This window comes from Cucurbita pepo, chromosome 11, assembly GCF_057944985.1.
Source record: "Cucurbita pepo subsp. pepo isolate OVF chromosome 11, ASM5794498v1, whole genome shotgun sequence".
NCBI lineage: Eukaryota > Viridiplantae > Streptophyta > Magnoliopsida > Cucurbitales > Cucurbitaceae > Cucurbita > Cucurbita pepo.
Window position 1 is genome coordinate 7,409,171 of NC_141808.1, and position 72,089 is coordinate 7,481,259.

At 37.9% G+C, this 72,089-nt stretch overlaps 1 protein-coding gene and 1 non-coding gene across 2 annotated transcripts; one reads left to right on the forward strand and one right to left on the reverse strand.

The window, feature by feature from the left end:
* Window positions 1-34,432: 34,432 nt before the first annotated feature.
* On the reverse strand, window positions 34,433-34,538 carry LOC147790201 (small nucleolar RNA R71). Its single transcript, XR_015423035.1, has one exon. It is a non-coding gene; the product is annotated as a small nucleolar RNA R71 (small nucleolar RNA).
* Window positions 34,539-35,520: 982 nt separating this feature from the next.
* LOC147790202 (uncharacterized) lies at window positions 35,521-36,153 on the forward strand. Its single transcript, XM_087128296.1, has one exon. The coding sequence runs from the start codon at window positions 35,521-35,523 to the stop codon at window positions 36,151-36,153; it is 633 nt and encodes a 210-aa protein (XP_086984422.1).
* Window positions 36,154-72,089: the final 35,936 nt, after the last annotated feature.

Sequence of the window (72,089 nt, forward strand, 5' to 3'; positions counted from 1 at the left end):
GACTGAACCATGTCTAATAGAGTTCTATTTCTCCTTTCTGATACACCATTTTGTTGAGGCATACTAGGGGCTGAGAGTTGAGACCTTATTCCATGTTCTATCATATAGTCCTAAAATCTTAAGTCCATGTACTCTTCTCCTTGATCTGATCGAAGTGTTTTAATAGTTTTACCTAATAGATTCTCAACCTCAGTTTTATACTCTCTAAATTTTTCAAGAGCTTCGAACTTGTGACGCATTAGGTAAAGATAGCCATACGTTGAATAATCATCAATAAAACTGATGAAATATTCATACCCTCCTCGTGCTTTGACATTCATTGGACCACAGAGATCTATGTGCACGAGTTCTAAGGTTTCTTTGGCTCTATAACCTTTTTCTGTAAATGATCGTTTAGTCATTTTACCCTCAAGACAAGACTCACATGTAGGTCAAGAGTTGTCTTCTAACTTTTAGAAGTCCTCTTTTAACCAATCTCCCAATCCTATTGAGATTAATGTGGCCTAGTCTTAAGTGCCAAAGATAGGTATTAGGAGAAATCTTTTGTCGTTTATTTTGAGTTTCAGTTGTTTTAAACATCTCGATATTTAAAATAGCTTTTGTTTCGCTCGGTTTTAACATATATAAGTTGTTTTCTAGTTTTGCAGAACAAATATGAATACCTCTTTTGCAAATGAACACTTCATTGATTTCAAAAGATACTTTATACAATTGTTCTAATAAACAAGAGATAGATATTAGATTTCTTTTCATTTCAGGAACAAAAAGTACATTATCTAATATAATGAATCTATCTCCAAAAAACAACTTTAAATTTCCTACTGATCTTGCTGAGACAACCTCTCCTGTTCCAACCCTGAGTGTTATCTCGCTGTCCGCAAGCATTCTCCAGGAGCTAGTTTCCTGGTAAAAAGAACAAATATGATTAGTCGCCCCTGAATCTAGTATCCAAGTTGAGTTGTCATACTCTACTAAACATATTTCTACAACGAGTAAATCATATTTACCTTGTTGTGTCTTTTCGGCTTTCTTCTGTGCAAGGTATTTTGGGCAGTTTCTCTTCCAGTGCCCGTTTTCATTGCAATGGAAACATTTTCCTTTATCTGCTTTTTGAACCTTGTGTTTGCGGTTAGTAGGAATCTTATTTTTCCCTTTACCCTTCTTCTTCATCAAAACACTTTTAGAAGTTGAAGGTCCAGACTTATTTTTTGGAGGACGATCCTCGTTTTAATTTCTTGGAGATAGCAACATTTGCTTCTCCTGTTTGTCCCTTGTTCGTTAAGAGGGAATGATAAGTCTATAGCTCATTGAGAAGAGCAGTCAAGTTATATTCTATTTTGTTCATTACCACATTGGTGCGGAATTGGAAGAAGCTCTTCGGAAGAGACATCATGATAAAACTGACTTGCTCTTCTCATCTATGACAGCTTCATTTTCTTCTGCCACATTGAAATGGACCATCATGTCCAGGACATGTTCTCTAACTGAGGTCCCTTCTTTCATACGGCAGTTGTAAATGTATTTTATGGCTTCATGTCTAAGGGAGAAGGACGGTTGTCCAAACATCCCTTTTAGAGATTCCATAATCTCTTTTGCAGTCTAGAATGTACACTCGGGCTTTGTCATTTTCTTTTATCCATCTGTCATACGCATCCTAAACTGTTCGGTTTGCATTTGAGCTGGGGTTTGGAGGACACTCCTCAGTTAAAACAAACTTTAAATCATCAATGACCAGTATTGTGTTTAGGTTTGATTTCCAAGTTGTGTAGTTGTCGCCGTTTAATTTCTCAGAAGCGAGTAATTGTACTATTGAGTTTGTCATGCTGTGATATAAAGAAAATTCTATTAGTGATTTGACTTGATCCTGTTTAATCCAATCAGTTTTAGCAAACGTAATAATGTACCCCAATCATTATTAATTTGCAACGATACTTTAGTGAGTTAGAGCAACTGCTACCGAGGGGAAGTCAATCACTCATTTACTAAACCAAGACATTCTTGACTTAAACACTAATTCCAGAATAACTCTTGTTTCTATAGTGTTTTAGTTATCGCTATTTTGGTCAAGAATATACTAACTCTTAGTAATTCTTCGCAAGTGTGACCCACCAATTTCAGACCTCAGAGATCGGTCCCAACAACGCTATCGAATGAAAAAGCCAAAGTTGGGAATGGACCTAAGAAATCCTATCCATTTCTGGAGTTTGCGTTGTTTCGACTCCCATGTTACGACCCTCCGAATGGGTAGTTGCTCTAGGGCAACATGCAGGCGAAACATGGGAATCCCACGGTGCAACCTAGTGGTGGAGACCATAGGACGTGTTGACTTCCTTCTCCCACTTACTATAAATACTTTCTCTATTCACCTTGTTATTAACTCATGCAAATACCTTCCGAATGGAGGACGCTTCCAGGGAGACACGAGGCCGAGCATGAATCTCACGGTGTGAATTTTTTAGAGAGTGTGAAAAGGAAAACGATGTATCTCATATACCTTTTTCCTCCCACTAAGTATTTTAGACGGTTGGGTATACTCATTACTTAGGTATATTCCGGCTAATTAAATATAACCTATGTCTAGGTGATTTTTCCAAAACATACATCACTCAAGCATGCTCATAAAACTGGCTAACTAAGCTCAAGTACTAGTCCGATCTCAAGGTAGTAGGTGTTCTGTAAACCGTCAACTTAAGTACCTCCACAAGATCGTGCCAGGTGAGCTTTCTTGTGAGCACAATTTTACAAGACATCGACCTATTTTAACTATTAAAATTGATCGTGCTCGGTTCTTAACCCTAAGTGAGCATGCACTTATCTTTATTATAGATTTTAACGTCTATCTCGTTTTATGACGTTGAAAATAACCTGTAACATGCATCTAACATGCTTTATATAACAATTATATAATCATCCATTCCATGCAATAATATAACAATTTATATCTATCACTCATGGAACCCTAAACATGCATACTATACATTATAACACTTATAACATACTTGGAATGCATGAAACATGCTTAGCCTATGATGGGATTTTAAATCTATATGACATACTTTATGCATATACATGTTCTATTTAACTAAAACATACATTCACAATTCCAATATCAATAGGAGGGAAGAAGCTAGGTCGAGCATTATGTGATTTGGGATCAAGCATTAATCTAATGCCGCTGTCTATTTACAAAAAGTTAGGTATTGGTGAAGCTAGACCAACTACGGTCACTCTTCAACTAGCAGATCAATCTTTCACTTATCCCGAATGAAAGATTGAGGACATCTTAATTCAAGTTGACAAATTCATATTTCTTGCAGATTTTATCATTTTAGATTATGAAGTCGATCATGATGTTCCAATTATTTTGGGGAGGCCATTTTTAAAGATCGGAAGAACATTAGTCGATGTCTACAAAGAAACCATCACGTTAAGAATGGGTGACCAAAAAGTTGAATTTAACATCAATGACAGCATGAAATATCCAGCAGTGACAGAAGAATGCTCAGCAGTGTATGAATTGACAGAACAACCAGCGACCGAGGTATGGGATGATGGGGAAAGCGGGCAGGAAGAAGACAGCAGCTGGAATGACAGAACAGAACAGTTAGCAGTTTTAGGTCAATTCAGCATAACTTTTGAGTCACTAGAATGTGTAGGAAGAAAGAGTTCACCGATGAGACCATCTATTGAGGAAGCGCTGCAACTGGACTTGAAACCACTACCACCTAACCTTAAGTATGCTTATTTAGGTGACAAGAAGACACTACCCATCATCATCTCAGTGACACTATCCTCGACTCAAGAAGATATGCTCCTATAAACATTGAAGAAGCACAAGGGGGCGATAGGTTGGATATTGGCGGATATAAAAGGAATTAGCCCTTCATTATGCATGCACAAAATACAATTGGAGGAAGGAAAAGTTAAGTCCATTGAGCAACAAAGAGGATTAAATCCCATGATGAAAGAGGTTGTTAGAAAGGAGATTCTCAAATGCAAACAGCAGCTGGGTCAATCCTATTCAATGTGTTCCGAAGAAAGAAGGGATAATAGTAATGGCAAATGAGAACAATGAGTTGATCCCCACTAGAATACTGAATGGATGGATTGTATGGATTATAGAAGGCTAAACAAAGCGACACGTAAGGATCATTTTTCCTTACCATTCATTGATCAAATGCTTGATAGGCTTGCTGGAAAGTCACATTATTGCTTCTTGGATGGTTATTCGGGATACAATCAAATTACAATCAGTCCAGAAGATCAAGAGAAAACTACATTCACATGCCCATATGGAATTTCTGCCTTTAGACGAATGCCCTTTGGACTATGTAATGCTCCAGCGACATTTCAACGTTGCATGATGGCCATTTGTACAGATATGGTAGAAACATTTATGGAGATATTCATGGATGCTTTTTCGGTTTATGGAGAATCTTTTGAGACTTGTTTGTGCAATTTAGGGAAGGTTCTACAAAGATGTGAAGAGAAGAATCTTGTACTGAATTGGGAAAAATGTCATTTTATGGTCAATGAGGGAATAGTGTTAGGCCACAAGATCTCAAGAAGAGGAATAGAAGTGGATAGAGCCAAGATAGAAGCTATTGAAAGATTGAATCCACCTACGTTAGTTAAAGGTATAAGAAGCTTTTTGGGCCATGCAGGGTTTTATAGGAGGTTTATTAAAGATTTCTCCAAGATTGCAAAACCATTGTGTAGTTTGTTGGAGTCAAATAGAAAATTCATTTTTGACAAACAATGCATGACTGCCTTCCAAGCATTAAAGACAGCGCTGACCATAGCTCCTATAATGTCAACACCCGATTGGAATTCACCATTTGAGTTGATGTGTGATGCTAGTCGCCATGCTGTGGGGGCAATGTTAGGACAGAAAAAGGGGAAGGTACTTCATCCTATCTATTATGCCAGCAAAACGTTGAATTAGGCTCAAGTGAATTATACAACCACTGAAAAAGAATTGTTGGCCGTAGTATTCACTGTTGAAAAGTTCAGAGCTTATTTATTTGGAGCGAAGGTGAAAGTGTACATTGACCACGCAGCAATCAAGCACCTAATAATGAAACCGAATGCCAAGCCAAGATTAATTAGATGGATTCTACTGTTACAAGAGTTCGAGATAGAAATCGTGGACACGAAAGGAGCTAATAACCATGTAGTGGATCACTTATCTAGAATGGAGAACATGGAAGAAAAGGTCAATAGCAAAGAAATTGATGGTGCATTTCCAGATGAACAGCTGCTAAACAGCAGTAGCAGAATGACAGCAACTCCATGGTATGCAGACATAGCAAATTTTTTTCTTGTGCCATCATACCCGAAGAGAAAAATTATCAACAAAGGAAGAGGTTTTCCATGAATCCAAAAGTTACATTTGGGATGAACCTTTTCTTTTTAAACAATGTGGAGACGACATAATGAAAAGATGCATTTCAAACAGTGAAATACCAATAATTCTTGAACAATGTCATGCATCTCCATATGGAGGTCATTTTGGAGGGCAAAGAACAGCAGCCAAGGTATTTCAATCGAGTTTCTATTGGCCAACAATTTTCAAAGATGCAAAAGAATTTTGCAAGGGTTGTGATCAATGTCAAAGGACGGGAAATATCAGTAAAAAAAATGAAGTACCCCTGAATTCAATTCTAGAAGTGGAACTTTTTGATGTATGGAGCATTGACTTTATGGGACCATTTCCGCCATCTTATGGGAACTTATATATTCTAGTGGTTGTCGACTATGTGTCCAAGTGGGTGGAAGCAATAGCTTGTCCATCCAACGATGGGAAGACGGTACTCAAGTTTTTAAAAATAAACATATTCACTAGGTTTGGTGTACCAAGAGCATTAATCAGCGATGAGGGAACGCACTTTGTGAACAAATTGATGAATAGTCTTTTAGAGAGATACAATGTAAAACATAGAGTGGCGACACACTTATCACCCACAAACCAATGGGCAAGCAGAGGTCTCCAACATAGAACTTAAAAGTATTTTGGAAAAGGTGGTACAACCCAACAGGAAAGATTGGTCAGTGAAACTTGATGATGCGATATGGGCATACAGGACCGCCTTCAAAACCCCTTTAGGAATGTCTCCTTACAAGCTAGTTTTTGGGAAGACATGTCATCTACCCCTGGAATTGGAACATAAAGCATTTTGGGCATTAAAGAAGTTAAATTTTGACAATACAACAGATGGAGACTTGAGGCGAATGCAACTAAATGAATTGGAAGAATTTAGGTACCTAGCCTACGAAAATGCTAAGATGTACAAAGAAAAAAAAAATGTGGCATGACAACAAAATTAGGCCCAAAGAATTCTACAAAGGACAAAGAGTGTTGCTATTCAACTCAAGGCTGAAGTTATTCCCTGGAAAATTAAAATCAGGATGGTCTGGTCCGTTTATAGTTGAAGAAGTCGGCAATAACGATAAAACATGGAGACGAAAGGAGACCTTTCACAGTGAATGGACAGAGACTGAAGCCATATTTGGGTGGAGAATTAAAAAGAGGCATTGCCTCTTTAAGCTTAAAAAGCTGAAAAATAAAACATTTTGGAGCAAACGGGAGCTGACAAGAAACGGTAATAGGTAACAAACTCCCCGGAAGCCAAGTTAGTTTTTCTTCTCCTTTTATTTATGCACTTTTAATTATTTTTAAATAGTTATCTTCACTTATCTTAGAATGATAGTTTTTTAGATATTATTTTACATTTTTATCATAAATGACTCGCATGCCCCTAGAAAGTAGCTATTATTATTATTATTATTATTATTTTTTTTTTTTTTTTTTTGTAGATGAATTAGGTTGATTCTCATGTGGTTAACAAGGCTAATTTCAAAGTAGTAAGGAGGTTAATTACATTTGGTACATACTAAGTTGTGATTAGTGTCAAAGTTATTCTTTTTCGGTGTATGCTGCCATAAAGTACTGCGTTCTTTCTCATTTGCATGAATTTGATCTAATTTGTATGTGCTTTCTCACGAAACCTCAAGTCAAAACACCAACACAAAAAGATGACATCAATTGATATCAAACAAGAAAAAGGAAAACTTGAAAAAAATATATATATATATTTACAGCAATGTGCTGTATTAAAAAAAAAAAAATTGGCAGCAAGTATTCATTGAATATAGCAGAATGCTATGTTAATAGAAAAAAAATAAAAATAAAAATTACAGCAGCTTGCTGTCAACTTGACAGCAAACTGCTGTTCTACCCAAAGTACAGCCTGCTGTCAAAATGACAGAAGACTCCTATTAAAAAAAAAAAAAAAAAAAAAGAATACAAACTGTTGTCTGTTCTTGAAAGCAGATTGCTGTAGCTCCATACAACAGCCTATTTTCGTTTGGAAAAAAAAATAATAATAATTTAAAATTTAAAATTTTTGCAAAAAAAAAAAAAAAAAAAAAAACTTCCCCAAGAAGTCATTCTTTGTGTTATATACAAACTACTTTCACAAGAGATAACAATTCACTTTCACACTTACAAGCAACCAAGGATGAAAAAAAAAATTTAGCTTGCAACCGACAATCATGGCACCGAGAACAAGAGGAAAAAAATGGTACGAGGGAAGGAAGAAGTGCAGCAAGATGAAGTGCAAGAAATAAATCAAGATCTCTTCCTAACGGGCACCGGTTCGAAACGAAAAGAAAAGGGCAAGAACAAAATGGAGAACCTCCCAACACAAAAGGGAATATTCGCAAACGAGGAGGCGTACAACAGGTATGAACTCTTCAAGTCAAGAGTAGTGTTGGTGGAAAGAAGGTTCCCAACATTTTACCCTACATTCCCGGAGTCCTTTCTTAACGCCATCAACGATCTAGGGTGGGAGATGTTCTGTCACAAAAGGGAACAAGCTATAGTGCCGATAGTGAAGGAGTTTTACGCACATATTGATCAAGTGGAAGGGTACACAATATTAGTAAGAGGAAAAATAGTTGATTGGAGCCCTAAAGCCATCAACCAACTGTTTCACCTACAATCTTTTGAGTATGCCACCTTCAACGAAATGGTGCTAGCTCCATTGGATGATCAACTTGAGATGGCCTTGAAGATGGTAGCCATAGAAGGAACACGGTGGCAACTCTCGAGAGGAGGAGCAAGGACGATAATAGCAGCAGACCTCAACCCCAAAGCAAAAGTTTGGGCTGCCTTCGTAAAAACCAACTTACTACCCACTACACATGATACTACATTGTTAGCTGACAAAGTTTTACTTGTGTATGCAATCATAATGAATTTGAGCATCGATGTGGGCAAGATTGTAGCGGATGAGATTGTCAAATGTGCAAGTAAGAAAGTGGGGAGGCTATTTTTTCCACAGCTGATAACCATGATGTGCCTGGAGGTTGCAGTCCCTTTTGATGAGGAAGAAGAAAGACTTGAGGCAAGGAATTTGATGGACTACATAGAAACCCATAGGGATGGCGCACGCAGTGACAAAAGGAGGGACAGCAGAGCAACATACGATATGGATCAACTGCTGAAACAACAAGAGGCTTTACTTAGCTGGTGTGAAAACTGTGAAGGGAGTTGTAAGGCGTATTGGTCTTATGTCAAAAAGAGGGATGAGGAAATACATAAAGCCTTAAGAACAAAGTCCAAAAATTCTGCATTCCCAAGTTTTCCAGACGAAATTTTTAAAGAGTGGAGCCGCAAAGAATCATCGCATGCGGTAGAGGAGGAAGAGAACACTTCCTCTAATGATGCCTAAAATCAAGGAAATTCTCTTACCATACCTTTTATAACCTTGCTGCCTGATTTAGAAGCATGTATCCTTATGTTGTGGTTGTTTTTGTTGTGTTGACTGCATATAATTTTGAATCATGCTCATGCATGCAACCTAGAAGCATGAAGTTCTAGAAAGGGTAATAGATCATGCATATTTTGTTTCATATGTAGTCATGATGTTTTGTGCAAGAACTAGGGATGTATTGTCAAATGCATTATGGACAAATAAAATAGTAAAGGTGAGCGGTGTGTTTTTCAAAAAAAGAAAAAAGAAAGAAAAAAAAAGGGTTATCCTTATTGTTCAGGTGGGTTGCATCACAAATGTGGCCACACTGAAAACTAGAGGATGCTAGCAAAAGAGTCGAGCTAAGGGAGAATGAGTGTTAGCCTATATAGTCATCCCTTGAAGACTTAGGTGATTTGCACCACAAGTGGAGGCACCCACAGAATAGGGGGATGACTTAAGGATTCTTGGGAGAAAAAAAAAATGTAGAAAGTTAATCAAATAAATTATGAAGCCAAGTCACAAAAGCAAAGGTAAAGGCATAGTAATCATTTTCGAAGTGTTTTGGGGAATACGGTAGTAGTGAGGAATATGTTATTTTTTTCTTGTAAGATTTGGTGATAAGTGTAGGGTGAAATGTGGGGAAAAAACTAATTTGAGGAAGGAATATAAAGAATGTGATCTAAATCATGCCTTTGATGAATACTCTACAAACATTTTGTTAATGAGAAAAAAAGGGGGAGAGTGGAGAGAATGATTGCTCAATGATGAGCAATCTTTTAAGTTTGGGGGTGTGATAACTATTTAAAAGTAGAGTCATATCAAGTCTTTTTGGTGTTAATATTGCACCTTTATTCACCATTTTCTCATTTATAACCCCATTTATTCTACTTAGTGAGCATGAAATCGTTTATTGCGGTCCAACGTGAAAAAGAATATGATTTGGCATAAATCGATCTTAATTTTATATTTAATTGAGTTATGTGGTAAAATTTCAGACATTTATGCTAAACCATGCGGGAGTAGCGAATTTGGAAACAAATGGGGGATGACATAGAAATGATAAATCCACGTTAGCAGTCCAAGTGAGTCATTAACTACCCAATGAGGAACATCCTATGCGTACTACTTATTTCTTTTCAGCCCTAAAGGGGAAGTCATGCTCAATATAAAAGGAAAAGAAAAACCAAGAGGAGAAGAGCCACAATTTGGGGAGAAAATCAAATTGTAAGGGCTCAAGTCATTAAGCGTAGGAATGGTATCAGAGCCAGCATCTCAATTTTTGTGAGGGAAGAGAAGTTACTCGATCTTTAAGAATGACAGTGTAAACCAGGAGCATGATAAGAGAGATTCAGAAGAATTTGGAGTATGTGATAGCCGAGCGAATAGCCCTTGTGTTCCAGGTGGAAAGATGTAGGAAGCGCAGTTATGATAAAAAAAAAAGGGCATCAATCCACTATGAAGATGGCTCAAGATCTCCAACCCATACGGATATGGATACTCAATCCGTCTACGAAAGTCAGCTAAATGTCATTACGGCTGATTTCCAGATAGACAAAGAATTATTGAAGGCCGATTTTATGTCAGCTTCAAACTCTTCAAAGAGAAAAGCTTTCTTCCAAACCTACAAAGAAGCTGAGCGAAGTGAATTAAGAGCTCAATGGTATTCTCATATGGAAACCATAGAATAAAACATATCATTCTTCGAATGGTTTGAATAAAATATTTTGCAAATATGCACTTCGACTCAAAGAAGCTGGAAGACTACCAGAAGAGGCGAAGTATATTCAAAACATCCTCCGTTGGAAGAAGTCGAATTTGACAATTATTACGGAGAAAAGGTCAAAGCTAGTCCTTTCAAAACTATCCCAGAAGGACTAGAAAAGGGTAATCCGACCCTAAAGAACATCAAGAATATCCAGCATCAAAATAATTATTCAAACAAGATTTTATCCACGATCTCCACCCAGCTTGAGAGTATCGAGGGAAAAATCTCAAAAAATTATGGTACTCTGCAAGAACAAGCAGGCAGCTCTGTAACGAAAGTCGATGAGTCAATCCCAATACTCAGACCGTCAAACCTCGACGTATTTACAAAGAGGATTTCAAAAGAAGAGGCCACGATGGCCAAAATAGAAGAAAAGTTGGATAGAATCCTAAATCCTGGGATAACACATCAGGATTCATCTGTCAATGTCGTTAACAATGACGACGAAATTCGTTACAGAGCTGCCAATGAGGTAGAATAGCCTCTCTACAATCGAATTGAAAGAATCTCCGGAAGAAGTCAAAATAATACCAGTAATCAGAAAAACTTGTATCCTCAACTGTCTTTTCCGGATATTCAATTCGAAGAAAAGACTCTACAAACTCAAGCTCATTACGATGGTCTAGCAATCTATGAATAGAATATCGATGGATTGTCCGACTATCTAATAATGAATATTGTCAATAAATGATGATGGCCGCAGGCGCGTATAAATTATAGGGCCATAAATCCAACCATCAAATAGCTCAAGTTTTAGTGACCGAATTTACCAGGCAACTCAAGGACTAGTGGGACAAATATCTCGATGAAGCAACTCGCCAACAGATATTAAGCCACTATATCATTAGGCCAACTACTCAAATCATCAAAGAGGAAGGTCCATCAACTAGGATCGAACTACAACATGAAAGGGTAGAGGATGCTGTCAACACCCTCATTTATACCCTTATAGAATTCTTCGTTGGCGACCCTTTGAAATACCAAGAAAGATCTGCCGAAATACTTGTTAACCTGAAGTGTCCCACCTTAGGAGATTTCAGGTGGTACAAAGACATGTATTTCTGCAATGTTCTTATTAGAACAGACAGTTCGTTGGAATTCTGGAAAGAGAATTTTGTCAATGGACTACCAAAACACTTCTAAAGAAGGATCAAAGACGGTCTTAAGACAAAGTATAATGGAACAATTCCGTGGCATACTTTGTCATACGGGTCAATAACATCCTTCATCATAGAAGGACTCAGACTTTGCAATGAGTCAAAGATTCAAAACAAGCTTTCTTCGATATCAAATAGAAAAGAGCTTGGAAGATTTTGCGATCAATATGGATGCAAGGGGATAGAGGCCCCCTCAACCTCCAAAAAGAAGAAGGTTAAGACGCATCCAAAGCCTTATAATTCATACAAGCCCAGAGAAAAGTATCGAAACAAACCAGTACAATCTCAAAAGCCAACATATTCAAGAAGAAAGTATACTCCTACAAAAACCCATAGAGGAAAGAAAAAGCAAACTTGCTTCAAATGTCGAGAAGAAGGACACTTTGGTAACGAGTGTCCGATAAGAGGAAAGATCAATGAGTTGTATATAGATCAAGAGCTGAAAAATCAGCTACTACGACTGGCTCTAACCGACTCAGAACAATCAAGCGAAGGAGAAATCCTCGAACTCCAAGAAGAATCCGATTCATATTCTAGCATAGAATATGAATCAGGACAAGAAGGAAAGAGGACGTGCGAAGGATGCATAATTGCCTGGATCAAGAAATTCTACTCAAAGTAGTAGAAAAAGTTCAAGAAATAGAAATTCAATAGAAAATCGCTCAACGACTCAGAGATGTCATGACAATCTCTAAGCCACCTGAAAGGGAAGAAAAAAATCCCTACAGACTTCAATCAGTTCTCCAAAGGTTTGAAAAATCAAGAGAACTCACTACTCAAGACCTACAAAGAGAGATTAATAATCTCAAACAAGAAGTACAGGCATTAAGATCTGAAACTAGGTCAGAATCCTATATGCTTTGCCAAGAAGTTCTCAATCTTCAGGAACGGCTGCCCGAACGAAAGGAAACGGCGCAACCAAACCTGGACGAGGATGACTTTCAAAGTTCCTTCGTTGGAGCCATCATCATTTCTCAATATAAAAAATGGTATGCTCTCGTTACCTTAAAAATTTATGATTTCAAAATCACACTAAAGGTTCTCATAGATACTGGAGCCGATAAAAATTGCATTGAGAAAGGCCTAATACCTACAAAGTATTTTGAAAAAACTACTGAGGGCCTTAGAGGTTCAAATAACAATAGACTCAAAATTAATTACAAATTATCTAAAGTCCATGTTTGTAATGATGGAATTTGCTTCGTAAATTTCGTTCTTTTAGTAAAGGACTTAGGACAAGAACTAATCCTAGGTACTCCTTTAATTACTCAATTATACCCTTTTAAAATAACTAAAAAGTGGTTAGAGTCAAAAGCCTTAGGAAAGAAGATAAAATTTAATTTCCTTTCTCCGGTATGGAGTAGTGAAAGAATACAATTATTCAATCAATAAATGTATTAAATTATAAAGAAAAACAAATTTCTTTTTTTAAGAAGAAATTTCATTCAATAGAATAGAAGAACAAATTTCATTCAAGTCTAAAATCAAAACTTTACAAACTCAAATAGAAAGGGAGATTTGTTCAAATATCCCTAATGCCTTTTAGAATTGGAAGCAACACATAGTTAATCTTCCTTATGTCAAAAACATCGAGGAGAAAAATATTCCTACGAAGGCCCAACCTATTCAAATAAATAAGGAATTACTAACATTCTGCCGAGCTGAAACCAATGATCTTTTGCAGAAGGGTCTTATTAGGCCGTCAAAGAGCCCCTGGTCATGTGCGGCTTTTTACGTCAACAACCAGGTAGAGAAGGAACGTGGAGTCTCACAACTGGTAATAAACTACAAACCCTTAAATAAGGTTTTGGAATAGATTAGATATCCAATTCCAAATAAATCAGATTTAATGCAAAGAGTTTCAAATGCTAAAGTATTTTCAAAATTTGATATGAAATCCGAATTTTGGCAAATCCAGATTTCAGAAAAAGACAAGTACAAAACAGCTTTCAATGTCCCTTTCGGACAATACGAATGGAACGTTATGCCATTTGGGCTAACAAACTTTCCATCCGAATTTCAAAAGATTATGAATGATATTTTCAATCCTTTTCAATTGTTTATGTTGACGATGTTCTTATTTTTTCTCAAAACATCGATCAACATTTCAAGCATCTTCGAACATTTTTTACGACAGTCAAAAGAAGTGGTTTAGTTGTGTCTGAACCAAAAATAAACTTTTTCAAACAAAGATCCGTTTTCTTGGATTTGAAATTCATTTGGGTCTCATTAAACCCATTCAAAGATCCATTGAGTTTGCCTCAAACTTTTCGGACCAAATTACGGATAAAACCCAACTACAAAGATTTTTGGGATGTCTCAATTATGTGTCTACTTTCGTTCAAAATATCAGACCCATTTGCAAGCAACTTTTTGAAAAGCTCAAAAAGAATCCAAAGCCCTGGACTGAAGAACACACACAAACAGTCCAAAAAATCAAATCTCTTGTCAAGTCAATTCCGTGTTTATCGCTGATAAACCTAAGGGCTAGTTTAATAGTGGAGACCGACGCATCAGACATTGGATATGGAGGAATCCTGAAACAGTCTCTTGACAAGAAAGAATCCATTGTCCGTTTCCATTCGGGAATATGGAATTCTACTCAAAAAAATTACTCAATAGTGAAGAAAGAAATACTTTCAATAGTAATTTGTGTACAAAAATTTCAAAGCGATTTAATTAACAAAACTTTGTTATCAAAATAGAATCAAGGGCATCTAAATTTGTTTTAGAAAAAGATGTCAAGAATCTTGTGTCTAAACAAAGTTTTGGTAGATGGCAAGCCATTTAATCTTGCTTTGACTTCCAAATTTTGCCTATAAAAGGGGTCGAAAACCCATTGGCAGATTACCTCTCAAGAGAGTTCTTACTCTCGAAGAAAAACTCTCCCTAGCCAACCTCATTCTCCAGTGATGACCGGTAAGAAAGCAACAGAAAAAGGGAAGAAGCCCATTGCTTCTTCAAACACACCTACACCAATGACGTCCGATAGCTACGCAATGGATGCTGTTTCACATTAGTGACCAGGTCTAGAGCAAAGCTTTCTAAAAAACAAGTTGAGGTTATCACTGCGACGAGGACTTCTGCCACTTCAATACGGCCATCTGCCGCTATTCCATCGAGACCTACTGTCTCTTCCACTTCAAAGGGACCTTCTGTCCCCTCAACCTACTCAGACGTGGTTGTAACCGTTCGATTTTCTCCAGTTCCTGAAATCAGGACCTATTTTCAAAAATCTGTGTCTATACCAGAAGCCTTGGTAGAACCAGAATACGACGACCCAAAAATCAGCGAGGTTGTCAAGAAAGCCTATCCATCGGGATTCTTCTATATCCCAGAAGATCTTCATAAGACCAGACGGTTTTATGAATTCATTTTAGTCGACACAAAATCCGTCGAAATTACTCATATTTTGAGTCGCGATGATCCTTCAAAAATCTCGTACTCAAAGTTAAAAATTTTCAAAGTCATGAATCCGACGTACTAAAATCAAGATCCATGCACGGAAAGGACTTTTTCAAAACCGTTTGTTCCTCACTCCTACTCATACAGAGACTATCAGATGGCATGGTTCAATGTCATTTGGTATCAAAATTATGAGCACTGATGGTTTATCCAATTTTGCCAAAATGCTTATAAAATTCATTATCCATTTTGGTTCATCAAATGGTGGAAAATCTTTGGATCAGCCAAAGATATATTCCCGTTCCAATACAGGAATCCTTCCACTACTTTATAAAAAATATATTCAAAACCCCATTTCCATTAACCATGCGCTTTTGCGTATACTTTCAAATTTCTTGGATTTTAACTTAGAATTTTCAAATAAAAGAAGCGGAAGACCAAATAAAACCGGTCTTCAAAACTATTAAAATCAAATGGTGGGATAAATATACTTATACCCACGCAGATATCAAAGCGGTAAAGGTCTGGCAATCATAGAATTGCCACCTTCAGGATTTATCCAAGAAGAGGACCTCCGAATTCCTTAATTCAAAGTCGAAGCTACTCGTTGCATTAGCCCAGACAACTTCGAAAGCTGATTTTCAAAAGTTTCTTCAAGAGGCCGCATCAGTCGGTTCGACATCTTCTCCTTCTATTGTATAAGAAGAAGAGGAAGACACGATTTATGATCTAAATGATCCATTCTTGGATTCTCAACCACCACCACTCTCACTTTATAATGTCGTTTAGTGTTGAGACTGATTTTCTTTTCATTCGATAACCTAGGTAACTCGATTTTAATTCTGAGCTAACCATGTACTCCTGTTTATTCGAAATTATCCTTAGATTTGCACAGGTGAGAGTGGCTCTAGTTCGCCGACTCAATAAGCCTCCCATTTCAGGGGTAAGACTGGGTGAATGGCTGGGGACGTGGAGTGCAAGATGGAATTCACTCCTACCCACTTTTAGGGATAGAAGAAAGGTAGTTCCCTTAAGCACTGACTCCAGGTCTTGAACAAGGGGCCCCATCCTCTCATTGGCCTGAGAGGGATTCGGTTTACTGGTTGGACCACAAACCAATTGTTCACTAGAGGATCAGTGAGACATAAGAAACAAGATGTAACGACCCTAATATTTTACCTGTCTAATCTAAGGTCATTACTATACTTTGAAATGCGGGATATACATTTAATGGGCCCTGTTCATTAATGCGACACGCACTCGCCTTTTATTACCTCAGAGTAAAAATGGTTACAAGGGAAAAAGAGAAATTGAAAGAAAGGAAAAGGAACAGAAACCAAAAATGCATATTTTATTCTACCTAAGGTTTATTATGCAAACACATTTCATCCTATACTAACCTAAATTAATGATGCAGCCAAATTCGGCCTAGACTACGAAATGGAAAAAGAACAACCAACTACCCTATGCATGTGCCACGATCCTGGGGGTACGATGCCGTCGTCGTCGTCACATGGGTGCCTTGCCCTTATCTGCAAAAGTAAAGTAGCACGAGGCTTGAGTATTTCTAGAATACTTAGTAAGTGACCCCCTATCGGGGTTATGCGACAAACACATGCAATGAAATGATGGGACCTATCGTTTCGTTTCGTTTCGTTTCGTTTTCCCTACGGTGTAATCCTAACAGGTAATCGTGGACATGTACCATATACTCTACACGCAGCCCATACGTGCAAGTATGGGCTCACCAGCTAGTTCGCACACCGCTGGGCCACTGTCCCTAGCCAGTGGGCATGCTCTGGGGGCCCACCGGGACCCGTTAAAACTAAAACCGTCACGGCAGCGCTATGCAGGGCATAACGATCGTGGTCCTGCCATTTAAATGTACGCGTCCGTATCCTCGTGATGGGATAGGGGTATCCCCCCAAATGCATGATCACACAATATGCATGAGGTCCCACTAGTCCTATAGTCACCATTTAATGAACATAACCCTGTGTCCCGATTTCATGCTTACACGTCATTCTCATTCTCATTTCGTTACATATCATACATATTCCTAGCGGGGTTATGTATCATGCAATTCACCGTATTTCATGTCAAACAATTCATTCAGTTACATTTCAATATTCATACAACAAGCCATAATCATACAAGGGTCACACATCGTCACATGCATTCATATCACATCAACTAAGCAGCATAAACAACATACATTCACGATCACATGATTTCGTACTTAAGCACATTAAGCTAGCATACAATTTAATGGCACGTGCATAACCACGGGCACGTGCCAACATTCAGCAATTAACGCGTAACCTACAACGGGTGAGCCACTTACTTGGTAGGCCTTAGCCGAAGTACTCCCTAGAATATAACGTAAGCTCCTAGCTCCTCGTGGACGTTCTACGCTTCCGTTTGTGGTTGGTTCCTATTGGTTCATGAGTCACTTTCGTTAGTATTTCACAAATAAGAATAAATTCCCAACTCGAATTTGTGAAATACGACCTTAAAATGTTCCCTTTTACCTTAAACAGGGCCGAAACTAGGTCCAGGAGGGTCGGAACGGTGTCAAACGGGCTGGAAACAGGTTTCCCGAGCCCAATAAGCCGCCGGAGCCGCCGAGTCACCACCGAGCCGATGAAGCCGCCTGAGCCGAGAGTAGCCGCGCTGCAGACGTGACACGTGGCACAATCCGAGAGCGACGTGTGTGCAGGCGTCTCGGGTCGAGGCGCGGGTTAACGGGCCGCTCGCGGGTCTCGGACCGAACGCAGGTAACGGGCCGCGGGGTGACGGGCCGGCTCGCGGGTTGATGGGTCGCGCAGTGATGGGCCGGCTCGCGGGTGACGGGCCGCGGGTTGATGGGCCGGCTCGCGATTGAAGGTCGGGTGTCTGGGCTGCGGGTAACGTGGGTTCTGGGCTGACCGAAGGTACGGGGTTCGGTTCAGGTTTCTGGATCCAGATCGCGGGTCGGACTTCGTCCTCTTCGCCCGACTGCCTGCGCGATTTTCCGGCGATCCCTCTCTCTCTTCGACAACATCGTCCCGACGTCTTTTTTTTCCCTTTTTTTTCCCGTTCCCGAGCCTATCTTTCACCCTAACCCCATTTTTTATACCGATTTCGTTGGTAAGGGCCTCACACTCCCGGATCTAGAGAAGCTCGGAAGTCCGCCGTTCCGTCTTCCTTGCTGACGGTGTTCAGCGTACGGGATTCGCGTAGAACCTACTCCTGATGTGTGTAAAGGGTTCTGGGATTACTTTTGTGGTGTGAAATGGGGGTTTTCGACGTCGATTCGTACGATTCGGCTTCGCTGGAGTTCCGTCGGTTTTCTGTTCTCTCTCCTTTTTCCTTACCGTTTTCGTTTCTTTGCAGGTTCTTCCAAGGTGGCTGAAGGTCGGGGACGCGATTTTGTGGCAACCTAGCCCTCGGCCGCCCTTTGTGGGTCGTGTGTGAGCGAAAACTCCGGCGAACGCCGGAGTTTTTCGGCTCTGCCGACGACCATCATTTTTTTGTTTTTTTTTTTGGTTCCGTTACATTACCTACCCCTAAAAAGGACTTTCATCCTCGAAAGCCTCGAACTCGTGGATCAACTCGGGATATTTTTCCTTTATTTCCTCCTCTCGTTCCCACGTAGCTTCCTCGACTTGGTGGTTACGCCACAATATCTTAACGAAACCTATACTCCTATTACGTAAGGCTTTCACCTCTCGGGCTAGAATTTTAATCGGTTTCTCCTGGTAACTTAAATTTTCCTCAATTTCGAGAGGTTTGTAGTCTATTACGTGCGTCGGGTCTGGAATATATTTCCTTAACATGGACAGATGAAATACATCGTGTACGCTTGAAAGTGAAGGTGGTAAAGCTAGTTTGTAAGCTACCGGACCTACTCTTTCTAAAATTTCGAACGGTCCAATGAATCGGGGGCTGAGCTTCCCCTTGCGTCCGAATCTTAGAATACCTTTCATGGGGGCTACTTTTAGGAACACTGGGTCCCCCTCTTCAAACTCTAAATTCCTACGCCTAACGTCTGCGTAACTCTTTTGCCTACTCTGCGCGATACGCATTCTTACTCGGATTTTCTGAATTGCTTCGTTGGTGACACGGACCAGCTCGAGTCCTATCAATTCTTGTTCTCCTACTTCGTCCCAACACAATGGGGATCTACATCGTTTTCCATACAACGCTTCAAAGGGTGCCATCCCGATGGTTGCTTGGAAGCTGTTATTGTAAGAGAATTCCATTAAGTGTAGTTTGGTGTCCCAACTCCCTGTGAAATCCATAACGCATGCCCGAAGCATGTCTTCCAGAATTTGGTTTAATCGTTCTGTTTGGCCATCTGTTTGGGGGTGGAAGGCGGTGCTAAAGTCGAGGCAGGTACCCATCGCTTTTTGGAGTCTGCGCCAAAAGGTCGACGTAAAACGTGGGTCCCGATCCGACACAATTGACACTGGTACTCCATGCAACCTCACAATTTCTTTAACATACAGTTGTGCCCAATTGTCTACTGTATATGTTGCCTTACCCGGTAGGAAGTGAGCCAACTTTGTCAGGCGATCCACGACCACCCAGATTACCGTACAGCCCTTTAATGTTTTGGGTAAGCCTACTATGAAATCCATGGCAATGTTTTCCCATTTCCATTCCGGTATACTTAGAGGTTGTAGTAGCCCGGCGGTTTTCTGCCTAGGGGCTTTTACTTGTTGGCACACTAGACACTTACTCACGTACTCCGCGATATCCTTCTTCATACTTCGCCACCAGAAGTGTTTTTTCAAGTCTTGATACATCTTTGTTCCACCTGGATGTATCGAGAAGGTTGAGTTGTGTGCCTCCGTTAGGATTTCATTCTTTATTCCGCTCATGAGTGGGACACATAGACGCCCTTGGCATATTAATCCGTCATCTGTTGATTTAGTGAATCCGTCCACTGGACCAACAATCAATTAGTCTAGGATTTTACTTAGGCTTGGATCCTCACGTTGTGAGTCTATGATTCTTTGTCTGAGCGTGGGGCGCACTGTCAGTCGGGCTATTTGGGCGGCAACTTCTTTGGTTACTACCGCGATATCAGCCTGTTCGAAATCAGTTCGCACTCGTGGCTCCCTGGTGATGAGGGGCGACGAGTGTACTACTTTTCGGCTCAGTGCATCAGCGACTACGTTTGCTTTTCCAGGGTGGTACTGGATGTCTATGTCGTAATCTTTTACCAGCTCTAACCATCTACGTTGCCGCATGTTCAATTCTTTTTGCGTGAACAAATATTTTAGGCTTTTGTGGTCCGTGTAGATCTGGGTCTTTTCGCCATACAGGTAGTGTCGCCAAATTTTTAACGCGAACACTACTGCTGCCAGCTCCAAATCATGTGTAGGATAGTTTTTCTCGTAATCTTTTAGTTGGCGTGACGCATACGCAACAACCTTGCCATGTTGCATCAGTACACAACCTAATCCCTTTTTGGATGCGTCACTGTAAATCGCGTATCCCACAGAACTTTCTGGAACTGTGAGCACTGGGGCGGATACTAGTCGTTGTTTTAGTTCTTGAAAGCTGGCCTCACAAGTATCATCCCAAACAAAAGGTACACCTTTTTTTGTTAATTGGGTGAGAGGCGTGGCTATTCTAGCGAAGTCCTGGACAAACCTTCGATAATAACCCGCCAATCCCAAGAAACTTCGTATCTCAGTGACCGTTGTTGGGCGTTTCCATTTCGTGACCGCTTCTATCTTATTGGGATCTACGAAGATTCCGTCTTTAGACACTACGTGCCCCAGAAACGAAACCTGTCGTAGCCAAAATTCACACTTGGTGATATTGGCATACAGCTTGTTCTCTCTTAGGATAGTTAAGGCTTTGCGAAGGTGTTCTTGGTGTTCTAGGTCCGTTTTCGAGTAATCAGGATATCGTCTATGAACACGATCACAAACAAGTCTAGGCACTCCTTAAATACTCGGTTCATTAGTTCCATAAATACCGCTGGGGCATTGGTGAGACCAAAAGACATCATCACAAACTCGTAGTGGCCATATCTGGTTCGAAAGGCTATTTTCGGTATGTCTTCATTTTTAATCTTAATTTGATGGTATCCTGATCGAAGATCTATTTTAGAAAACACTGTCGCCCCACGTAGTTGATCAAATAGGTCCTCAATACGGGGTAACGGGTATTTGTTCTTTACCGTCCTCTTGTTTAATTCCCTATAATCAATGCACAAACGCATTGAGCCGTCTTTCTTTTTAACAAACAACACTGGCGCACCCCAAGGGGACACGCTAGGTTGAATGAAGCCCTTATCTAGCAGGTCTTGCAGTTGTGTTTTAAGCTCTTTTAGTTCTGCTGGTGCCATGCGGTACGGGGCCTTAGAGATGGGTCCCATTCCTGGTTCTAGATCTATTCCAAAGTCTACCTCTCGCGATGGAGGAATTCCCGGGAGGTCCTCCGGAAAGACATCCATAAATTCGTTTACTACCGGTATTGTATCTATGGGCTTTTCCTTTCCTTTTGTATTTACTGCATAGGCTAGGAACGCCCACCCCCCTTGTTGTATCAAACGTCTCGCTTTCATCATCGATATTATTTTTGGGGTGGTACCTGTGGAGGTTCCTTTAAACTTAAAGGTAAGTCCGTTAGGAGGTGTGAATATCACCTCCTTCTTATGGCAGTCTATGGTAGCAAAGTTTTCTGCTAACCAGTCCATTCCTAGTATGACGTCAAAATCCGTCATATCCACTACCTTTAAGTCTACGTGGATGGTTTGTCCAGCTATTACCACTTGTCCGTCCCTTACTCTATCTTTCGTAACTAGGTCTACCCCTGCCGGGGTACCGACCGACAACGCATGCATTAAGGGTTCTATTACGAACCCTGCTTGTTTAACAAATGGTAAAGCAACAAAGGAATGGGTAGAACCAGAATCAAACAATGTCAACGCAAAGTGTCCTAGTATAGTAAGCGTACCTGTCACCACGGTGCCAGATGTTCCCGCCTATTTACTGGTCGTTACATATGCCTTGGTCTGTGGACGGGTTTGTAAGGTGGGCTCTCGGATGACCGGTCCTCTAAGGGGTTTCCTTGCAACTCCCGGGCTCTTTGTAGGGCAAGTTCTGGCCACATGACCTGCATGACCACAGATATAACACATACCTGAGCCCGCCAAACATCTCCCAACATGTTGCTTTCCACAGTTACGGCACAGAGGCTTCTCCATTGCTAGGTATCGGCCTATTGGAGGTGGAGCAGATAGCCTACTCTGATACCGAGGCCTTTGGGACGGTGGTTGGAATTCTGTGGTATCGACCTCGACAGGGCGTTTCCTCCCTGTGGCGACTGTTGGCTCTGTTTTCTTTTCCTCTGGGGGTTCCTCTAGGGCCTTGGCCGTCCTTAGGGCCTCTTCATAGGTTTTTGGGTTAAAGGCCTCTACAATGCGGCGGGTTTTCGGATTCAATCCTAACACAAATTTTTCTGTCTGTTTCTCTTCAGTGTCGGCTAAAGACGGTGCAAACCTTCTTAATCTCATGAAGTCCTGATCGTACTGATCCACCGTGCGATCACCTTGGGTTAAGTGGTTAAACTCTTGCTGTTTCTTTATACGGGTTTCCTTTGGATAATAGTATTTTAGAAAGGCTTCCTTAAAGGTCTCCCATGTTGTAATTCCCCCACCCGGGTTGATGCTTTGTTTATTATCCGACCACCACACTTCTGCATCCTTTTGTAACACATATGTCGCACATGCCACCTTATGTTCATCAGGGCATCTCATTGATTCAAAGGTCGTTTTCATGTTTGCGATCCACATTTGAGCCGCTGTGGGATCTTCCTTTGAACCGACAAAAGGACGGGGGTTATACCGCCTGAAATCCTTTAACCAATTCACGCCCCTATCAGGGTGCGGGTTGTTCACCGGTTGGATAGCTACCGCATCCACCGGTTGCGGGGCCACCGCGTTGGCTGGTTGCGTGGCCACCGCGTTGGTAGGTTGCGTGGCCACCGCGTTGGCTGGTTGCGTGGCCACCGCATTGGCTGGTTGTGTGGCCATTGCCGCGACTTGTTGCGTAGCCAACAACGTGGCCTGTTGTGTGTCGAACATAGTTTGCATTGTTTTTGGAGGGATTCCAACATTAACCTTGTGGCGGGGTCTAACCCGGCCTGTGGTGCAGCTTGAGGGGGTGGTGCGTATTCAGGAGGAGGTACTGCTTGTGGGGGAGGTGCATATTCAGGGGGTGGTACGGTTTGGGGGGAGGTGCGTATTCAGGAGGTGGTACAAACGCATATGGGCCGGTAGTCGACCCCTCTTGGGAAGAGCTTCTATCGGCGTCTCCTCTTCCTCGTCTCCTAACGAGAGGTCGTCCTCTTCCTCTCCTACCTCTTCTACGTCCTCTGTGCGGCATGGTTCTAGAAACCAAGAAAAGGATTCTAGCTAAGTTTATGATTTACAACATCCCCTACATCCTACCATATAATTCATATGTATACATATATATAAACGAAAAACACAAATATCATACCATAAAGACATGCATTACATCAAATCACAACCACATCAGATAACATCAACATTTTTTTTTTTTTTCATACAGTAACATATCATGCATCATTTAAAGCCAACCACATTAAATATATCACACATGTCATAAATTCCTCATTCTACATAAGGTGTACCTGACAACGACGGGAAATCGGTAATTGGACCGTGGAACATGCCAAGCCTACTCTGTAGGCTAGTCTACAAGATCTATAACTTGGCTCTGATACCAACTGTAACGACCCTAATATTTTACCTATTTAATCTAAGGTTATTACTATACTTTGAAATGCGGGATATACATTTAATGGGCCCTGTTCATTAATGCGACACGAACTCGCCTTTTATTACCTCAGAGTAAAAATGGTTACAAGGGAAAAAGAGAAATTGAAAGAAAGGAAAAGGAACATAAACCAAAAATGCATATTTTATTCTACCCTAAGGTTTATTATGCAAACACATTTCATCCTATACTAACCTAAATTAATGATGCAGCCAAATTCGGCCTAGACTACGAAATGGAAAAAGAACAACCAACTACCCTATGCATGTGCCACGATCCTGGGGGTACGATGCCGTCGTCGTCGTCACATGGGTGCCTTGCCCTTATCTTCAAAAGTAAAGTAGCATGAGGCTTGAGTATTTCTAGAATACTCAGTAAGTGACCCCCTATCGGGGTTATGCGACAAACACATGCAATGAAATGATGGGACCTATCGTTTTGTTTCGTTTCGTTTCGTTTTCCCTACGGTGTAATCCTAACAGATAATCGTGGACATGTACCATATACTCTACACGCAGCCCATACGTGCGAGTATGGGCTCACCAGCTAGTTCGCACACCGCTGGGCCACTGTCCCTAGCCAGTGGGCATGCTCTGGGGGCCCACCGGGACCCGTTAAAACTAAAACCGTCACGGCAGCGCTATGCAGGGCATAACGATCGTGGTCCTGCCATTTAAATGTACGCGTCCGTACCCTCGTGATGGGATAGGGGTATCCTCCCAAATGCATGATCACACAATATGCATGAGGTCCCACTAGTCCTACAGTCACCATTTAATGAACATAACCCCGTGTCCCGATTTCATGCTTACACGTCATTCTCATTCTCATTTCGTTACATATCATACATATTCCTAGCGGGGTTATGTATCATGCAATTCACCGTATTTCATGTCAAACAATTCATTCAGTTACATTTCAATATTCATACAACAAGCCATAATCATACAAGGGTCACACATCGTCACATGCATTCATATCACATCAACTAAGCAGCATAAACAACATACATTCACGATCACATGATTTCGTACTTAAGCACATTAAGCTAGCATACAATTTAATGGCACGTGCATAACCACGGGCACGTGCCAACATTCAGCAATTAACGCGTAACCTACAACGGGTGAGCCACTTACTTGGTAGGCCTTAGCCGAAGTACTCCCTAGAATATAACGTAAGCTCCTAGCTCCTCGTGGACGTTCTACGCTTCTGTTTGTGGTTGGTTCCTATTGGTTCATGAGTCACTTTCGTTAGTATTTCACAAATAAGAATAAATTCATTTGTGAAATACGACCTTAAAATGTTCCCTTTTACCTTAAACAGGGCCGAAACTAGGTCCAGGAGGGTCGAAACGGTGTCAAACGGGCTGGAAACAGGTTTCCTGAGCCCAATAAGCCGTCGGAGCCGCCGAGCCACCACCGAGCTGATGAAGCCGCCTTAGCCGAGAGTAGCCGCGCTGCAGACGTGACACGTGGCACAATCCGAGAGCGACCTGTGTGCAGGCGTCTCAGGTCGAGGCGCGGGTTAACGGGCCGGCTTGCGATTCAAGGTCGGGTGTCTGGGCTGCGGGTAACGTGGGTTCTGGGCTGACCGAAGGTACGGGGTTCGGTTCGGGTTTCTGGATCCTGATCGCGGGTCGGACTTCGTCCTCTTCGCCCGACTGCCTGCGCGATTTTCCGGCGATCCCTCTCTCTCTTCGACAACGTCGTCCCGACGTCTTTTTTTTCCCTTTTTTTTCCCGTTCCCGAGCCTATCCTTCACCCTAACCCCGTTTTTGATACCGATTTCGTTGGTAAGGGCCTCGCAGTCCCGGATCTAGAGAAGCTCGGAAGTCCGCCGTTCCGTCTTCCTTGCCGACGGTGTTCAGCGTACGGGATTCGCGTAGATCCTACTCCTGATGTGTGTAAAGGGTTCTGGGATTACTTTTGTGGTGTGAAATGGGGGTTTTCGACGTCGATTCGTACGATTCGGCTTCGCCGGAGTTCCGTCGGTTTTCTGTTCTCTCTCCTTTTTCCTTACCGTTTTCGTTTCTTTGCAGGTTCTTCCAGGGTGGCTGAAGGTCGGGGACGCGATTTTGTGGCAACCCAGCCCTCGGCCGCCCTTTGTGGGTCGTGTGTGAGCAAAAACTCCGGCGAACGCCGGAGTTTTCGGCTCTGCCGACGACCATCATTTTTTTTTTTTCGGTTCCGTTACATAAGAAGTAACTTTAGGGGTAAAACGGTAAATTGACCCAGCTCTAGTTACGAACAACCTGTGAAGGATCGACTTACTAATCATGGTTATATCAAATGGACAAAAATATATCTAGAGTGAGGGGAGTGCAACTACTAGGCTATAATGGAGTGTTCTAGTAGTTAACGAATGTTGGGTAACAAGGTTAATGAGTTTAGCCGGTTAATCTTGGATCGTTGGAGCCCATGATCTACAGGTCCATTAGGTCCCTCTGCTAGCTCATATCGGACTAAACCATAGAACAGTGTGACGAGTGAGTTCGAAGTGTTCGAATTCAAATTAGGGAATATGCGCTACATATATATGATATATTTAACCGCATTTTTGTTTTATTTACGAATTAAACAAAAGAAGAGAATCTGAGATATTTAAATAAGATTTAAATATCTTAATCAATTATGTGTCTGAATTGATTGGGATTGGCATTTGAATTAATATTAAATATTAATTAAATAGTTTAATTAATCATTTAATGTTACTTTAATTTGAAATTTTTTATTCAAATTAATTGTTGAATTTAAATGAAGAAAGTCAAAATGTTGACTTCAATTAATGGAAAAATCCATGTTAGTGGAATTTTGAGGTGTCAAAATTTTGGTTTAACCAATGCTTGCCAAATAAACCCCACAAGTTTAAGTGGAATTTTGAGTGTCAAAATTTGGTTAACTCAAACATGCATGCTTGCCACATAATCCCAAACATTTGAGTGGAATTTTAAGTGTCAAAATTTGGTCATCTCAAATTTGCATGAACATGCAAACATGACTCTTTAAATAGAGTGATCATGGTACATGGAAGGTCTTCTTCTTCTTGGTGAAAAACTTTGAGAAGAACCTCTCACAAACACTCTCTTCATATATACAAAATCCCTCCCAAGTTTAGTCACTCACCGGATTCCACAATCCCGTTCTAAGGCTGGAGGATAGTGGAGAAGATACTAGTGGTGGTTCGAAACCGGTTCGTGAGGAAAAAGAAGTTTGAACTACAAAAGGTTAGTATTCAAATTCATTAAGTTTTAATACTTATGAACATGCTAGTTATTTACTATAATTGATGTTCTAAAAGTGCCTAAGATCCAAATTGCTTCCGCATGTGTTAATATTAACACCATCAATTTCCTCACATATCTGATCATGTTTATTTATCTTCTATCTTTTTTATTATTATTTTCATTTTTCCAACTTTTATTATTTTCAATTTTTCAATTTCCATCACATTAGGGATGAATATGGATTTCCATTTTCATCTAATTATTTGTATGTACATTACGAATTGTATTTTGAATAATTTCACAATTGGTTCCTTAGAAGTTTCTTGAGTATCCGCTACAATATCACTTTGTGAATCATTCAGCAACTCAACCTCAACTCCCACTTGCTTCACCTCTAGTTTCTCAGCAACAGTCTTAGGAGTTTCTCGAGTATCTGCTACAACATCACTCTGTGAATTGTTCTGCAACTCAACCTCAACTCCCACTAGATTCATTGTCCCGGTGCTTTTCTTCAATTCTCTTGCAGTCTTTGTGAAGCTAACTCGTTTCTGTTTCCTCATAACGCAGTTCTCACAAGGTCTCATATCAACATATTTCAGACCTTCCAAAAACTCCTTCCGGCATCTTCATTCCTTTGACGCTCATATGTCCAAGTCTATTGTGCCATGTACTTCAATTTGAAACACTTCAGCAACAGCAGCTCCGTTCATATACCCTGCAATGGTGTATAAAGTTCCAGATTTTGTGCCACGTGCTACCACCATAGCACCCTTCACAATCTTCCACGAACTCTTACAAAACTTTGTTGCATAACCTGTGCTATCCAACTGACCAATAGAGATTAGGTTCTTCTTGAAACTAGGAATATATCTAGCATCCTTTAATGTCCACTAATTTTCTACCGGAGTTTTTATGCAGACATCCCCTTTTACTTCGATCTTCAAATCTTTGTTGTTGGCAAGATACACATCTCGAAATTTCCAGACTTGAAATTTCGAAACAACTCTTTATTTTGAGACGAATGAAAAGACGCACCTGAATCCAAAATCAGAGATTCAATCGGACTATCCACGCTGAGGATTAGAGCATCCCCAATGTCTTCTGCTAAATGTATCAAATCATCGTCATTCTCTGCTTAAAGTTGAAATCTTAATAAGAACAACACAGTGAAAAACACTTAATCGAGGTTAATATTTTTTGACATTATTGTGATGAGTGTAACTCTCATAGTATGATATCGTAATTGCACACTATGGAGTGTTCATGAGTTGCATTAGGTTTTGTTGAGACATTTTTTTAGATCCAGTTCCATTATTTGATTGTAAATTTTCTAAGCTAAGCAACCCTCGTTAAATAATGGAATCAACCCACACCAATGAATATTTGTGTTAGGTTGGGTATGGCCGGGTCATTTGTTTAAATTTTATTTTCAATAGAAATAAAATGTTAATTTATTAAAAAAATCTATTTATTTATTTTAAAACATTGAATTAAATTTTTTTAATTCAATCTAAATATATATTTTGAAAAATCACCCTCTAAATACTTCAAAAAATTATTTTAAGAGATTATAGCTTCTCATCCAGCACATGTAAGTAAAAGAGTGAAATCAGTCAAAGGTTCATGAGTTCAATTAGGTTCAGGTTCAGTAGTTCTTCGTTTACTGTCTTTTCAGGGAAAGAAAGGATCAGATCCAGAATAGTTCCAACCGAGCCGAGTTCAGTTCAATCAGTCAAAGAAAGGGTGACGGTTTCTTCTTCTTCTCATACAGCCTATAAGGTGAAAGAGTTCTTCAATCATTTCTTTTCATTTATTTACTTAAGTGTCAGTAAAAGTCATTGAGGATAATAAATTAATTGAGTTTTTCAAACACCCATGAATTGATTACTTACTCTGGTTAGGTTTCCATAAGACCCCTAACGAGTTTCAAATGTAAATTTTTCAATTAAAAAACCCGTTATCAAACATGGTTCTATTTTTATTGTAAACAATGAAGGAGAACTCGTTACCAAACATGTACATAATTGCCTTCATTCACAACAAGAATATAAAATATTGAAACGTCATCCTTGTTCATCAACTATAAATTTAAAGAACCATTGCATTACACTTTAGAACCGGTGTTACTACTAACAACAGATGGTTAACAATAGCTCCCATTGGTGGTTTTCTAAAATATTACTAATAATAAATAATAAAATATACAAGCTTAACATGGTGGTGGTTACCCATTCAAATATAACAATAATATGTTTCTTTAGTTTTAGTGAGTGTAATTGACAATGGAACCTAATTTTACTCATATAAAAGTGGAACAAATCCAGCACAAATATTCTCATATTTACAAAATGAATTCATTTTCAACACTTTCACGGTCTCTCCTATTGTCATTGTTCTTTGCTACCCTATTTACTAACATCGATGGAAAAATCTTTCGAAACCCACCGATTACAATAAACATAACAAATGTTCTAAGAAGTCATGATCAGCTCACTATTCACTGCAAATCTGGTGATGATGACTTGGGAGTCCATCATCTCCCACCTTTGAGCGGTTACACTTTTAGTTTTCGACCAAACTTTTGGGGCTCAACACAGTTTCATTGCACCTTCCAGTGGTCTGGCTGGTCGCATTACTTTGATATATACATGGATGATAGAGATAGAACCAAATGCAACGATACTCTATGTTTGTGGTTAGTGGTTGAACATGGTATTTGTATGTTCAACTATAAAACCAAATTGTATGATATTTGCTACACATGGCCGGCTAAATGAATATAAAAAATCGATATATCCATGAATTGGAGGGTTTTGATTATGATATTATAATAAATCGATATAAATTTGATACGGTGTATAAGTTTTAATGAATTATATTATTAAGATTTGTTAAGGTATTTCAATGCATAAAATACTTATTTATTAATCTCTTCCACTTTGATCGGAATTATTTTGCCTCATTTATCGAAATCTCCCATCATTTTTTCGAACATAAATCAAACTCAAATATGACAAGAATACAAAACCAAATTAACTTTCTTTCTTTTTTTATTAGTTATAAAATTTAAACATCTCATTAGCTTTTAATGTTACGTTACTTGTCTATATTATTTTGATGAAAATGGGTCCGATTTCAATGTTGGCACAGTCTCGAAGAATATCATTATTTTTATTTGCTAATCTATTTACTATGGAATTGTCAATTGAATTTATAGCCACCCAATCAAAATAATTCATTTTATAAGCTTGTTCAAATTGACATGATTAGTGTCACGGTCTTACATCAATCGCATAATGGAATTTGTTTATTACGACTCTCAAGTGGTCCGATGGGCGACACTCGCATAATAAACTCAGTTTAGTTTGACCCGCAAATGCTTCCACTAATGAGAAACTGTCGTATTATTACCCCTAAGGATAAGGAAGGATAAGTAGGTAAACAAAGAAATGGTGCAAAACTATATTACCCCTAAGGATATCTAACTATGGTTCATGACCTAAAAGACCTCCAAATGCTATTAAATTATGTGGTAGACCTTATTGTGTGATGTCTGAAGATGTGATGATGTTTGAAAGTTATTGGAACACATTGATTAGCAAAACCAAGAATTAGAGATAAAATGACCAAAATGCCCCTAGGACTAGTTATTTAAATTCAAGGTCTATATGTGCTCCAAATGACTTGCTACTTCTTTTAAGGCCTATTGGTAAGAACAAGGAGTTATGTTCAATGGTTCAAGTTGATTAGAGCAAGCTTGGAACCTAAAGCAAGTTAGGACCAAAGAAACACCTAAAGGAAACACCTCAAGACATAAAAGTCAAGACCCTTCTAGAATCCTCTAAGGAATTCATTATGAATGTATGACCTTCTAGAACAACTCATGTTTGTTACTACGATGTATTCATATGTTTACGAATGCATGTTATAACTTATGCCTCAAGAAATTATGAACCTTAGAAACTTACAAGAATGAGAATCAAGAACAATATAGCTCCTTTCAAAAACTATAGAGAGAATACTTTATTGAATCCTAGAACAAATGCAAAATCTAAGCAATAGTTGGGTAACATAACCATTACCTCATATACTACAAACTCTGAAAATACTTTACAGGTTCTTTCCTATTATCGATGTTACTCCCTTCCCTGTTTGATGTTAACTTCTTGACAGTAATGGCCTGTTCAGAATGCATCACTGCCTTGTATACAGTCCCGCCATAAGCACATATCTCGTGAAAAGTAATAGTGGCCTCAATTAGATCTTGGGAAGAAATTCTTTCCTTAGGTGGGAAATAGACATCCAAATCCATAGATTTTCTTTCCTTATTTTGCTCCATTTTGAATGGATGTCTCATGCAATATAAGATGATCATAATTAGAACGATAGAAACTCCACCTACCTTAAAAGATGTAGACGATTAATCTCCATTGCAGTTGTCAAGAGGTCCACCACAGAGCCCCTCTTTGTCAATGAATCTACTAGTGGGCATGTTCTGAAAAAAAGTTTTTGAGGGGATCGGATGTCTCACGTTATGCTATATTGCTATGCCATAGCAAAATTAGTAGATTTGTACTCAAAATAGAATGATTGTTCTTCAACTAGGTATACTTTTTACGACTAAAACTTCTATTTCACATTTGTTAAATTTTATTATTCTCTTTCCAAAGTTCCTTACATATTAACTAACATTTTGTTTGTCAAGAAAAACACATTAGTTTGATTAAAAAAAAAAAAAAAAAAAACTCAACAAAAGATCAATTGAATAACTACTAAATTTATGTAATATATATAATATTACAATTAGTAGAACAAAAATATATTTATCTATATAATAATTAAAAAAGATTTTAAAGTAATATTCTTGTCAATTCATCTCAAATTTTATATTATTTTACTTTTTTTTATTCTTTTTTACTTTGAATTTATTAAATTTTGTTGAAAAAGTAATTTATGAAAAAACAATACTATGTGAATAAGTGTGACTTCTGAGTAAATTATGGGTACATGAATCACCTAAGATCACATCCTTATAAGAGCGACCGTGAGGATAAGATGACTAAGATATGTTTAAAAGACTTGAAAGTCACTACCTATACAACCAAGGAGCAGCTTCATTTATGGTAGCTCAATCGTAGGACCACATGGTTAAGCATGCTTTACTTGGAGCAATTATATGTTGGGAGACCTTTTAGAAATTTTCCTAGGATGCATGTGAATGAGGACAAAGTGATAACTATCTAAAAGTAGAGTCATATCAAGTCTTTTTGGAGTTAATATTGCACTCTTATTCACCATTTTCTCATTTATAACCACATTTATTCTACTTTGTGAGCATGAAATCGTTTATTGCGGTCCAACGTGAAAAAAATATGATTTGGCATAAATCGATCTTAATTGTATATTTAATTGAGTTATGTGGTAAAATTTCAGACATTTATGCTAAACCATGTGGGAGTAGCGAATTTGGAAACAAATGGGGGATGACATGGAAATGATAAATCCACGTTAGCAGTCCAAGTGGGTCATTGACTACCCAATGAGAAACATCCTATGTGTACTACTTATTTCTTTTCAGCCCTAAAGGGGAACCCATGCTCGATATAAGAGGAAAAAGAAAACCAAGAGAAAAAGAGCCACATTTTGGGGAGAAAATCGAATTACACAGCAGCAGCTTGTGCTGCAGTGAAATGCTGTGAAACCAGAGGAGAAGAAGAAAACCCTAATCCAGCAGCTGTTGACAGCAGAAGGAAAAGGAGACCAACAAGGATTGATTAGGGCAAAGAGGTGGACGTGAGAGCTCAAGAGAAGGGAACTTCCATTGACGAACGACAAAAAACCGGGATAACTCTCTATTTCCTATTATCTTTCCTTATTCCATCAATTTTACATGATGATGATGCGGATTTCTTCGTTTAGTTCAATTTGTATGGAAAGCTAAACTTAATAGGGGAGGCGAGAGAGTTTTATATAGTTTAAGTATGTTGACGATATGATTTTAGTTTATTAAAGAGTTGTTGTTAAAGATTTACATGTATGTTTAATTAGCTACTTTACATACATAGTTGTTCTCTTATTCGGGAGAAGAGAGGGAGCAATGAAATCCTCTTTAATACTCTAGTTCCGTAGCAAGGAGACTTGAAGGGTAATAGAAGGGTTAGAAATAATTCTTCTCCTAGAGCCTTGTTAATAGAAATTACAACGATTATGGAAATAATCACCATTCATGACCCTCGGATGTGGGCTTGAGAATCTATTAAAAGGAACTAAAATCTACCACAAAACTCAACAACTTATCTATTTAATCTCTCTTAGCCGAACCTTCCTCATTATAGTTGATTTTCTCATCATTTTCTGTTTTTCGACAGCAGTGACACTCTGTTTTAGTTTTGTTTAAACAGTTAAAATCTCCAACACCCATTTGAATGTTACCCAAAAACTCACTTAGTTTCCAGCGATAAAATTAACCAAAAAGATAGGTTCCCTGTGGAATCGATAATTTACTTATTACTTGCTACTTGTGATAGTGTATACTTGCACTTATTCTTGTGAATTTTACATCATTTTATTATATACATCCACAAGCAATCAAGTTTTTGGCGCCGTTGCCGGAGAACCTAATTTGGTTATTTTACTTGTTGTAGATTTTGTGAGCGGGAGCCAACAAGAAGTCATAGTAAGCTGAGTGTTCCTACTGCTGTATTTACTGCTGAAGAATTGAGTTTACTGTTGCAAAATTCTGTGTATGAACCCACCTACGAGTTTGGAATTTATTTTGGATCCTGAAATAGAGAGAATATTTAGACGAAGGTTGAGGGAGAAAAAGGAAATGACAAAACAGAATATACAGCAAATGGCCCAACTAAATCGGGAGTTTGAAAATCTAGTGATGATGGCTAATCAAGAGAGAATTACTGCCAATGCCATTCATTTAGCAGATGACATAGAAAGAGCGATCCGAGCATATGCACACCCAGCTGTGGAAGAGCTAAATCCGTGCATCATTATACCCGAAATACAAGCAACCACGTTTGAGCTAAAACCTGTGATGTTTCAAATGCTGCAAACCATTGGGCAATTTCATGGACTACCGTCGGAAGATCCTCACCTACACCTAAAGTCATTTTTGGGAGTTAGTGACTCATTTCGATTTCAAGGAGTGGATAAAGATGTGATTAGACTGAGCTTATTCCCATATTAATTGAGGGATGGTGCTAAATCATGGTTGAATACCTTAGCACCGGGAACAATTGATTCGTGGAATAGTCTAGAAGAGAAATTTTTTATCAAGTATTTCCCACCCACGAGAAATGCACGGTTCAGAAATGAGATTGTTGCTTTTCAATAGTTTGAAGATGAGACACTAAGTGAAGCTGAGGAGAGATTTAAGGAGATGCTTAGAAAGTGTCCTCACCATGGACTACCTCATTGTATACAAATGGAGACTTTCTACAATGGATTAAATATTGCTACTAAACAAGTAGTTGATGCTTCCGCCAATGGAGCTATTTTGTCAAAGACATACAATGAAGCATATGAGATTTTAGAGAGAATAGCATCTAACAATTGTCAATGGGCCGATGTGAGAAGCAACCCAGGAAGGAAGACTCAAGGAGTACTTGAAGTTGATGCTTTGTCCTCTATCAATGCTCAACTAGCTTCGGTGACTAATATTTTACAAAATCTAGCGTTGGGACAAGACTCCATGATCAAAGCACCAGTCCATACAGCTGCTGTAATTAACCAGACAACAGCCGAATCTTGTGTATGTTGTGGAGAGGAACACACCTTTGATCAATGTTCAAGCAATCTGACCTCAATTTTCTATGTTGGGAATCAAGTTAGTCAAGGCAACCCAAAAAATAACCCCTTCTCAAATACTTATAATCCGGGGTGGAGAAATCATCCAAATTTCTCATAGAAGGGACAATGCTCGTACAACCAACAAATGCCCCTTAAAGCAAATTACCCTCCGGGTTTTGGATTACAAAATCAATTGACATATGGTTCTCAACAAGCCACCACCACCCAAGGGGAAGGAACTAGCCAAGCTCAACACATATCGGGAATATCGCTTTAGAGCCTAATAAAGGAATATATGGCTAAAAATGATGCTGTGATACAAAGTCAACAAGCATCATTGCGAAATTTGGAAGTTCAAGTAGGTCAATTAGCAAATGAGTTACGAAATAGACCTCTTAGTAAGCCTCTACTCCACCCGTTGTGAAGCCTCCTAAAACAGACATCAGTCAGCAGTGGACAAGAAAGCAAAATATACACACCAACACCTCCTTTTCCACAAAGAATAAAAAAAAAAAAGAAGGAAGAAGCCAACTTTGAGAAGTTCATGGACATATTTAAGGAAATTCACATAAATATACCATTAGTTGAAGCTTTGAAGCAAATGCCAAATTATGTGAAATTCTTGAAGGATGTGCTCACCAATAGAAGAAAGTTTGAAGAATTCAAGGTGGTACCATTGAATGAAGAGTGTAGTGCAATATTGAAAAACAAGATCCCGCTAAAGGAGAAAGACCCCGGTTCATTCACAATTCCAATATCAATAGGAGGGAAGAAGTTAGGTCGAGCATTATGTGATTTGGTATCAAGCATTAATCTAATGCCGCTGTCTATTTACAAAAAGTTAAGTATTGGTGAAGCTAGACCAACTACAGTCACTCTTCAACTGGCAGATCGATCTTTCACTTATCCCGAAGGAAAGATTGAGAACATCTTAATTCAAGTTGACAAATTCATATTTCCTGCAGATTTTATCATTTTAGATGATGAAGCCTATCATGATGTTCCAATTATTTTAGGGAGACCATTTTTAAAGACCGGAAGAACATTAGTCGATGTCTACAAAGGAACCATCACATTAAGAATGGGTGACCAAAAAGTTGAATTTAACATCAATGACAGCATGAAATATCCAGCAGTGACAGAAGAATGCTCAGCAGTGTATGAATTGACAGAACAACCAGCGACCGAGGAATGGGATGATGGGGAAAGCGGGCAGGAAGAAGACAGCAGCTGAAATTACAGAATAGAACCGTTACCAGATTTAGGTGAATTTAGCACAGCTTTTGAGTCACTAGAATGTGAGGGAAGAAAGAATTCACTGATGAGACCATCTATTGAGGAAGCGCCGCAGCTGGACTTGAAACCACTACCACCTAACCTTAAGTATGCTTATTTAGGTGACAAGAAGACACTACCCATCATCATCTCAGCGACACTATCCTCGACTCAAGAGGATATGCTCCTAGAAACATTGAAGAAGCACAAGGGGGCGATAGGTTGGACATTGGCGGATATAAAAGGAATTAGCCCTTCACTATGCATGCACAAAATACAATTGAAGGAAGGAAAAGTTAAGTCCATTGAGCAACAAAGACAATTAAATCCCATGATGAAGGAGGTTGTTAGAAAGGAGATTCTCAAATGGCTAGATGCTGGAATAATTTATCCAATTGCAAACAGCAGCTGAGTCAGTCCTATTCAATGTGTTCCGAAGAAAGGAGGGATAACAGTAATGGCAAATGAGAACAATGAGTTGATCTCCACTAGAATAGTGAATGGATGGAGAATTTGCATGGATTATAGAAGGCTAAACAAAGCGACACGTAAGGATCATTTTCCTTTACCATTCATTGATCAAATGCTTGATAGGCTTGCTGGAAAGTCACATTATTGCTTCTTGGATGGTTATTCGGGATACAATCAAATTACAATCAGTCCAGAAGATCAAGAGAAAACTACATTCACATGCCCATATAGAATTTTTGCCTTTAGACGAATGCCCTTTGGACTATGTAATGCTCCAACGACATTTCAACGTTGCATGATGGCCATTTTTACAGATATGGTAGAAACATTTATGGAGATATTCATGGATGATATTTCGGTTTATGGAGAATCTTTTGAGACTTGTTTGTGCAATTTAGGGAAGGTTCTACAAAGATGTGAAGAGAAGAATCTTGTACTGAATTGGGAAAAATGTCATTTTATGGTCAATGAGGGAATAGTTTTAGGCCACAAGATCTCAAGAAGAGGAATAGAAGTTGATAGAGCCAAGATAGAAGCTATTGAAAGATTGAATCCACCTACGTCAGTTAAAGGTATAAGAAGCTTTTTGGGCCATGCAGGGTTTTATAGGAGGTTTATTAAAGATTTCTCCAAGATTGCAAAACCATTGTGTAGTTTGTTGGAGTCAAATAGAAAATTCGTTTTTGACAAACAATGCATGACTGCCTTCCAAGCATTAAAGACAGCGCTGACCACAACTCCTATAATGTCAACACCCGATTGGAATTCACCATTTGAGTTGATGTGTGATGCTAGTGGCCATGCTGTGGGGGCAATGTTAGGACAGAAAAAGGGGAAGGTACTTCATCCTATGTATTATGCCAGCAAAATGTTGAATGAGGCTCAAGTGAATTATACAACAACTGAAAAAGAATTGTTGGTCGTAGTATTCGCTGTTGAAAAGTTCAGAGCTTATTTATTTGGAGCGAAGGTGAAAGTGTACACTAACCACGCAGCAATCAAGCACCTAATGATGAAACCGAATGCCAAGCCAAGATTAATTAGATGGATTCTACTATTACAAGAGTTCGAGATAGAAATCGTGGACACGAAAGGAGCTAATAACCATGTAGCAGATCACTTATCTAGAATGGAGAACATGGAAGAAAAGGTCAATAGCAAAGAAATTGATGATGCATTTCCGGATGAACGGCTGCTTGGGATAAACAGCAGTAGCAGAATGACAGCAACTCCATGGTATGCAGACATAGCAAAATTTTTTGCTTGTGCCATCATACTCGAAGAGAAAAATTATCAACAAAGGAAGAGGTTTTCCATGAATCCAAAAGTTACATTTGGGATGAACCAAGGTTTGAATTAGGGCTTGGATGGAGTCACACATTAACCTAGTATTAGCATCTACTCCACCCGCTGGGGGTGTAGCTTCAGGTGCTACTTGGAGTGGTAGGGTAGGCTAGGGTGGAGGTTCTACTTGTTGTGGAGGCTCTACCGGTGGTGGAGGCTCAACTTGCAGTGGAGCTAGAGGAGGTAGCTCAACTGGTGGTAAGAATGGGGGCGGTGTAACTGTTACTGACCCAGTCTCTGATCTTTCTTGAGGTGGGCCCTCTACTGCCACACCTCGTCCTACTTCTCTTCGACGGGGTCGCCCCCATCCTCGTCTTCCTCTTCCTCTTCCCCTTTCTCTTCCTCATCCTCGTCCTCTAGGCATGGTTCTATAAACCAATATAAGGTTGCTTAAGTCTAAGGCCTTAATACTATGCATATACATAAATAACAATACACACACTATACAATACATCGTAACGCCAAAGAAGTAAACATTCATCATGCTAAACATCATATCATACCACCAACAAAATTACTCAGCATGCAACATATGACATCATACTCTTAAATAATAAATACGTGAAATATCACAACCATTTCAGTAATGTCCACATAAAAAAATGCATGCGAGTTTTAAAACGTTTCTCTTTTCTTATCTTATGCAAGGCGTACCTGACGGTGTCGGGGCATCGACGTTGGGACCGTGTAGTGTGCCAAGCCTACATCGTAGGCTAGTCTATAGAATCTAAAACCTAGAGCTCTGATACCAACTGTAACGACCTTAAATTTCCACATATCTAGAGTCGCCACTAACGAATCATGCTCATCTCTAATGAAGAATAAAAATCTAAGAATGCTAATCTTTATTAGCGGAAAAATTTAAAACTTCAAAACATTGGAAAACATTGCCGGACTTACGTGTTTCAAACATCATGCTGGAGTTCAAAAAGATAAAAAAAAAACGATTACAAATTAAATAATATAAATGAATGAAATGCAAACGCCCTATCCTAACCAAGACTTAGGAATTTTAAATATGCAACTATCCTATGCACGCGCCATAGTCTCTGATCACGACGCCACCGTTAACCATACATGGGAGTCTTGCCTTTACCTGAAAAATAATATGGCACACGGCCTGAGTATTTCGAAGAAATATTCAGTAAGTGACCCCACTATTGGGGTCATGCTATTGCAAACACATGCAATCATGAATTAGGGACCTATCTCTAATCATCTTAGGGGTGGCCTCCAGTCTCAGACAAATTGGATTTGTAGTACTTCCCTACACACGACTCACACATACGAGTGTGAATCCCCAGGGCGCTCGCACACCCCCTGGACCCTCTGGTCCAGCTAATATATAGCGACGTCCGGAGGTCAGCGGAACCCCATAGTGTCATACGCCTCATGAACACCCTCATCCGTGCGCATTCGCACCTATGCGCATTCGCGCTCATCATAAGGTGCGCGTCCGCACTCATCATCTCTAGGGGAAGTAGCCCTATGCTTATGAACATACAATATGCATGAGGTCTCTCTAAATCCATCGTAATGTCTCTTCCGACACAACCCTCTAGTCTCATCTCTTTGTTACTCTAGGTAACACATGCTCGTGGGTATTTATATTAATATCATATTCAAGCTCTTAGGGTTGTGTCCTATGTCGATCTAACGACATGATGCAATATGGCACTCATCATCATCTAGCATGCTCAATATGGAAACCATCATCATATTAAGGTAAACATCATGCAATCATCATACTCATCATATTGCCACAAAGTGCATCAAACATATCAAGTACATCATTCATAAATATGTATATACTGCACATATCATCAAGCATCGTAATCCACACATCATCATAACTCATACAATTTTTTAGCCTATCCTATAGTAAGGCCACTTACTTGGTTGGCCTTGGCCGAAGTACTCCCTAAATAGATAAACGTAAGCTCCCATTCCGTAAGAGCTGCTTCCTACGTCACCGGGGTTTGTTTTCTATCACACTGTTCACCACTTTCTGTTAGTATTTCACAATTAATTTCCCTATAATTCAATAAATGTGAAATACGGCTCTAAAACAGCCTCGGATACCTTAATCGGGGCCGAAAACAGATCTGGGAGGGTCGAAACAGTGGAAACCAGGCTGAAAAAAGATGAGCCGAGCCGAACAGCCGCTAGAGCGTCGCTGGAGGGAGCCTCAGCTGTTTACGCCGCACCGAGCCGAGCCGAGGGACTGCTAGTGCCGCTATGTGACACGTGGCAGCAGTAGAGCGAGCCATGTCGTGTGGTAGCGTCCGGTCAAAGTGCGGGTCGCAGTCTGGTTTAAGTCGTGGTCTGGGTCGCGGGTTGCGGAGGCTACTAGGCCAAGACTATCGTCGGGCCTCGGCTTATTGGGTTGGGCCAAAAGTTTTTTTTTTTTAGGTTGCAGGTCGGCTCGATTGGACCGATGGTCTGGTCTCGGGTTAGTTCAACTAAATCGTAGCTTCTGGGCTGATTTGAGGTTTGGGCCACTGTAGTTGGGCTTGGCCGAAGGCAGAGGCCAAGGGAAAGAATGGGCTGACTCTCTCGGGTTTTTGGTTCGGGTTGACCCGAATCCGTGGACTGATGGTGTTAATATAACACATGCGGAAGCAATTTGGATCTTAGGCACTTTTAGTACATGAATTATAGTAAATAACTAGCATGTTCATAAGTATTAAAACTTAATGAGTTTAGATACTAACCTTTTGTAGTTCAAACTCCTTTTTCCTCACGAACCGGTTTCGAACCACCACTAGTGTCTTCTCCACTATTCTCCGGCCTTAGAACGGGATTGTGGAATCCGGTGAGTGACTAAACTTGGGAGGGATTTTTTATATGTGAAGAAAGTGTTTGTGAGAGGTTTTTTCTCAAGGTTTTTCACCAAGAAGAAGAACACCTTCCATGTACCATGATCACTCTATTTAAAGAGTCATGTTTGAGATTATGTGGCAAGCATGCTTGTTTGAGTTAACCAAATTTTGACACTCAAAATTCAACTCAAACTTGTGGGGTTTATTTGGCAAGCATGCAAGTTTGGTTAAACCAAATTTTGACACCTCAAAATTCCACTACCATGGATTTTTCCATTAAATGAAGTCAACATTTTGACTTTCTTCCTTTTAATTCAACAATTTATTTGAATAATGAATTTCAAATTAAAGTAACATTAAATGATTAATTAAACTATTTAATTAATTCAAATGCCAATCCCAATCAATTCCGACACATAATTGATTAAGATATTTAAATCTTATTTAAATATCTCAGATCCTCTCTTTTTATTTAATGCGGTTAAATATATCGTATATATGTAGTGCATATTCCCTAATTTGAATTCGAACACATCGAAATCACTCGTCACATTGTTCTATGGTTTAGTCCGACATGAGCTAGCAGAGTGACCTAATGGACTTATAGATCATGGGCTCCAACGATCCAAGATTAACCGGTTAAACTCATTAACCTTGTTAACCAACATTCGTTAACTACTAGGACACTCCACTATAGCCTAGTAGTTGCACTCCCCTCACTATAGATATATTTATGTCCATTTGATATAACCATGATTAGTAAGTCGATCCTTCACAAGTTGTTCGTAACTAGAGCTGGGTCAATTTACCGTTTTACCCCTAAAGTTACTTCTTGTTCCTTATGTCTCACTGATCCTCTAATGAATAATTGATTTGTGGTCCAACCAGTAAACCGAATCCCTCTCAGGCTAATGAGAGGGTGGGGCCCCTTGTTCAAGACCTGAAGTCAGTGTTTAAGGGAACTACCTCTCTTCTATCCTTAAAAGTGGGTAGGAGTGAATTCCATCTTGCACCCCACGTCCCCAGCCATTCACCCAGTCTTACCCCTGAAATGGGAGGCCTATTAAGTCGGCGAACTAGAGCCACTCTCACCCATGCAAATCTAAGGATAATTTCGAACAAACAGGAGTTCATGGTTAGCTCAGGATTAAAACCGAGTTACCTAGGTTATCGAATGAAAAGAAAAATCAGTCTCAACAGTAAACGACATTATAAAGTGAGAGTGGTTTTCTTCATGGTCCGATCTTATGCAATACTCATTGCATAGGACGCCCCCACTCACATGTCTCCACATGTACAATTTAGTGATCTCATTGTTTATATCATATACAAAAGTGGGCCGCATCCATAGTGTCCCCAGAATAAGGTACTCAGCTTTATCCTTATACTATAGATCATTTTGACTATATATACTTGAACTTGATTCACTCTTATGTCTCTACAGATAGTTCAAGTAATCATACTATAGATAGAGTGTTCTTAGTTTATTGGATTTAGATTAATGATCGTAAAGTTCACTTTATTCAATAACAATCTTTACTGAATAAACAACAATAATAACTTTATTGAAAATAGAATATGTTTTTGTTTACAAACTATGAGTTTTAGGACATAAAACCCAACAAACTCCCACTTGGACTAAAACTCTAGTGGGGTTTTATAACGTTGAGTAGAGAGAAATACCATAAACTAGGGCATCACATACTCATGCCTTTTCTCTCACTGGCGCTAGATTACATAACTCGTAGTCCTAGACTCACTAGGTGCCCTTCAAACACATTAGCCGTGAGGGCTTTGTAAATGGATCAGCAATGTTGTGCTCTGAAGCTATCTGTGTGACGATCACATCTTCTCGTTGCACAATCTCCCTTATGAGATGATATTTGCGCTCAATATGTTTTCCTCGCTTATGGCTTCTTGGTTCTTTTGAATTTGCAACTGCTCCACTGTTATCACAATAAAGAGTGACAGGAAGATGCATATTTGGAACGACTTCCAAATCAGTTAAAAACTTCCTAAGCCATACAGATTCTTTCGCTGCTTCACAAGCAGCAACATACTCAGCCTCCATGGTGGAATCAGCAATGCAACCTTGCTTTATGCTTCTCCATATTATTGCTCCTCCGTTCAGAGTGAAGACAGATCCTGATGTCGATTTCCTCGAATCTACATCGGTCTTAAAATCTGAGTCAGTGTACCCTGTAAGGATCATATCCTTAGCACCGTACATTAGCATATAGTCCCTCGTTCTCCTAAGATACTTGAGAATATTCTTAACGGCAGTCCAATGAACATGTCCCGGATTGGACTGATATCTGCTGACAATTTCCACAGCATAGCATATGTCGGGTCGGGTACATAGCATGGCATACATCAGACTACCGACCGCTGATGCATAGGGAATGTGTCTCATATCCTCAACTTCTTGAGGTGTCTTAGGACTTTGTTCCTTCGACAAATAAGCTCCATGCCTGAAAGGTAATAATTCTTTCTTGGAGTCCTGCATCTTATATCAAATCAACATTTTGTCGATGTACGATGCATGAGACAATGCTAGTGTTTTGTTCTTGCGATTCTGAACAATTTGGATTCCAAGAACAAATTGAGCCTCTCCGAAATCTTTCATTTGGAATTGTGTCGCTAGCCAATGCTTAATGTCAGTCAAAAATCCCACATCATTTTCAATGAGTAGGATATCGTCAACGTACAACACCAGGAAAACTACTGTAGAGTTGACACTCCTTTATAAACACAAGGTTCGTCAACATTCTGTTTAACTAGCTTGATCAACAACTCTTGTTGTTTTTTCAGTAGCTTCTTTTGAAATCTCACTTAATACTAGTTTGCTACGAGGTTGATGATTTCTTATGTGGTCTTCCTCTAAGAATGTAGCGTTTGTTAATACAAACACTCTATTTTCTTGAGGGTCATAAAACAAACCACCTTTCGTCTCTTTGGGGTATCCTACGAATAGACATAATTTTGAACGACGTTCTAATTTCTTGGAGTTTTGCAACAACACATGTGCTGGACATCCCCAAATTCTGAAGTGACGTAAACTACCTTTACGCCCTTTCCATAACTCATAAGGTGTTTCTGAAACACTCTTAGTAGGAACCATGTTCAAAATGTATGTAGCAGTCTCCACTGCATATCCCCAAAACGAATCGGGTAATTGAGTGAAACTCATCATAGACCGAACCATGTCTAATAGAGTTCTATTTCTCCTTTCTGATACACCATTTTGTTGAGGCATACCAGGGGCTGAGAGTTGAGACCTTATTCCATGTTCTATCATATAGTTCTGAAATCTTAAGTCCATGTACTCTCCTCCTCGATCTGATCGAAGTGTTTTAATAGTTTTACCTAATAGATTCTCAACCTCAGTCTTATACTCTCTTAATTTTTCAAGAGCTTCGAATTTGTGACGCATTAGGTAAAGATAGCCATACCTTGAATAATCATCAATAAAACTGATGAAATATTCATACCCTCCTCGTGCTTTGACATTCATTGGACCACAGAGATCTATGTGCACGAGTTCTAAGGTTTCTTTGGCTCTATAACCTTTTTTGGAAAATGATCGTTTGGTCATTTTACCCTCAAGACAAGACTCACATGTAGGTAAAGAGTTATCTTCTAACTTATTTAGAAGTTCTCTTTTAACCAATCTCTCAATCCTATTGAGATTAATGTGGCCTAGTCTTAAGTGCCAAAGATAGGTATTAGGAGAAATCTTTTGTCGTTTATTTTGAGTTTCGCTCGGTTTTAACATATATAAGTTGTTTTCTAGTTTTGTAGAACAAATATGAATACCACTTTTGCAAATGAACACTTCATTGATTTCAAAAGATACTTTATACAATTGTTATAATAAACAAGAGATAGATATTAGATTTCTATTCATTTCAGGAACAAAAAGTACATTATCTAATATAATGAATCTATCTCCAAAAACAACTTTAAATTTCCTACTGATCTTGCTGAGACAACCTCTTCTGTTCCAACCCTGAGTGTTATCTCGCTGTCCGCAAGCATTCTCCAAGAGCTAGTTTCCTGGTAAAAAGAACAAATATGATTAGTCGCCCCTGAATCTAGTATCCAAGTTGAGTTGTCATACTCTACTAAACATATTTCTAAAACGAGTAAATCATATTTACCTTGTTGTGTCTTTTCGGCTTTCTTCTGTGCAAGGTATTTTGGGCAGTTTCTCTTCCAGTGCCCGTTTTCATTGCAATGGAAACATTTTCCTTTATCTGCTTTTTGAACCTTGTGTTTGCGGTTAATAGGAATCTTATTTTTCCATTTACCCTTCTTCTTCATCAAAACACTTTTAGAAGTTGAAGGTCCAGACTTATTTTTTGGAGGACGATCCTCGTTTTAATTTCTTGGAGATAGCAACATTTGCTTCTCCTGTTTGTCCCTTGTTCGTTAAGAGGGAATGATAAGTCTATAGCTCATTGAGAAGAGTAGTCAAGTTATATTCTATTTTGTTCATTACCACATTGGTGCGGAATTGGAAGAAGCTCTTCGGAAGAGACATCATGATAAAACTGACTTGACTCTTCTCATCTATGACAGCTTCATTTTCTTCTGCCACATTGAAATGGACCATCATGTCCAGGACATGTTCTCTAACTGAGGTCCCTTCTTTCATACGGCAGTTGTAAATGTATTTTATGGCTTCATGTCTAAGGGAGAAGGACAGTTGTCCAAACATCCCTTTTAGAGATTCCATAATCTCTTTTGCAGTACCCATAACATCGTGTTTCTTAGCAAAAACATCAGATATGCTGGCTAGAATGTACACTCGGGCTTTGTCATTTTCTTTTATCCATCTGTCATACGCATCCTAAACTGTTCGGTTTGCATTTGAGCTGGGGTTTGGAGGACACTCCTCAGTTAAAACAAACTTTAAATCATCAATGACCAGTATTGTATTTAGGTTTGATTTCCAAGTTGTGTAGTTGTCGCCGTTTAATTTCTCAGAAGCGAGTAATTGTACTATTGAGTTTGTCATGCTGTTATATAAAGAAAATTCTATTAGTGATTTGACTTAATCCTGTTTAATCCAATCAGTTTTAGCAAATGTAATAATGTACCCAAATCATTATTAATTTGCAACGATACTTTAGTGAGTTAGAGCAACTGCTACCGAGGGGCAGTCAATCACTCATTCACTAAACCAAGACATCTTGACTTAAACACTAATTTCAGAATAACTCTGGTTTCTATAGTGTTTTATTTATCGTTATTTTGGTCAAGAATATACTAACTCTTAGTAATTCTTCGCAAGTGTGACCCACCAATTTCAGACCTCAGAGATCGGTCCCAACAACGCTATCGAATGAAAAAGCCAAAGTTGGGAATGGACCTAAGAAATCCTATCCATTTCTGGAGTTTGCGTTGTTTCGACTCCCATGTTACGACCCTCCGAATGGGTAGTTGCTCTAGGGCAACATGCAGGCGGAACATGTGAATCCCACGGTGCAACCTAGTGGTGGAGACCATAGGACGTGTTGACTTCCTTCTCCCACTTACTATAAATACTTTCTCTATTCACCTTGTTATTAACTCATGCAAATACCTTTCGAATGGAGGACGCTCCCAGGGCGACACGAGGCCGAGCATGAATCTCACGGTGTGAATTTTTCAGAGAGCGTGAAAAGGAAAATGATGTATTTCATATACCTTTTTCCTCCCACTAAGTATTTTAGACGGTTGGGTATACTCATTACTTAGGTATATTCTGGCTAATTAAATATAACCTAAGTCTAGGTGATTTTTCCAAAACATACATCACTCAAGCATGCTCATAAAACTGGGCTAACTAAGCTCAAGTACTGGTCCGATCTCCAGGTAGTAGGTGTTCCGTAAACCGTCAACTTAAGTACCTCCAGCCTTAGACAAGATCATGCCAGGTGAGCTTTCTTGTGAGCACAATTTTACAAGACATCGACCTATTTTAACTATTAAAATTGATCGTGCTCGGTTCTTAACCCTAAGTGAGCATGCACTTATCTTTATTATAGATTTTAACGTCTATCTAGTTTTATGACGTTGAAAATAACCTATAACATGCATCTAACATGCTTTATATAACAATTATATAATCATCCATTCCATGTAATAATATAACAATTTATATCTATCACTCATGGAACCCTAAACATGCATACTATACATTGTAACACTTATAACATACTTGGAATGCATGAAACATGCTTAGTCTATGGTGGGATTTTAAATCTATATGACATACTTTATGCATATACATGTTCTATTTAATTAAAACATACATTCATAATGCATAATTAATTAAACACACTAAAGTGGGTTGGATTTGGCATTTTAAAGCAAGCAATTAACTAAATTATTACATTAATAATTAAAAATAACTTGAGCCGCTCTCGAGGACCACGAACTGGGCGAACCAACCCTTAATAATGTTGAATCGGACCCCAACGGCAGAAAAAACACCCGAACCGCCTCTTCTATCTTCTTCGGTTCTATTTGTTATCTCTTCCATTTTCGATCAATGACAACCTAAAATGGACTCTAATGACTCCATAATTATTACAGACATTTTCTCATTCATTAAAGCTCATACACATTAGGCTTATTACAATAATTGTATCAAATGAAAGCATAAAAGAAAATGCCAAAACCAAAACCATCCACTTTAGCAACCACAAATTTCATTCATGAAATGGTACCCACCATGATCAAATTAATGTAAATAAAGTGCCTAAAACTTGCTCTGATACCAATTGATGGTGTTAATATAACACATGCGGAAGCAATTTGAATCTTAGGCACTTTTAGAACATCAATTATAGTAAATAACTAGCATGTTCATAAGTATTAAAACTTAATGAGTTTAGATACTAACCTTTTGTAGTTCAAACTCCTTTTTTCTCACGAACCGGTTTCGAACCACCACTAGTGTCTTCTCCACTATTCTCCGGCCTTAGAACGGGATTGTGGAATCCGGTGAGTGACTAAACTTGGGAGGGATTTTGTATATGTGAAGAGAGTGTTTGTAAGAGGTTTTTTCTCAAGGTTTTTCACCAAGAAGAAGAACACCTTCCATGTACCATGATCACTTTATTTAAAGAGTCATGTTTGCATGTTCATGCAAATTTGAGATCACCAAATTTTGACACTTAAAATTCCACTCAAATGTTTCGGATTATGTGGCAAGCATGCATGTTTGAGTTAACCAAATTTTGACACTCAAAATTCAACTCAAACTTGTGGGGTTTATTTGGCAAGCATGCAAGTTTGGTTAAACCAAATTTTGACACCTCAAAATTCCACTAACCTCGATTTTACCATTAATGAAGTCAACTTTTTGACTTTCTTCATTTTAATTCAACAATTTATTTGAATAATGAATTTCAAATTAAAGTAACATTAAATGATTAATTAAACTATTTAATTAATTCAAATGCCAATCCCAATCAATTCCGACACATAATTGATTAAGATATTTAAATCTTATTTAAATATCTCTGATCCTCTCTTTTTGTTTAATGCGGTTAAATATATCGTATATATGTAGTGCATATTCCCTAATTTGAATTCGAACACTTCGAACTCACTCGTCACACTGTTCTATGGTTTAGTCCGATATGAGCTAGCAGAGGGACCTAATGGACCTATAGATCATGGGCTCCAACCATCCAAGATTAACCGGTTAAACTCATTAACCTTGTTAACCAACATCCGTTAACTACTAGGACACTCCACTATAGCCTAGTAGTTGCACGCCCCTCACTATAGATATATTTCTGTCTATTTGATATAACCATGATTAGTAAGTCGATCCTTCACAGGTTGTTCGTAACTAAAGTTGGGTCAATTTACCGTTTTACCCCTAAAGTTACTTGTTCCTTATGTCTCACCGATCCTCTAATGAACAATTGGTTTGTGATCCAACCTGTAAACCGAATCCCTCTCAAGCTAATGAGAGGGTGGGGCCCCTTGTTCAAGACTTGGAGTCAGTGTTTAAGGGAACTACCTCTCTTCTATCCTTAAAAGTGGGTAGGAGTGAATTCCATCTTGCACCCCACGTCCCCAGCCATTCACGCAGTCTTACCCCTGAAATGGGAGGCCTATTGAGTCGGCGAACTAGAGCCACTCTCACCCATGCAAATCTATGGATATTTCCGAACAAATAGGAGTTCATGGTTAGCTCAAGATTAAAACCGAGTTACCTAGGTTATCGAATGAAAAGAAAATCAGTCTCAACAGTAAACGACATTATAAAGTGAGAGTGGTTTTCTTCATGGTCCGATCTTATGCAATACTCATTGCATAGGACGCCCCCACTCACATGTCTCCACATGTACAATTTAGTGATCACATTGTTTATATCATATACAAAAGTGGGCCGCATCCATAGTGTCCCCAGAATAAGGTACTCAGCCTTATCCTTATACTATATATCATTTTGACTATATATACTTGAACTTGATCCACTCTTATGTCTCTACATATAGTTCAAGTAATCATACTATAGCTAGAGTGTTCTTAGTTTATTGGATTTAGACTAATGATCGTAAAGTTCAAACTATGAGTTTTAGGACATAAAACCCAACATGGACCTTGTCTTCCTTACCCGACTGCGGTCGATTTTTCGGCGAGTTTTCTCTCTCCTTCCCACGACGTTTCCGTTGCCGATTTCGGTCCTCTTTCTTCCTCTTCCTCTTTATTTGTCGTCCTTCTTTCTTTTCTTGAAGTTTTGCGGCCTAAAGGTTCCTAAAACCACATATCCAAGAACGATTAGGAAATACCCAATTGTCCGACCTTAGTTACCGACGACGACGTTTAGGAAAAAGCACAAAACGCACCTTGAGTTATCGTGCTTTCGTTAGGGATCCTTCTCGTGGCGGTAACAGGTCGTTTGGTGTTGGTTTGAGGGTGGTTTGAGGGTTCGTCGGAGAAACTGGACACTCACCGACTTTTTTTTTCTTTTCCGAAATCTCTTTCTCTCTCGTAGTTTTCTGTCTTTTCTCCCTTTGTAGGTATCCTGATGGTGCTGGGAGTCGTGGGCTAAAGGATGGCCATGTTGTGGCCGTCGTTTCGCGTGGGTTCCGCGAAACTCGGCGGTCGCCGGAAAACTCGCGAGTTTTTCGGCGACTAAGTTTTTTTTTTCGTTTTCTCGTTTTCTCATTTTTTTTCTTTCTTTCCCGGGTCATTACACTTGAGGCGAATGCAACTAAATGAATTGGAAGAATTTAGGTACCTAGCCTATGAAAATGCTAAGATGTACAAAGAAAAAACAAAAATGTGGCATGACAACAAATTTAGGCCCAAAGAATTCTACCAAGGACAAATTGTGTTGCTATTAAACTCAAGACTGAAGTTATTCCCTGGAAAATTAAAATCAAGATGGTCTGGTCCATTTATAGTTGAAGAAGTCACTCCCTATGGGGCAATAATGATAAAACATGGAGACGAAAGGAGATCTTTCACAGTGAATGGACAGAGACCGAAGCCATATTTGGGGGAGAAGTAAAAAGAGGCATTGCCTCTTTAAGCTTAAAAAGCTGAAAAATAAAACATTTTGGAGCAAACGGGAGCTGACAAGAAACGGTAACAGGTGACAAACTCCCGGGAAGCCAAGTTAGTTTTTCTTCTCCTTTTATTTATGCACTTTTAATTGTTTTGAAATAGTTATCTTCACTTATCTTAGAATGATAGTTTTTTTTAGATGTTATTTTACATTTTTATCATGAATAACTCGCATGCCCAAAGAAAGTAGCTAATTTTTTTTTTTTTGTAGATGAATTAGGTGGATTCTGATGTGGTTAACCAGGCTAATTTCAAAGTAGTAAGGAGGTTAATTACATTTTGTACATACTAAGTTGTGATTAGTGTCAAAGTTATTTTTTTTCGGTGTATGTTGCCATGAAGTACCGCGTTCTTCCTCATTTGCATGAATTTGATCTAATTTGTGTGCGCTTTCTCACGAAACCTCAAGTCAAAACACCAACACAAAAAGATGACATCAATTGATATCAAACAAGAAAAAGGAAAACTTTGAAAAAAAAAATTTATAGCAATCTGCTGCATTAAAAAAAAAAAAAAATGGCAGCAGTCTGCTGTATTCAGACTGCTATGTTATATATAATAAAAATAAATAAATAAATAAACTACTGTCCTACCCAAAATACAGCAGCCTGCTGTCGAAATGACAGCAGACTACTGTTAGAAAAAAAAAAATACAAACTGCTATCTGTTCTTGACAGCAGACTACTATAGCTGCATACATTAGCCTATTTTCCTTTGTGTAAAAATAAAAAATAAAAAATAAAAAATAAATTACTTCCCCAAGAACTCCTTTGTGTTATATACAAACTACTTCCACAAGAGATAATGATTCACTTTCAAACTTACAAGCAACAAGGATAAAAAAAAAAAAAAAATAGATTGCAACCGACAATCATGGCACCGAGAAAAAGAGGGAAGAAAATGGTGCGAGGAAAGGAAGAAGTGCAGCAAGATGAAGTGCAAGAAATAAATCAAGATCTCTTTCTAACGGGCACCGGTTCGAAATGAAAAGAAAAGGACAAGAACAAAATGGAGAACCTCCCAACACAAAAAGGAATATTCGCAAACGAGGAGGCGTACAACAGATATGAACTCTTCAAGTCAAGAGTAGTGTTGGTGGAAAGAAGGTTCCCAGCATTTTACCTTACATTCCTGAAGTCCTTTCTTAATGCCATCAACGATCTAGGGTGGGAGATGTTCTATCACAAAAGGGAACAAGCTATAGTGCCGATAGTGAAGGAGTTTTACGCACATATTGATCAAGTGGAAGGGTACACAACATTAGTAAGAGGAAAAATAGTTGATTGGAGCTCTAAAGCTATCAACCAACTGTTTCACCTACAATCTTTTGAGTATGCCACCTTCAACGAAATGATGCTAGCTCCATTGGGTGATCAACTTGAGATGGCCTTGAAGATGGTAACCATAGAAGGAACACGGTGGCAACTCTCGAGAGGAGGAGCAAGACGATAATAGCAGCAGACCTCAACCCCGAAGCGAAAGTTTGGGCTGCCTTCGTAAAAACCAACTTACTACCCACTACACATGATACTACATTGTTAGTTGACAGAGTTTTACTTGTGTATGCAATCATAATGAATTTGAGCATCGATGTGGGCAAGATTGTAGCGGATGAGATTGTCAAATGTGCAAGTAAGAAAATGGGGAGGCTGTTTTTTCCACAACTGATAACCATGCTGTGCCTGGAGGCTGCAGTCCCTTCTGATGAGGAAGAAGAAAGACTTGAGGCAAGGAATTTGATGGACTACATAGAAACCCATAGGGATGGCGCCAGCAGTGGCAAAAGGAGGGACAGTAGAGTAACAGACGATATGGATCAACTGCTAAAACAACAAGAGGCTTTACATAGTTGGTGTGAAAACAATGAAGGGAGTTGTAAGGCGTATTGGTCTTATGTCAAAAAGAGGGATGAGGAAATACATAAAGCCTTAAGAACCAAGTCCAAAAATTTAGCATTCCCAAGTTTTCCAGACGAAATTTTTAAAGAGTGGAGCCGCAAAGAATCATCGCATGCGGTAGAGGAGGAAGAGAACACTTCCTCTAATGATGCCTAAAATCAAGGAAATTCTCTTACCATACCTTTTATAACCTTGCTGTCTGATTTACCTTGCTGCCTGATTTAGAAGCATGCATCCTTATGTTGTGTTTGTTTTGTTGTATTGACTGCATATAATTTTGAATCATGCTCATGCATGCAACCTAGAAGCATGAAGTTCTAGAAAGGGTAATAGATCATGCATATTTTGTTTCATATGTAGTCATGATGTCTTGTGCAAGAACTAGGGATGTATTGAAAAAAAAAAAAAAAGTTATCCTTATTGTTTAGGTGAGTTGCATCACAAATGTGGCCACACTAAAAACTACAGGATGCTAGCAAAAGAGTCGAGCTAAGGGAGAATGAGTGTTAGCCTATATAGTCATCCCTTGAAGACTTAGGTGATTTGCACCACAAGTGGAGGCACCCAAAGAATAGGGGGATGACTTGAAGGATTCTTGAGAGAAAAAAAAAATGTAGAAAGTTAATCAAATAAATTATGAAGCCAAGTCACAAAAGCAAAGGTAAAGGCATAGTAATCATTTTAGAAGTGTTTTGGGGAATACGGTGGAAGTTATGAATGTGTTATTTTTTTTCTTGTAAGATTTTGTGACAAGTGTAGGGTGAAATGTGGGGAAAAAACTAATTTGAGGAAGGAATATAAAGAATGTGATCTAAATCATGCCTTTGATGAATACTCTACAAACATTTTGTTAATGAGAAAAAAAGGGGAGAGTGGAGAGAATGATTGCTCAAGGATGAGCAATATATTAAGTTTGGGGGTGTGATAACTATCTAAAAGTAGAGTCATATCAAGTCTTTTTGGAGTTAATATTGCACTCTTATTCACAATTTTCTCATTTATAACCCTATTTATTCTACTTAGTGAGCATGAAATCGTTTATTGCGGTCCAACCTGAAAAAAATATGATTTGGCATAAATCGATCTTAATTGTATATTTAATTGAGTTATGTGGTAAAATTTCAGACATTTATGCTAAACCGTGTGGGAGTAGCGAATTTGGAAACAAATGGGGGATGACATGGAAATGATAAATTCACGTCAGCAGTCCAAGTGGGTCATTGACTACCCAATGAGGAACATCCTATGTGTACTACTTATTTTTTTTCAGCCCTAAAGGGGAACCCATGCTCAATATAAAAGGAAAAGGAAGACCAAGAGGAGAAGAGCCACATTTTGGGGAGAAAATCTAATTACACAGCAGCAGCTTCTGCTGCAGTGAACTACTGTGAAACCAGAGACGAAGAAGAAAATCGTAATCCAGCAGCTATTGACAGCAGAAGGAAAAGGAGACCAACAAGGATTGATTAGGGCAAAGAGGTGGACGTGAGAGCTCAAGAGAAGGGAACTTCCATTGACGAACGGCAACAAACCGGGATAACTCTCTATTTCCTTATTCCATCAATTTTACATGATGAAGATGTGGATTTCTTTGTTAATTCAGTTTGTATGGAAAGCTAAACTTAATAGAGGAGGCGATAGAGTTTTATATAGTTTAAGTATGTTGACGATATGATTTTAGTTTATTAAAGAGTTGTTGTTAAAGATTTACATGTATGTTTAATTAGCTACTTTACATACATCGTTGTTCTCTTATTCGGGAGAAGAGAGGGAGCAATGAAATCCTCTTTAATACTCTAGTTCCATAGCAAGGAGACTTGAAGGGTAATAGAAGGATTAGGAATAATTCTTCTCCTAGAGCCTTGTTAATAGAAATTACAACCATTATGGAAATAATCACCATTCTGACCCTCGGAAGTGGGCTTGAGAATCTATTAAAAGGAACTAAAATCTACCACAAAACTCAACAACTTATTTATTTAATCTCTCTTAGCCGAACCTTCCTCGTTATAGTTGATTTTCTCATCATTTTCTGTTTTTCGACAGCAGTAGCACTCTGTTTAGTTTTATTTAAATAGTTAAATCTCCAACACCCATTTGAATGTTACTCAAAAACTCACTTAATTTCCAGCGATAAAATTAACCAAAAAGATAGGTTCCCTGTGGAATCGATAATTTACTTATTACTTGCTACTTGTGATAGTGTATAATTGCACTTATTCTTGTGAATTTTACATCACAAAGCATGTTGGAAAGACTACATTGGTCTATCGAGATAGTTTTCATGCCTTGAATCGAGTATCCGCTGCAACATTAAAAAAAAAAAAAAAAATCGTAGGTGAAATATGTCAGTTCCTCACATATCTCATCATGTTTGTTTGTCTTCTATCTTTTGCTTTATCATTTTCACTTTTCCCACCCATTTTCATCACATTATTGATGAATATGGATTTCCACTTTCATCTAATTATTTGTATGTACATTAAGAATTGTACTTTGAATATGTAAATTAAGCTAGGATGACAGAGCTCATGTAAATTGTAAGGACTAAAGTCATTAAGCATAGGAATGGTATCAGAGCTAGCCTCTCAATTTTTGTGAGGGAAGAGGAATTACTTGATCTTTAAGAACGACAGTGTAAACTAGGAGGATGATAAGAGAGATTCAGAAGAATTTGGAGTATGTGATAGCTGAGCGAATAGCCCCTGTGTTCCAGGTGGTAAGACGCGGGAAGCGCAGTAAGTCCGTTGGCAAGCTTGGGTGCTTAGTCATATGAAAAATTCTGAAGAAAATATTATCTAACCTGACACCTTTATCAGAGACAAAAAAAAAAAAAAAAAAAGATTGACAACTTGCCAGCTACACAGTGAAGGCTCACATGTGAATTATCAGTGTTTGTAAATTATTAGTCTTTCAAATTATTAGTTTGCTTTATGTCTTTTCTTACTTTTAGGAAAGCAGATCTTGCAGGGGTCCTGTCCTGTTAGATTTGATCTTATCTCTTAGTTGGTGTTTTTCAAATTTACGTTCAAACCCGAAGTCTATAAAACAACTTCATCAATGTAAGGAGAGCATCGATCAGCCAATAGCTCTCTCTTGAATATCAATTGAAAAATTCACAGAAAAAATATTCTACTCAATCTCTTATCTTATCTATCTTCTTATGAATGAATTTCTGCGAAAGCTCAGAAAATCAAACCATTTCAAATGTTCTACCAATGAAGAAGAAAGTTCAAATGAACATAGAAGGGGAGAAAATCTCACAATCTCAAATACTGTCAATCAAGAATATCAGATTGCCAGGATCGAAGATCAATTCCAAAATTGGACTATTCCAAAGATAGATCCTAAAACTATCTACCAAATCTCAATCTTCAATTTTACTCAAAGATCATGCATCAAATTCTCAGAGAAAAACATCCCAATTCATAGCAATCGGGAATCTCTTATACTCCAACATCGTGAAGAGTTTAACTATCTTCACGTCGGTCTTGTCCAAATCGCTGTAAAACCATTGTTCAGACTTGGGTTAGATATCCCAGTCCTTATCTCCTTACGAGATAAGAGACATGAAGATTTCTCAAATTCTTTATTGGGAATGGTTTAATCCAATCTACAGAATGGACTAGTCTATTTCAATTGTTATCCAAATTTTACTTTGTCGCTCCACGACCCGCACATATTATAAGCCCTCATGCTGGACTTACAATAAAAAAATTTGAACATCACGGCTGAAACTCATTCTTCCATCGTCATATTCAAGGTTTATTACAAACTCATGAATACAAATATTTCTCCAAGAGCATTAAGATCCCCGCCAAAAGGATCAATCATGCTCATAGAGACAAATATTGGAAAGTCCTCAGTGACTGTTCCAAAAACTCTTTCTTGGGATCAAATAACCAGAAATACTCTCTGGAAAATAGAAGATGCGAATCTTCCTTGGAAAAAGGAATCTCAAAACCCATTACAAATCATCGAACATGACAATGGAAGCGTTGAAATAAAATTCAGCAAAGAACCCTCGGACGCGGTTGTTCCCGTTCGATTTTCTCCAGTTCCTGAAATCAGGACCTATTTTCAAAGATCTGTGACTATACCAGAAGCCCTGGTAGAACCAGAATACGACGACCCAAAAATCAGAGAGGTCGTCAAGAAAGCCTATCCATCGGGATTCTTCTATATCCTAGAAGATCTTCATAAGACTAGACGGTTTTATGAATTCATTTTAGTCGACACAAAATTCATCGAAGATACTCATATTCCGAGTCGCGATGATCCTTCAACCATGCGCTTTTGCGTATACTTTCAAATTCCTTTGATTTTAACTTGGAATTTTCAAATAAAAGAAACGGAAGACCAAATAAAACAGGTCTTCAAAACTATTAAAATCAAATGGTGGGATAAATATACTTATACCCACGCAGATATCAAAGCGGTAAAGGTCTGGCTATCATAGAATGGCCACCTTCAGGATTTATCCAAGAAGAGGACCTCCGAATTCCTTAATTCAAAGTCGAAGCTACTCGCTGCATTAGTTCAGACAACTTCGGAAGCTGATTTTCAAAAGCATCTTCAAGAGGCCGCATCAGTCGGTTCGACATCTTCTCCTTCTATTGTAGAAGAAGAAGAGGAAGACACGATTTATGATCTTAATGATCCATTCTTGGATTCTCAACCACCTCTGTAAATATCATCATCAATGACTGAATAGTCGTTAAACTATTTGTAAAAAATAAACAATAAATCGCAGGTGAAATATGTCAGGATGAAACATATTTCCTCACATATCTCATCATGATTGTTTGTCTTCTATCTTTTGTTTTATTATTTTCACTTTTCCCACTTTTATTATTTTCACTTTTTCCATTTTCATCACATTATTGATAAATATGGATTTCCACTTTCATCTAATTATTTGTATGTACATTAAGAATTGTATTTTGAATATGTAAATTAAGCTAGGATGACAGAGGTCATGTAAATTGTAAAGGCTCAAGTCACTAAACCCTCAACTCCAACTTGCTTCACCACTGGTTCCTCAGCAAGAGTCTCAGAAGTTTCTTGAGTATCCGCTACAACATCACTATGTGAATCTTTCACCAACTCAACCTCAGCTGCCACTTGCTTCACCTCTAGTTTGTTAGCAACAGTCTTAGGAGTTTCTCGAGTATCTGCTACAACATCACTCTGTGAATTATTCTGCAACTCAACCTCAACTCCCACTGGCTTCGTTGTTTGGTTACTTTTCTTCAATTTTGTGGCAGACTTTGTGAAGCTAACTTGTTTCTGTTTCCTCATAACGCAGTTCTCACAAGGACTCATATCAACAGATTTCAGACCTTCCAAAAACTTCTTCTGGCTATGTCCAAGTCTATTGTGTCATATACTTCAATTTGAAACACTTCAGCAACAACAGCTCTGTTCATACACCCTGCAGTGGTGTATAAAGTTCCAGATTTTGTGCCACGTGCTTCCATCATAGCACCCTTCATAATCTTCCACGAACTCTTACCAAACTTCGCTGCATAACCTGTGCTATCCAACTGACCAATAGAGATCAGGTTCTTCTTGAGACTAGGAATATATCTAACATCCTTTAATCTCCAGTAATTTCCTGTCGGAGTTTTTATGCAGACATCCCCTTTTACTTCGATCTTCAAATATTTGTTGTTGGCAAGATACACATCTCAAAACTTCCAGACTTGAAATTTCAAAACAACTCTTTATTTTGAGACGAATGAAAAGACGCACCTGAATCCAAAATCCAAGATTCAATCGGACTATCCACGCTGAGGATTAGAGCATCCCCAATGTCTTCTACTAATTGTATCGAATCATCGTCATTCTCTGCTTAAAGTTGAAATCTTAATAAGAACCACACGGTGAAAAAAACTAAATCGGGGTTAATATTTTTTGACATTATTGTGATGAGTGTAACTCTCATAGTATGATATCGTAATTGCACATAATAGAGTGTTCATGAGTTGCATTAGGTTTTGTTGAGACATTTTTTAGATCTAGTTCCATTATTTGACTGTAAATTTTGTAACCTAAGAAATCCTTATTAAATAATGGAATCAACCCACACCAATGAATATTTGTGTTAGGTGGGTAAGACCCGGTCATTTGTTTAAATTTTATTTTCAATAAAAATAAAATGTTAATTTATTAAAAAAATCTATTTATTTATTTTAAAACATTGAATTACATTTTTTTTTTATTCAATCTCAATATATATTTTGAAAAATCACCCTCTAAATACTTAAAAAAATTATTTAAAGAGATTATAGAATAATTAATAAAAATATTAATTATTTTAAGAGGTTACACAATAATTAATAAAAAAATTAATTGAGTTTTTTAAACACCCATAAATTGATTACTTACTCAGTATTGTTTAACTCATTCATGCTACTCTCTCATGGAGTTTCCTTAAGACCCCTAACGAGTTTCAAATGTATATTTTTCAATTAAAAAACCCGTTATCAATCATGGTTCTATTTTTATAGTAAACAATGAAGGAGAACTCGTTACCAAACATGTCCATAATTTCCTTCATTCACAACAAGAATATAAAATATTGAAACGTCATCCTTGTTTATCCACTTTAAATTTAAAGGACCATTGCATTACACTTTAGAACCCGTGTTACTGCTAACAACAGATGGTTAACAATAGCTCCCATGGGTTGTTTTGAAAATAACTAAAATATTACTAATAATAAATAAAAAAAATATACAAGCGGTTACCTATTCCAATATAACAATAATATGTTTCTTTAGTTTTAGTGGGGTAATTGACAATGGAACCTAATTTTACTCATATAAAAGTGGAACAAATCCAACACAAATATTCTCATATTTGCAAAATGAATTCATTTTCAACACTTTTAGGGTCTCTCCTATTGTCATTGTTCTTTGCTACCCTATTTACTAACATCGATGGAAAAATCTTCCGAAACCCACCGATTACAGTAAACATAACAAATGTTCTAAGAAGTCATGATCAGCTCACTATTCACTGCAAATCTGGTGATGATGACTTGGGAGTCCATCATCTCCCACCTTTGAGCGGTTACGCTTTTAGTTTTCGACCAAACTTTTGGGGCTCAACACAGTTTTACTGCACCTTCCAGTGGTCTGACTGGTCGCATTACTTTGATATATACAAGGATGATAGAGATAGAACCAAATGCAACGATACTCTATGTTTGTGGTTAGTGGTTGAACATGGTATTTGTATGTTCAACTATAAAACCAAATTGTATGATATTTGCTACACATGGCCGGCAAAATGAATATAAAAAATCGATATATCCATGAATTGGAGGGTTTTGATTATGATATTATAATAAATCAATATAAATTTGATACGGTGTATTAGTTTTAATGAATTATATTATTAAGATTTGTTAAGGTATTTCAATGCATAAAATACTTATTTATTAATTTCTTCCCGGTAGGAATTATTTGCCCTCATTTATCGAAATCTCCCATCATTTTTTCAAACATAAATCAAACTCAAATATGACAAGAATACAAAACCAAATTAACTTTCTTTCTTTTTTTATTGGTTATAAAATTTAAACATCTCATTAGCTTTTAATGTTACGTTACTTGTCTATATTATTTCGATGATAATGGGTCCGATTTCAATGTGGGCGAAGTCTCGAAGAATATCATTATTTTTATTTGCTAATCTATTTACTATGGAATTATCAATTAAATTTATAGCAACCCAATCAAAACAATTCATTTTATAAGTTTGTTCAAATTTACATGATTAGTGTCACGGTCTTACATCAATGGCATAATGGAATTTGTTTATTACGACTCTCAAGTGGTCCGATGGGCGACACTCGCATAATAAACTCAGTTTTGTTTGACCCGCAAATGCTTCCACTAATGAGAAACTGTCGTATTATAGTAGTTTGACCCATACATTTTGACCGTTTGCAAATAAGGTATGAACTACCCTAAGCATAATTTAGTAGATACGGTATGAATTAAGATCACAAAGTTCCGTAGTTCAATTTCTTACTCCTAAAATGTTGAACTTACAAAAATGAAAATTTAGAGACCTATTGGACATAGTCTTAGGTTTACGGACCAAATAGATATAAAGTTGAAAGTTTGTCGTGGACTAAACGTACAATATAGATAATTTTGAATGTCCAATACACTTTTAGTCTTACCTGATTTTAAAACTTCATCATAAAGTATGTATTCCATCTTATTGGAGGTCCTAATGATGATGAAAGAGATGTCATTCTACAAATGGGTCAAACCCTTACCTTGTTTAAGATATTTGAAGGTGGAGAATATAGGGCTTGGATTCTTTTCTCCGACTAGTCTATGAATCCACAAGTAATGAGAGTCGAGATGGTCACTGTTGAGAGTCGAGATTGGATATGGGTCAAACCCCTTACCTTGTTTAAGATCTTTGCTCCAATAGGCTGAGAGTCGAGATTCGATGGATTTTGTGCAAATGGTCACGGTTGATCATCTGATTCTTGTCATAATGGCAGTTTCGTAATTATCCATATCTTCAGGGGTCACTAGGTAGTTTGTCATGTTCAGAATATATTATTACTATTTTTCTATAAAAAAAAATCCATAATTTTCCTAACAATTCTTCATCCCTTCTTGGTCATTATTAAGACGGTTGTCCTTGATCAATCCTCTTGATTTCTTTTCTTGCATTCATTGGGTCTTACATGGATGGCTTTTCTTCACTTTTGGGGTGTTACATTGGATAAGGAAGGATAAGTAAGTAATCAAAGAAATGGTGCAAAACTATATTACCCCTAAAAATATCTAATTATGGTTCATGACCTAAAAGGCCTCCAAATGCTATTATCTTATGTGGTAGACCTTATTATGTGATGTCTGAAGATGTGATGATGTTTGAAAGTTGTTGGAACACTTTAATTAGCCAAACCAAGAATTAAAGATAAAATGACCAAAATGCCCCTAGGACTAGTTATTTAAATTCAAGGATGTGCTCCAAATGACTTGCTACTTCTTTTGAGGCCTATTGGTAAGGACAAGGAGTTATGTTCAATGGTTCAAGTTGATTAGAGCAAGCTTGAAACCTAAAGCAAGTTAGGAGCAAAGAAACACCTAAAGGAAACACCTCAAGACACAAAAGTCAAGACCCTTCTAGAATCCTCTAAGGAATTCATCATGAATGTATGACATTCTAAAACAACTCATGTTTGTTATTACGATGTATTCATATGGTTACGAACGCATGTTATAACTTATGCCTCAAGGAATTATGAACCTTAGAAACTTACAAGATTGAGAATCAAGAACAAAATAGCTCCTTTCAAAAACTATACAGAGAATACTTTATTGAATCCTAGAACAAATGCAATAGTTGGGTAACATAACCATTACCTCATATATTACAAACTCTGAAAATACTTTACAGGTTCTTTCCTATTATCGATGTTAGTCCCTTCCCTGTTTGATGTTAACTTCTTGACAGTAATGGCCTGTCCAGAATGCATCACTGCCTTGTATATAGTCCCGCCATAAGCACACATCTCGTGAAAAGTAATAGTGACCTCAATTAGATCTTGGGAAGAAAGTTTTTTCCTTAGGTGGGAAATAGACATCCGAATCCATAGATTTTCTTTCCTTGTTTTGCTCCATTTCGAATGGATGTCTCATGCAATATAAGATGATCATAATTAGAACGATAGAAACTCCACCTACCTTAAAAGATGGAGATGATGAATCTCCATTGCAGTTGTCAAGAGGTCCACCACAGAGCCCCTATTTGTCAATGAATCTACTAATGGGCATGTTCTGAAAAAAAGTTTTTGAAGGGATCGGATGTCTCACGTTATGCTATATTACTATGCGGTAGCAAAATTAGTAGATTTGTACTCAAAATAGAATGATTGTTCTTCAACTAGGTATACTTTTGTTAGGACTAAAACTTCTATTTCACATTTGTTAAATTTTATTTTTCTCTTTCCAACATTCCTTACATATTAACTAACATTTTGTTTGTCAAGAAAAACATATTAGTTTGATGAAAAAAAAAAGAAAAAAAGCTCCGACAAAAAATCAATTGAGTAACTACTAAATTTATGTAATATATATAATATTACAATTATTAGAACAAAAATATATTTATCCATATAATAATTAAAAAAGATGTTAAAGTAATATTCGGGTCAATTTATCTCAAATTCCGTTTTATTTTACTTTTTTTTTCTTTTTAACTTTGAATTTATTAAATTTGGTTGAAAAAGTAATGTATGAAAAAACAATACTATGTGAATAAGTGTGACTTCTGAGTAAATTATGGGTACATGAATGAGCGACCGTGAGGATAAGATGACTAAGAAATGTTTAAAAGACTTGAAAGTCACTACCTATACAACCAAGGAGCACCTTCCTTCATGGTAGCTCAATCATAGGACCACATGGTTAAGCATGCTTTACTCTGAGCAATTATATGTTGGGAGACCTTTTAGAAATTTTCCTAGGATGCATGTGAATGAGGACAAAGTGATAACTATCTAAAAGTAGAGTCATATCAAGTCTTTTTGGAGTTAATATTCCACTCTTATTCACCATTTTCTCATTTATAGCCCCATAATCCGACCATCAAATGAATGTTGTCAATGAAATGATGATGGCCACAGGCGCGTAAAATTACAGGGCCATAAATCCGACCATCAAATAGCTCAAGTTTTAGTGACCGGATTTACCGGGCAACTCAAGGACTGGTGGGACAAATATCTCGATGAAGCAACTCGCCAACAGATATTAAGCCACTATGTCATTAGGCCAACTACTCAAATCATCAAAGAGGAAGGTCCATCAACTACGACCGAAGTACAACATGAAAGGGTAGAGGATCCTGTCAACACCCTCATTTATACCCTTATAGAATTCTTTGTTGGCGACCCCTTGAAATACCAGGAAAGATCCACCGAAATACTCATGAACCTGAAGTATCCCACCTTAGGAGACTTCAGGTGGTACAAAGACATGTATTTCTGCAATGTTCTTATTAGAACAAACAGTTCGTTGGAATTCTGGAAAGAGAATTTTGTCAATGGACTACCAAAACACTTCTCAAGAAGGATCAAAGACGGTCTTCAGACAAAGTTTAATGGAACAATTCCGTGGCTGACTTTGTCATACGAGTCAATAGCATCCTTCATCATAGAAGAAGGACTCAGACTTTGCAATGAGACAAAGGTTCAAAACAAGCTTTCTTCGATATCAAATAGAAAAGAGCTTTGAAGATTTTGCGATCAATATGGATGCAAGGGGATAGAGGCCCCCTCAACCTCTAGAAGGATGAAGGTTAAGATGCATCCAAAGCCTTATAATTCGTACAGGCCCAGAGAAAAGTATCGGAACAAACCAGTACAATCTCAAAAACCAACATATTCAAGAAGAAAGTATACTCCTACAAAAACCCATAGAGGAAAGAAAAAGCAAACTTGCTTCAAATGTCGAGAAGAAGGACACTATGCTAACGAGTGTCCGATAAGAAGAATGATAAATGAGTTGGATATAGATCAAGAGCTGAAAAATCAGCTACTACGACTGGCTCTAACCGACTCAGAACAATCAAGTGAGGGAGAAATCCTCGAACTCCAAGAAGAATCCGATTCATATTCTAGCACAGAATATGAATCAGGAAAAGAAGGAAAGAGGACGTGCGAAGGATGCATAAATGTCTGGATCAAGAAATTCTACTCAAAGTAGTAGAAAAAGTTCAAGAAATAGAAATTCAATAGAAAATCGCTCAACGACTCAGAGATGCCATGACAATCTCTAAGCCACCTGAAAGGGAAGAAAGAAATCCCTACAGACTTCAATCAGTTTAACAAAGGTTTGAAAAATCGAGAGAACTCACTACTCAAGACCTACAAAGAGAGATTAATAATCTCAAACAAGAAGTACAAGCATTAAGATATGAAACTAGGTCAGAATCCTATATGCTTTGCCAAGAAGTTCTCAAACTTCAGGAACGGCTGCCAGAACGAAAGAAAATGGCGCAACCAAACCTGGACGAGGATGACTTTCAAAGTTCCTTCGTTGGAGCCATCACCACTTCTCAATATCAAAAATGGTATGCTCTCGTTACCTTAAAAATTTATGATTTCAAAATCACACTAAAAGTTCTCATAGATACTGGAGCCGATAAAAATTGCATTGAGGAATGCCTAATACCTACAAAGTATTTTAAAAAAACTACTGAGGGCCTTAGAGGTTCAAATAACAATAGACTCAAAATTAATTACAAATTATCTAAAGTCCATGTTTGTAATGATGGAATTTGCTTCGTAAATTCCTTCCTTTTAGCAGAGGACATAGGACAAGAACTAATCCTAGGTACTCCTTTAATTACTCAATTATACCCTTTTAAAATAACTTAAAAGTGGTTAGAATCCAAAGCCTAGGAAAGAAGATAAAATTTAATTTTCTTTCTACTGTATGAATTAGTGAAATAAATAACCTTCAAAAGAATACAATTATTCAATCAATAAATGTATTAAATTATAAAGAAAAACAAATTTCTTTTTTAAAAAGAAATTTCATTCAAAAGAATAGAAGAACCGATTCAAAGTAAGACCGTCCAGTCTAAAATCAAAACTTTACAAACTCAAATAGAAAGGGAGATTTGTTCAACTATCCCTAATGCCTTTTAGAATAGGGAGAACACATAGTTAATATTCCTTATGTCAAAAAACTTTGAGGAGAAAAATATTCCTACGAAGGCCCAACCTATTCAAATGAATAAGGAATTACTAACATTCTGCCGAGTAGAAACCAATGATCTTTTGTAGAAGTGTCTTATTAGGCCGTCAAAGAGCCCCTGGTCATGTGCGGCTTTTTACGTCAACAACCAGGCAGAGAAGGAATGTAGAGTCTCACAACGGGTAATAAACTACAAACCCTTAAATAAGGTTTTGGAATGGATTAGATATCCAATAACAAATAAATCAGATTTAATGCAAAGAGTTTCAATGCAAAAGTATTTTCAAAATTTGATATGAAATCAGAATTTTGGCAATCCAGATTTTAGAAAAGACAAGTACAAAACCGCTTTCAATGTCCCTTTCGGACAATACGAATGGAACGTTATGCCATTTGGGCTAACAAACGCTCCATCCGAATTTCAAAAGATTATGAATGATATTTTCAATCCTTTTCAATTGTTTATGTTGACGATTTTCTTATTTTTTCTCAAAACATCGATCAACATTTCAAGCATCTTCGAACATTTTTTACGACAGTCAAAAGAAGCGGTTTAGTTGTGTCTAAACCAAAAATTAAACTTTTTCAAACAAAGATCCGTTTTCTTGGATTTGAAATTCATTTGGGTCTCATTAAACCCATTCAAAGATCCATTGAGTTTGCCACTAACTTTTCGGACCAATTACGGATAAAACCCAACTACAAAGATTTTTGGGATGTCTCAATTATGTCTGATTTCGTTCAAAATATCAGACCCATTTACAAGCCACTTTTTGAAAGGCTAAAAAAGAATCCAAAGCTCTGGATTGAAGAACACACCAAAACAGTCGAAAAAATCAAATCCCTTGTCAAGTCAATTCCGTGTTTATCGCTGATAAACCTAAGGGCTAGTTTAATAGTGGAGACCGACGTATCCACTATTGGATATGGAGGAATCCTGAAATAGTCTCTTGACAAGAAAGAATCCATTGTCCGTTTCCATTCGGGACTATGGAATTTTACTAAAAAAAAATTACTGAACAGTGAAGAAAGAAATACTTCAATAGTACTTTGTGTACAAAAATTTCAAAGCAATTTAATTAACAAAAGCTTTGTTATCAATGCAAAATCAAGGGCATCTAAATTTGTTTTAGAAAAAGATGTCAAGAATCTTGTGTCTAAACAAAGTTTTGCTAGATGGCAAGCCATTTAATCTTGCTTCGACTTCCAAATTTTGCCTATAAAAGGGGTCGAAAACCCCTTGGCAGATTATCTCAAAAGAGTTCTTACTCTGGAAGAAAAACTCTCCCTAGCCAATCTCATTCTCTAGTGATGACCGGTAAGAAAGCAACAGAAAAAGGGAAGAAGCCCATTGCTTCTTCAAACACACCTACTCCAATGACGTCTGATAGCTACACAATGGATGCTGGTTTCACATTGGTGACCAGGTCTAAAGCAAAGCTTTCTTAAAAACAAGCGGAGGTTATCACTCCGACGAGGCCTTCTACCTCTTCAACATGGCCATCTGCCGCTACTTCATCGAGACCTACTGTCTCTTCCACTTCAAAGCGACCTTCTGTCCCCTCAACCTACTCGGACGCGGTTGTAACCGTTCGATTTTCTCTAGTTCCTGAAATCATGACCTATTTTTAAAAATTTGTGTCTATACCAGAAGTCCTAGTAGAACCAGAATACGACGACCCAAAAATCAGCGAGGTCGTCGAGAAAGCCTATCCATTGGGATTCTTCTATATCCCGGAAGATCTTCATAAGACAAGACGGTTTTATGAATTCATTTTAGTCGACACAAATTCCGTCGAAATTACTCATATTCCGAGTCGCGATGATCCTTCAAAAATCGCGTACTCAAAGTTAAAAATTTTCAAAGTCATGAATCCGACGTACTCGAAACAAGATCCGTACATGGAAAAGTCTTTTTCAAAATCGTTTGTTCCTCACTCCTACTCATACCGAGACTATCAGATGACATGCTTCAATGTCATTTGGTATCAAAATTATGAGCACTCATGGTTTATCCAATTTTGCTAGAATGCTCATAAAATTCATTATCCATTTTGGTTCATCGAATGGTGGAAAATCTTTGGATAAGCCAAAGATATATTCCCCGTTCCAATACAGGAATCCTTCCACTACTTTATTTAAAATATATTCAAAACCCCATTTCCATTAACCATGCGGTTTTGCGTATACTTTCAAATTCCTTGGATTTTAACTTAGAATTTTTAAATAAAAGAAGTGAAAGACCAAATAAAACATGTCTTCAAAACTATTAAAATCAAATGGTGGGATAAATATACTTATACCTATGCAGATATCAAAGCGGTAAAGGTCTGGTTATCAGAGAATGGCCACCTTTAGGATTTATCCAAGAAGAGGACCTCAAAATTCCTTAATTCAAAGTCGAAGCTACCTGCTGCATTAGCCCAGACAACTTCGAAATCTGATTTTCAAAAGCTTCTTCAATAGGCCGCATCAGTCGGTTCGACATCGTCTCCTTCTATTGTAGAAGAAGAAGAGTAAGACACGATTTATGATCTCAATGATCCATTCTTGGATTCTCAACCACCTCTGTAAATATCATCATCAATGACTGAATAGTCGTTAAACTATTTATAAAAAATAAATAAATAAATAGTAGGTGAAATATGTCAGGATGAAACATATTTCCTCACATATCTCATCATGTTTGTTTGTCTTCTATCTTTTGTTTTATTATTTTCACTTTTCCCACTTTTATTATTTTCACTTTTTCCATTTTCATCACATTATTGATGAATATGGATTTCCACTTTCATCTAATTATTTGTATGCACATTAAAAATTTTATTTTGAATATGTAAATTGAACTAGGATGACAGAGCTCATGTAAATTGTAAGGGCTTAAGTCACTAAACCCTCAACTCCAACTTGCTTCACCACTGGTTCCTAAGCAAGTGTCTCAGAAGTTTCTTGAGTATCCGCCACAACATCAATATGTGAATCTTTCAGCAACTCAACCTCAACTCCCACTTGCTTCACCTCTAGTTTCTCAGCAATAGTCTCAGGAGTTTCTCGAGTATCTGCTACAACATCACTCTGTGAATTGTTCTGCAACTCAACCTCAACTCCCACTGGCTTCGTTGTCCCGGTACTTTTCTTCAATTCTCTAGCAGTCTTTGTGAAGCTAACTCGTTTCTGTTTCCTCATAATGCAGTTCTCACAAGGACTCATATGAACAGATTTCAGACCTTCCAAAAACTCCTTCCGGCATCTTCATTCCTTTAACGCTCATATGTCCAAGTCTATTGTGTCATATACTTCAATTTGAAACGTTTCAGCAACAACAGCTCTGTTCACATACCCTGCAATGGTGTATAAAGTTCTAGATTTTGTGCCACGTGCTACCACCATAGCAGCCTTCACAATCTTCCACGAACTCTTACCAAACTTTGTTGCATAACCTGTGCTATCCAATTGACCAATAGAGATCAGGTTCCTCTTGAGACTAGGAATATATCTAACATCCTTTAATGTCCATTAATTTCCTACCAGAGTTTTTATGCAGACATCCCCTTTTACTTTGATCTTCAAATCTTTGTTGTTGGCAAGATACACATCTCGAAACTTCCAGACTTGAAATTTCGAAACAACTCTTTATTTTGAGACGAATGAAAAGACGCACCTAAATCCAAAATCAAAGATTCAATTGGACTATCCACGCTGAGGATTAGAGCATCCCCAATGTCTTCTGCTAAATGAATCGAATCATCGTCATTCTCTGATTAAAGTTCAAATCTTAATAAGAATGGCACGGTGAAAAAAACTAAATTGGGGTTAATATTTTTTGACATTATTGTGATGAGTGTAACTCTCATATATGATATCGTAATTGCACACTATGGAGTGTTCATTGGTTGCATTAGGTTTTGTTGAGACATTTTTATAAGTTTGTTCAAATTGACATGATTAGTGTCACGGTCTTACATCAATCGCATAATGGAATTTGTTTATTACGACTCTCAAGTGGTTCGATGGGCGACACTCGCATAATAAACTCAGTTTAGTTTGACCCACAAATGCTTCCACTAATGAGAAACTGTCGTATTATAGTAGTTTGACCCATACATTTTGACCGTTTGCAAATAAGGTATGAACTACCCTAAACATAATTTAGTAGATACGGTATGAATTAAGATCACAAAGTTCCGTAGTTCAATTTCTTACTCCTAAAATGTTGAACTTAAAAGAATGAAAATTTTGAGACCTGTTGGACATATTCTTAGGTTTACGGACCAAATAGATATAAAGTTGAAAGTTTGTCCTGGACTAAATGTACGATATAGATAATTTTGAATGTCCAATACACTTTTAGTCTTACCTGATTTTAAAACTTCATCATAAAGTATGTATTCCATCTTATTGGAGGTCCTAATGATGATGAAAGAGATGTCATTCTACAAATGGGTCAAACCCTTACCTTGTTTAAGATATTTGAAGGTGGAGAATATAGGGCTTAGATTCTTTGCTCCGACTAGTCTATGAATCCAAAAGTAATGAGAGTCGAGATGGTCACTGTTCAGAGTCGAGATTCGATATGGGTCAAACCCCTTACCTTGTTTAAGATCTTTGCTCCAATAGGCTGAGAGTCGAGATTCGATGGATTTTGTGCAGATGGTCACGGTTGATCATCTGATTCTTGTCATAATAGCAGTTTCGTAATTATCCATATCTTCAGATATCTAACTATGGTGCAAAACTATATTACCCCTAAAGATATCTAACTATGGTTCATGACCTAAAAGACCTTCAAATGCTATTAAATTAAGTGGTAGACCTTATTATGTGATGTCAGAAGATGTGATGATGTTTGAAAGTTGTTTGAACACTTTAATTAACCAAACCGAGAATTAAAGATAAAATGACCAAAATGCCCCTATGACTAGTTATTTAAATTCGAGGTCTATATCTGCTCCAAATGACTTGCTACTTCTTTTAAGGCCTATTAGTAAGGACAAGGAGTTATATTCAATGGTTCAAGTTGATTAGAGCAAGCTTGGAACCTAAAGCAAGTTAGGACCAAAGAAACACCTAAAGGAAACACCTCAAGATACAAAAGTCAAGACCCTTCTAGAATTCTCTAAGGAATTCATTCTGAATGTATGACCTTCTAGAACAACCCATGTTTGTTATTACAATGTATTCATATGTTTACGAAATGCATGTTATAACTTATGCCTCAAGAAATTATGAACCTTAGAAACTTACAAGAATGAGAATCAAGAACAATATAGCTCCTTTAAAAAATTATACAGAGAATACTTTATTGAATCCTACAACAAATGTAAAATCTAAGCAATAGTTGGGTAACATAACCATTACCTCATATACTACAAACTCTGAAAATACTTTACAGGTTCTTTCCTATTATCGATATTACTCCCTTCCCTGTTTGAGTTAACTTCTTGACAGTAATGGCCTGCCTAGAATGCATCACTACCTTGTATACAGTCCCGCCATAAGCACATATCTCGCGAAAAGTAATAGTGGCCTCAATTAGATCTTGGGAAGAAATTCTTTCCTTAGGTGGGAAATAGACATTTGAATCCATAGATTTTCTTTCCTTGTTTTGCTCCATTTCGAATTGATGTCACATGCAATATAAGATGACCATAATTAGAATGATAGTAACTCCACCTACTTTAAAAGATGGAGACGATGAATCTCCATTGCAGTTGTCAAGAGGTCCACCACAGAGCCCCTCTTTGTCAATGAATCTACTAGTGGGCATGTTCTGAAAAAAAGTTTATGAAGGGATCGGATGTCTCACGTTATGCTATATTGCTATGCCGTAGCAAAATTAGTAGATCTTGTACTCAAAATATAATGATTGTTCTTCAACTAGGTATACTTTTTACGACTAAAACTTCTATTTCACATTTGTTAAATTTTATTTTTGTCTTTCCGACGTTTCTTTACATATTAACTAACATTTTGTTTGTCAAGAAAAACATATTAGTTTGATTAAAATAATAATAAAAAAAAACTCATACAAAAAATCAATTGAGTAACTACTAAATTTATTTAATATATATAATATTACAATTATTAGAACAAAAATATATTTATCCATATAATAATTAAAAAAGAGGTTAAAGTAATATTCATGTCAATTTATCTCAAATTCCATTTTATTTTACTTTTTTTTTTTCTTTTTTACTTTGAATTTATTAAATTTGGTTGAAAAAGTAATTTATGAAAAAACAATACTATGTGAATAATTGTGACTTCTGAGTAAATTATGGGTACATGAATCACCTAAGATCACACCCTTATAAGAGCGACCGTGAGGATAAGATGATTAAGAAATGTTTAAAAGACTTGAAAGTCACTACCTATACAACCAAGGAGCACCTTCCTCTATGGTAGCTCAATCAAAGGACCACATGATTAAGCATGCTTTACTCGGAGCAATTATATGTTGGGAGACCTTTTAGAAACTTTCCTAGGATGCATGTGAATGAGGACAAAACATGTTGGAAAGGCTACATTGGTCTATCGAGATTGTTTTCATGCCTAGAATCGAGTATCCACCACAACATTAATAAAAAAAAAAAAAAAAAAAAAAAAAAATCGTAGGTGAAATATGTCACGTTGAAACTTATTTCATCACATATCTCATCATGTTTGTTTGTCTTCTATCTTTTAGGAAAGCAGATCTTGCAGGGGTCCTATCCTGTTAGATTTGATCTTATCTCTTAGTTGGTGTTTTTCAAATTCATGTTCAAATCCGAAGTCTATAAAACGACTTCATCAATGTAAGGAGAGCATCAATCGGCCCATAGCTCTCTCTTGAATATCAATTGAAGAATTGAGAGAAAAATTAATCTACTCTATCTCTTATATTATCTATCTTCTTATGAACAAATTTCTGAGAAAGCTCCAGAAAATCAAACCATTTCAAATGTTGTACCAAGAAAGAAAAGTTCAAATGAACATAGAAGGGGAGAAAATCTCACAATCTCAAATATTGTCAATCAAGAATATCAGATTGCCAGGATCGAA

Excerpts from the sequence above, each read along its gene's own strand:
- LOC147790202 (XM_087128296.1), top strand. The coding sequence starts at position 35,521 with ATGCCAAATTATGTGAAATTCTTGAAGGATGTGCTCACCAATAGAAGA.